General features: G+C 42.5%; 2 protein-coding genes across 8 annotated transcripts; one reads left to right on the plus strand and one right to left on the minus strand.

The window, feature by feature from the left end:
• Positions 1 to 1,074: 1,074 nt before the first annotated feature.
• On the plus strand, positions 1,075 to 20,025 carry AQP11 (aquaporin 11). 2 transcript variants are annotated; one of them, XM_025357305.1, is made up of 3 exons: positions 1,075 to 2,012; positions 12,968 to 13,084; positions 18,970 to 19,327. In XM_025357305.1, exons 1-3 carry the CDS (start codon positions 1,394 to 1,396, stop codon positions 19,047 to 19,049), a joined length of 816 nt encoding a protein of 271 aa, XP_025213090.1. In that variant the 5' UTR covers positions 1,075 to 1,393; the 3' UTR covers positions 19,050 to 19,327. The 2 variants fall into 2 exon arrangements, with proteins under 2 accessions (XP_025213090.1, XP_025213091.1); XM_025357306.1 differs by lacking the exon at positions 12,968 to 13,084 and having other exon boundaries at positions 18,970 to 20,025.
• Positions 20,026 to 26,250: 6,225 nt separating this feature from the next.
• On the minus strand, positions 26,251 to 49,682 carry CLNS1A (chloride nucleotide-sensitive channel 1A). 6 transcript variants are annotated; one of them, XM_025356628.1, is made up of 7 exons: positions 49,468 to 49,682; positions 41,728 to 41,864; positions 38,190 to 38,291; positions 37,426 to 37,533; positions 34,635 to 34,808; positions 30,121 to 30,210; positions 26,251 to 26,801 (listed from the first exon to the last, which is right to left on the minus strand). In XM_025356628.1, exons 1-6 carry the CDS (start codon positions 49,590 to 49,592, stop codon positions 30,143 to 30,145), a joined length of 714 nt encoding a protein of 237 aa, XP_025212413.1. In that variant the 5' UTR covers positions 49,593 to 49,682; the 3' UTR covers positions 26,251 to 26,801; positions 30,121 to 30,142. The 6 variants fall into 6 exon arrangements, with proteins under 6 accessions (XP_025212413.1, XP_025212414.1, XP_025212416.1 ...); XM_025356629.1 differs by having other exon boundaries at positions 30,117 to 30,210; XM_025356630.1 differs by lacking the exon at positions 26,251 to 26,801 and adding an exon at positions 28,749 to 28,896.
• Between the last annotated feature and the right edge of the window lie 17,075 nt (positions 49,683 to 66,757).

A 66,757-nucleotide genomic window follows, 5' to 3' on the forward strand; every position in this document is an offset into this window, starting at 1 on the left:
ACAGGGTTTCACCATGTTGGCAAGGCTGGTCTCAAACTCCTAACCTCAGGTGATCCACCCACCTCGGCCTCCCACAGTGCTGGGATTACAGGTGTGAGACCTCTGCCTCCTGGGTTCAAGCGATTCTCCTGCCTCATCCTCCCGAGTACCTGGGATGACAGGCATGCGCCACCATGCCCGGCTAATTTTGTATTTTCAATACAGACGGGGTTTCTCATGTTAGTCAAGCTGGTTCCGACCTCGCGACCTCAGGTGATCCGCCCGCCTCGGCCTCCCAAAGTGCTGCGATTACAGGCGTGAGCCACCGCGCCCAGCCGAGCCTGGTTTGTTGTTGTTTCTAAAAAGTGTCTCACTCTGTGACCCAGGCGCGGGGAGCAGTGGCGCGATCTCGGTTCACTGCAGCCTGGAACTCCTGGGGTCTCCAGTTACCTGTTTTTTCCTCTTCTCGTAGGAAGACTGCATGTAACAGTAAGACACAACTGTTTCATATTACAGGTAAAGAGTTTATGCCAAAGAAACGCCAAAACTAGGCTACACTTCGAAGAATCACCGCTCAAGTTCTGGGAAAAAAGAGGTGATGGTTGAACAACACTGTGAAGGTAATCGATGCCACTGAAACACGCTTAAACTAGTTAAAGTGGCGAATTTTATCTGGCATATATTACCACCATTTTTAGCAATCTTTTCTGGCAGGTGAAGAAAAGCAAGGCTCCAGGAGGCCCTGCGCACCGGTCTAAGCCCACTAACTCACCCGCCCCCTGCGCCGCGTCTCCCTTCTCAATTTCAGTCGCCCCATTGATAAAAACGAGGTGGCTATCTGAGGTGGCCTTCAGCGGTCTTTCCAGCTCCACGGTTTTACAGTCTGGAGCCGGGAAAGAAAAACTCCAAGGTCCTCACTTCAAAGCAACCGTCCGAGCCCTGCCGCGCCGCTCCCCTCCGCCCCGCTCCTCTCCGCCCCGGGGTCTGGAGTCGCCGCCCGCAGGGGCGCACGGGCCGCAGCACGCGTGCGCAGTGGGCACCAAGAGCGCTGCGTCGTCCACGCCGCACCCGGCCCTCCGCCGCCGCACCCGCCTGCAAGGCCCTGAGGGAGGCGGCGGAGGGCGGAGGCCGAGTGCGCTGAGGGCTCGGCTGACCGTTGGCCCCTGGGCCGGCGCCCTAGCCGACCTCCCCTCGCCGCTCCGCGCCTCCCCGCCTCCCCGGCTCTGGTTCCAACACCCCAGCGCCGAGCCGGGGAGGCGGGGAGGACTCCCCACGTGTGCCGCCCCGGGGCCTCCCGCTCGTCCCGCCCCGAGGGGCGTGAGGAGGGGAGGGGCTGCGGACTTCGGACTCGGGCCCGGAGACTGCCTCCTACCCAGAGCCGGAGCCCGCAACCCGCTCAGGCGGCGACAGAGCCATGTCGCCACTGCTGGGGCTCCGGCCCGAGCTGCAGGACACCTGCACCTCGCTGGGACTGATGCTGTCGGTGGTGCTGCTCATAGGGCTGGCCCGCGTGGTCGCCCGGCAGCAGCTGCACAGGCCGGTGGCCCACGCCTTCGTCCTGGAGTTTCTAGCCACCTTCCAGCTCTGCTGCTGCACCCACGAGCTGCAACTGCTGAGCGAGCAGCACCCCGCGCACCCCACCTGGACGCTGACGCTCGTCTACTTCTTCTCGCTGGTGCATGGTCTGACTCTGGTGGGCACGTCCAGCAACCCGTGCGGCGTGATGATGCAGATGATGCTGGGGGGCATGTCCCCAGAGACGGGCGCGGTCAGGCTATTGGCTCAGCTGGTTAGTGCCCTGTGCAGCAGGTACTGCACAAGCGCCCTGTGGAACTTGGGTCTGACCCAGTATCACGTCAGCGAGAGGACCTTCGCTTGCAAGAATCCCATCCAAGTCGACTTGTTCAAAGCGGTCATCACAGAGGCCGTCTGCTCCTTTCTTTTCCACAGCGCTCTGCTGCACTTTCAGGAGGTCCGAACCAAGCTTCGTATTCACCTGCTGGCTGCACTCATCACCTTTTTGGTCTATGCAGGTTTGTCATTCCCACCAAATACTTGGCACTTCCAGAGCCTCTATGACTTGAGGCTGTAAGTTCTTTACTAAAATACATTTGAAACCCTCTATCCCGCTATGATGTAAATGCTGGAATCCCCGTTATTCTAACCATTTTGCAGCCCGTTCTTAACCAGTAGGGCCGACACATAGAGCCTTCATGCAGTGCTTTTTTGAACACCAGAGAAAGGAGCCACCTCTGTGCTGAAACTGAGATATTGTGAGATATTGCCAGGGGTTCAGATATCCTACAAGGGGTTTGTTTTAATGGTAGAAAGGAAAGATAACTTATTTATGCCAAGGTGGTATAGATCCTTTCGGATACTCTTACTGAAAAATGATCCTGGCTTTACAAAGTTCCTTTCGATTTAAAGCACAAGGCACATGATTGGTTAGTATAACAGCGGAGAGTAGGAATTTTGTAGTTCCATTCTAGTCCTATAAATTACTTAAAGTCATTTCTTATTTCCTTAATTCATTTTGAGTTATGAAATTTCTTATTTTAAAAATTCATTTTGCGTTATACATGAACTTTTAAGTGACCTATCAAGAAAAATGTGTTTAAATGAGAACTTGCTTCAAATTAAAGATGCTTTTTAAAATATAACTCATGAGAAATCTGTTGATTTCTTTTAAACCATTTGTTTACTTTGAAAGATCTCAGATGCGGTGGGCAATCTAGTCCTAAATGGGAGGAGGAAATCCAAAACATAAGTATTTAATGATGAAATGTGTCATGTTAAATGCTTACAACAGAACGTATTTATTGTGGCTACATCTAAATTATAAAAGACTGTGGAGGCAGAAATTACAACAAAGGAAATTTGTGGTAATAGTTATCTTCTGCCCATTAAAAGTGAAACCATGACTAGAAGCAAACTTCAAGATTATAAGGACTCCTAAACATGTACTTGACCTTCTAGGGTAAAAATGAAAGCCTTCAGCCGGGCGCGGTGGCTCACACCTGTAATCCCAGCACTTTGGGCGGCCGAGGTGGGTGGATCACTAGAGGTCAGGAGTTTGCGACCAGCCTGGCCAACATGGTGAAACGCCCGTCTCTACTAAAAATACAAAAAAAAATTTAGCTGGGCGTGGTGGTGGGCGCCTGTAATCTCAGCTACTCGGGAGGCTGAGGCAGGAGAATTGCTGGAAACCGGGAGGCGGAGGTTGCAGTGAGGGGAGATCCCACCCTTGTACTCAAGCCTGGGCAACAACAGTGAGACTCTGTCTCAAAAAAAAAAAAAAAAGAAAGAAAGAAAGAAAGAAAGAAAGCTTTCCCAATCAATTTCCCCTTCTTTAGGTGTAGTACCACTTTTTAGGTAGACATAAATGGAAATAAGTGGTGTAGGAGAGTGAAAGGGGCCGGGCGCGGTGGCTCACGCCTGTCACACTTTGGGAGGCCAAGGCGGGTGGATCGCTTGAGCCCAGGAGTTCGAGACTAGCCTGGGCAACACAGAGAAATCCCATCTCTACAAAAAATACAAAAATTAGCCAGGCGTGCTGGTGCGCACTTGTAGTCCCAACTACTTGGGAGTCTAAGGTGGGAGGATCAACCAAATTCCAGGAGGTTGAGGCTGTGGTGAGCTGTGATAGTGCCACTGCACTCCAGCCTGGGTTATAGAGATCCTGTCTGTCTCAAAAGAAAAAAAGAAAAAGAAAAAAAGTGACAGGTACAGGCATATTTGAGGGATTGGTGAGTAGTTGCTTATTTATTGAAGTGTTAGATTTTAGCTAAAGCAGAAACATCCCCTGTATATGAACAGAATTGTCACTGCAAAAAAGTTATGCCATGGTTTACCTCTGTATTTCTACAATTAAAAGCAGTAAAAACTTAGAAGAATTTTTAAATCAATAGAACATCAACTACAGTTGGATTTTTCAAAACCTATGTTCCTCTTCCCTCTCTTGATTAGCCTGAAGTTGATATTCTTTGTCTACTTTTAATACATATTTATGATTCCATAGATAATACTATATATATTAGCCATGCCCTGTTTTATCAGTGACAAAAAATTTGAGAGAAGAGACACAGATAATATTTGGAGTTATAGATCCAGTCATAGATATAAGGAAAGTTATTAGAAGGAATCTGTAAAATATCAACTTAAGAGATCAAAAATACTGCCCTTTTTTTCTTGAAATGAGGGTACTAATTGATGGGGGAGAGGGAGAATATAAAGGGATCACTAGAGCAGTGGTTCTCTCTGTATTAAAATCACCTGGGGAGCTCTTTAAACATGCTTACTTATTCTGGGCTCACAGATTAAAATCCAATTGCTCTGGCAAGGGGCCTAGGCAGTGATGTATGTTAAACCTTCACAGGTGATCCCATTATGAAACCAAGATAAAGAAGCACTGCTTTAGGAGTGTAGACCTGCACTGTGCAATTCAGTAGCCACTAGCAGCATGTGGCTATTTACACTTAAATTAACTGAAATTAGATTCAAAGTAGCCACATTTCAAGTGGTCAGTTGTCAAATTGTGATGTAGCTAGTGGCTACAGTATTGGACAGTGCTAGACTCTGTTTGCCTGGGTAGAACAAAATAGACAATTGTTGATTACTACTAGTTACAGAAATTTATAATGCAGTATGATCTTCCCTTTTTTTGTTTTCTGCCAATATAAGGGAGATAAGAATATTCAGTTGTCAGCTGTTACAGGCCAAGCATTTTGCTAGGTAATTTATGAGAGTTATCTTAATTAATCCTTACAAGAACTCATTGATGAATACATTCTTCCCATTTTAAGTAAAGTAAGTGAGGCCCAGAAAAGTGAAATGACTTGTCCAAGCTTACATAACTAGACTGTGCTAGAACCGTGGTTCCAAATGGCACTAAAGCTCATACGGACTCATTATCAGCCTTTCCACAGTGTGCTCCTCAAAAGTTACAAAACTAGACACAATTGAATATATTCAGCCATAAAAAGGAATGAGGTTATGATATATACTACAACATGAATGAACCTCAAAAATATTATGCTAAGCAAAATAAGCCAGACACAGTAAGACAAATACTGTATGGCTCTACGTACACAAAATGTCCAGAATAGGTAAATTCATAGAGACAGAAAGTAGAATAGAGTTACCAGGGACTGTGGGGAGGAGAGAGGAATGGGGACTTACTGTTTAATGGGTACAAAGTTTCTGTTTATGTTATGAAAACCTTTGGAAATGGTGCTGCTGGTGAAACAGCATGGTGAATGTAACACCAATAATACACTTAAAAATGGCTAAAATGGCATACTTTATGTTACGTATATATGTTTCACCACAATTTATACAATTTTTAAGTTACAAAATGATGTTGCCAAATAAATTTGGCAGACACTGGATTAAACAGGTTTTCTAATTTTAAGACTTCATAGAGCCTTTACTGTGCTTCTATGTATTGTGAAACTCCAAGAGGAGGATTTGGAGCACAGTTTTTGAAACTTATGAGAGCCTCTTGTCTAGGAGCATATAGCAGAAGAGAACATACTTTGGGAAATGCTGCACTAAGCCCCATCTCTCCCTTTCATTTTCTATGGCTATAAGTCATAACTTTGGAACAGAGTTGTTACAAATAGGACTGTCTTGGGACAGTTGGCTAAGTCAGGCATCATTACAAGTTATTTTGAGTGTCTTTTTTAAACTTCTAACATACTGCAAGTACAGATTTGACAAAAGTGCATATTGGGAGATTTCTTTAATCACTTGCATTTTGAGGGCAGTCAGAAGTCACCAATACAGAGTATATCAAAATAATGATTATGTATTTTAGGATTACAGAACATAAGCGTCCAGCAACATAGCCACAGGCTCCTAGGATAGCCAGTGACCAAGTGTCTGTGTATTTATTGATTTAGCACCCCAAATTTTGATGGACACATGGAGCCTCAGTTATGTCATTACCATGTATCATGTATTAACTGGCTCCCCTAATAGTGTAAAAAAAAAAAAAAAAAAAAAAGAAAGAAAGAAAAAGCTGTGTGGTTTATTAACATATTAGAGCTATAAACTGTTCATCAGATTTCAAGCAAATCTTTCTTTGGGTTCTGGAAAAAGTTAGTTCAATGAACAGTTTGAGAGAGAGCTGCATTCATTTTTATGCATAATTAGATATTGAAAAACACGTGGGCTGAGTGCGGTGGCTCATGCCTGTAATCCCACCACTTTGGGAGGCCAAAGCGGGTGGATTACCTGAGGTCAGGAGTTTGAGACCAGCCTGACCAACATGGAGAAACCTCACCTCTACTAAAAATACAAAATTAGCTGGGCATGCTGGTGCATGCCTATAATCCCAGCTACTCAGGAGGCAGAGGCAGGAGAATTGCTTGAACCTGGGAGGCAGAGGTTGCAGTGAGCTGAGATCGTGCCATTGCACTCCAGCCTGGGCAACAAGAGCAAAACCATCTCAAAAAAAGAAAAAAAGAAAGAAAAACATCTGTTATTTTACACGTGTCAATTGTCTTTATTACCGCATACTGTTCATTTCTTTCATAGAATTTTAAATTATATTGTTTTCTGACACAACACCTGTTTTCCTCTACCAGATGATAAGCTTTGAGTCTATAGACCACATTTGTTTTATTTGTCATAACGTAAAGCAAGATCTTAGCATAGGACCTGGTACAAAGTAAACAGTATTTTAAGAATAAGTGAACAAACTAGCAAATATTCTGTTTACTCTAAAAACTTGTACAGAAAGAAATAATATGGCAGGTGTGGTGGCTCACACCTGTAATCCCAGCACTTTGGGAGGCTGAGGCGGGCAGATCACTTGAGGTTGGGAATTTCAGACCAGCCTGACCAACATGGAGAAACCCTGTCTCTACTAAAAATACAAAATTAGCCAGGCGTGGTGGTGCACACCTGTAATCCAAGCTACTCGGGAGGCTGAGGCAGGAGAATCGCTTGAACCTAGGAGGTGGAGGTGGGAGGATCCCCTGAGTCCTGGAGGCAGAGGTTGCAGTGAGCCAAGATCATGCCACTGTACTTCAGCCTGAGCAACAGAGCAAGACTCAGTCAAAAAAAAAAAAAAAAAAAAAAAGAAGGGAACATATGTTCTTTTTAAATAGGAGCTGTTATCAATTTACAAATGAAAAACACCTTCAAAGGTCCAAAATTTATTTTGTTATGCCAGTATAATATAGTGGTTAAGGCCGGGTGTAATGGCTCATGCCTGTAATCCCGGCACTTTGGGAGACGGAGGCGGGTGGATCACCTGAGGTCAGGAGTTCAAGGCCAGCCTGTTGATTCATAATCTGAATCAACATGACCATCCATAGCCTATTCATTAGCCTCATTACTCTACTATTCTTTAACCAATTTAATGCCAACATGGTGAAGCCCCATCTCTCCTAAAAATACCAAAATTAGCCTGGCATGGTGGTGGTCGCTTGTAGCCCCAGCTACTTGGAGGCTGAGGCAGTAGAATTGCTTGAACCTGAGAGGCAGAGGTTGCAGCAAGCTGATATCACACCAGTGCACTCCAGCCTGGGCAACAATGCGAGACTATGTCTCAATTAAAAAAAAAAAAAATATATATATATATATATATATATATATAGTGGTTAAGGCCAGGTATGGTGGCTCATGTCTGTAATCCCAGGACTGGGAGGTCAAGGCAGGAGGACTGCATGAGGCCAGCAGTTTGAGACCAGTCTGGGCAACACAGCAAGACCCTGTCTCTACAAAAAGTGTTTTAACTGAGCCAGGTATGGTGGTGCACACCTGTAGTCTTAGCTACTTAAGAGGCTGAGGCAGTAAGATTGCTTGAGCCCTGGAGTTTGAGGCTGTATTGAGTCATAATTTCATCACTACACTCCAGCCTGGGTGAAAGAGTGACATCTGTTTTGATTTAAAAAAAAAAAAAAAAAAAAAAAGACTGTGCCCTTAGGCTGCATACTTACTTTGGGCCTCACTTTCCTCATACGACTAGTATGAGGAATAATAATTCAAGTTCGTAGCATAGTACCTGCCATATACGAAGTGCTTGGGAAATAGTGACTTTTTGTTATTATTTCCCTCTATATTTCCAACAGGATTCCAGTATAATTTGATCATTTTTGCATATAATTTGATCAGTTTTATTGCTCACAACTCCTTCTGGGATAAATTCAGGAAAATGTAAGTTGTAACTTTTATAAAGAAATTTGTCCATTGCAAATAAGTCAAAGATTTTGGTACAAATCCCTAGGTGTTCCCCCACAACATCTGAGAACAGTCTAATGTCACTCTTCCAGGTCTGTAAGAATAACAACTAATTTGAAAACAGGCCAGGCGCAGTGGCTCATGCCTGTAATCCCAGCACTTTGGGAGGCCGAGGTAGGCGGATCGCTTGAAGCCAGGAGTTTGAGACCAGCCTGGCCAACATGGTGAAACCCAGTCTCTACTTAAAATACAAAAGTTAGCTGGGCATGGTGGCTCATGCCTGTAGTCTCAGCTACTCAGGAAGCTGAGGCATGAGAATCTCTTGAACCCGGGAGGTGGAGGTTGCAATGAGGTGAGATTGCACCAGTGCACTCCAGCCTGGGTGACAGAGTGAGAATCTCTCAAAAAAAGAAAAGAAAAGAAAACAGCTAGCTACCTAGCTTAGTTAGTAACATTAGAATATCAACAGAATACAAACCAGAAATGAAAAGTGGAGTTTGGAGATGCACACTTTGAAATTCTTTGCCCAGTAATGTCTGGGAGTAGAGATTGAATTTGGGGAAAACAAACAGGCCTGTCATTAGAGAGGTATTTTCAACTCCTGACAATGACATTTTATCAGAGCTCATCATGGTCTGATAACACTCTTTTGCTTTGCTTACGTGCTCATTAAAATGGGTGCTCTGGAGAGGGAAGACAAATATTCCAGTTACTAGAAAGCTAGCTTCCACTCTAAATTAATAAAGAGACCTTCCAGCTTCTACATGAGTGTTATGTGATTTTAACTAGTATTCTTCTGTCACAGAGAATTTTATTCCCTTTAGGAATACTAAGAAACTTTAGCACCTAAAATGGCCAGATTTGAGACTTAGCCTCTGGCTGTGGTTATTTCACCAAATCCATGCTGTCCTCTGACTCTTGGCAGTGGACTAGCTGGATCTCCCGGTTATACCTCTTCAACATGCATGATTGTCATCTCCCCTTCAAATGTCAATAAATAGTAACTTGTTTTTTTGAAGCCACCTTCTGATAGTTCCATGCCTGATGATTCTTTAAAAAATAATTCATGTTTAATGACACAATACGTGATATGTTCTTTATGTAAAAAATTCAAAGACTGAAGTGCCTTTTGACTGCCATCCTCCATGCCTCCGTGCCTGCCTCCTCTCCTTCCCTGTCTACTCTTATTTCCAGGGTAATCCTTGTGGTAATCCTTGTTCCAGGGTAAACATCCTTTGGATGTTTGTGTTACAACCTTCCAAACTGGTTTTTTTGTTGTTGTTGTTGTTTGGGGTGTTTTTGGGATGGACTATTGCTCTGTCACCCAGCCTAGAGCGCAGTGGTACAGTCTCGGCTCACTGCAACCTCTGTATCACAGGTTCAGACAATGATCCTGCCTCAGCCTCCTGAGTAGCTGGGATTAAAGGCGACCGCCACCACACCTGGCTTGTTTTTGTGTGTGTCTGTTTTTTTTGTTTTTTTTTTTGAGACAGAGTTTCACTCTTGTTGCCCAGCCTGGAGTGCAATGGCGCGATCTTGGCTCACTGCAACCTCTGCCTCCTCAGGCGATTTTCCTGCCTCAGCCTCCTGAGTAGCTGGGATTACAGGCATGCACCACCATGCCCGGTTAATTTTGTATTTTTTGTAGAGACAGGGTTTCTCCATACTGGTCAGTCTGGTCTTGAACTCCCGACCTCAGGTGATCCTCCCGCCTCGGCCTCCCAAAGTGCTGGGATTACAGGCGTGAGCCACCGTGCCTGGCCACACCTGGCTAATTTTTTTTTCTTTTATCTTTTTCCTCCGGAGTAGTTGGGATTACAGGCACCTGCCACCACACCCACTAATTTTTTAAAAAATTAATTTATTTTTTAAAAAAATTATACTTTAAGATCTTGCTAGTTCTTTGCTACAGAGTTCTTGCTAGATCTTTGCTAGTTCTTGTAGAGCTGGGTGCAGTGGCTCCTGTAATCCCAGCACTTTGGGAGGCTTAGGCGGGTGGATCACGAGGCCAGGAGATCAAGACCATCCTGACTAACACAATGAAACCCCGTCTCTACTAAAAATACAAAAAATTAGCTGGGCGTGGTGGTGGGCGCCTGTAGTCCCAGCTACTCAGGAGGCTGAGGCAGGAGAATGGTGTGAACCTGGGAGGCGGAGCTTGCAGTGAGCCAAGATCTCGCCACTGCACTCCAGCCCGGGTGATAGAGCAAGACTCTGTCTCAAAAAAAAAAAAAAAAAAAATATATATATATATATATATATATATATGTAGTGTATATGTCTTCTCATACACAAATACCAGTGTTTCTATAGGACAGTAATTTTCAACTTGGGGACAGTTTTCCCCCCAGGGGACATTTTTGGTTGTTACAATGTGGGGGGAGGGAATAAGCCACTGCCATCTAAGTAGAGGCCAGGGATGTTGCTAAACATACTACGGTGCACAGGACAGCTCACAACAAAGAATTATCCAGTAAGACATTAAAGCCAATGCCATGTTTTTGGCTTTTGTTAACACAGAACCCACACCTATCATGGATTTCTGTATAGTTAACTATTGCTATGTAACACACCATTCAAAACTTTTTTTTTTTTTTTTTTTTTTTTTGAGACGGGTTCTCACTCTGTCACCCAGGCTGGAGAGCAGTGGCACAATCTCAACTCACAGCAGCCTCAACCTCTGCAGGCTCAGGTTATTCCCCTACCTTAGCCTCCCAAGTAGCTGGGACCACAGGCATGTGGCACCACACCCAGCTAATTTTTGTATTTCTTATAGAAATGGGGTTTTGCTATGTTGCCTGAGCTGGTTACAAACTCCTGGGCTCAAGTGATCCAACTGCTTCAGCCTTCCAAGGTGTTAGGATTACAGGCATGAGCCACCATGCCTGGCCCCAAAACTGAGAATAACTTATTTTTCATGATTCTGTGGGTTATAGACGGGCAGTTCCTCTGAGATCACTCATGTAGCTGCATTCAACTGGACAGTGGTGAGGCTGGAAAGCCCAAGGCAGCCTCACTTATGTGTCTGGCAGTTGTCAACTGTCATCTAAGATGCCTCAGTTCTCTTCCGTGTGGCCTTCCATCCTCCAGCAGCCCAGACCAGCAAACTCACATGGTCAGGGCATTCTTCCAGGAGAGCAAAAAGTGGAAGCTGATGTGTTTATTGAGACATGAACCTAGAATTCACACAGCATCATTCCTACCACATTCAGAATTCACATAGCCCTACTCTGCTCCATTCTGTCAATCAACACAAGTTGCAAAGCCAGCTCATTTTCAAGAGAGGGAAAGTAGACAACCTCTTGCTGGAAGAAGCAGCTACTACTAAGTCATACTGATCAGAACTGCTGTGTGAGGATGAGAAGACTAGGAAGTGAAGTCGTTTGAGTTTTAGGATGGTATAAGACTGATCGGTGGTGTTCATCTTAGATGTAGTGGAAAACCTTCCGTATACCATGGCCTTGAATACTGAAGTAAACTAATTGAGGGTAATGATTCAGTCCATTTTTATCAATACATGCCTAAAAGTCACAGGTCATTTATATTATCATAGGTCATATTACGTTATATTGTAAATGTCTGTGTGAGTCTTTATCTTTCTGCCCATGGTATCTAGTACACAGGAACTCAGTAAGTTTTTGTGGAATCAAACTGAAATGACTAGCTGCCAACCAGACAATTCTGTTCACCCTTAGCAGTTGCAGGTTTAACATTCCAGGATTTGACTATTCAAGAATGATTCTAAAGGTCCATGATATCATTTAAATTGCTGAGTCATGAATATGAATCATGCTGTGAGGCTGGTACACTAGAAAAAACTCGTAGCTATCCAGTGAGCTTAGTTCATTGCTCAATATCTTCATCTCGACACAGCTTCATTGTTCTCGGCCTATTCAAGTGTGAAATCTCAGTAGTGAAATCTTATGAAAGGGCCACTTAATTTCCATGAAAACAGGCTAGAGTGGTGCACGTCAATAATAGAACTTGTGAAGATCTCAAGATCTATCTCTGTGGCTAAGTAAAAGAGGCAGAGGTGTGCCTTGGAAAGCTTCCACTTGGAAAAACTGCTGAAAATGTCACTGTCTGAGGGATGCTCTTAGGCTGGACTTTGAAAAGCGAAGACACAGCTTTGTGGAGTACTGCTGGACAGGCATCCAGCCTCCTCTGCCGTTCCTTCCTTGTGTGGTCGGACTATAGACTCCTAGGCCCCACGTCAGAGAGATACCCTGGGTGCAGAGCTGGAACACAAATCCTAAAAAGTAGCCAACAGTTATAATTTCTGCTTATCTCTCATGACTACTCACGGTTGCTTCTTAAGGATTCTGTTGACAAGTGAAAATGGAACCAATGATAAAGCTTTGGTCTGTTGGTCCATTTTACCTTTTCTTTTCAATACAAAGTTATGCTTGTACCCAAAGGATCTTGGGGCATTGTATCTATTTAACTATATTTTCATTTTACCTTTATTATTATTCATTCATTTAAATTGATGAATGTTCAGGGCAGCCAAATCTATTTTATAAAACTGTAGGAATAGTAATAGAGCACATTAACTTTCAGTGTCCATTTTATAGTCTATAGGAAAAGCACTGGATTCAAACTTTAAAGTCCTTTGCCTTTTTTTTTGTACCTGGCATATAGTCTATGATAATAGTCTAAAATATGCCAGGTGATTCTGCAAAGGAAGATCACAGACTAAGAATACCTAAAATAAAAGTCACATTAAGTAACCATTTATTTCCAGTTACAAGAAAATGTAAGATAAATCATTTGGAATCACTCTGCTTAAAATCTATTACAGGAGGAAGTCTAACAGGAGCTGTATTTAATCCAGCTTTGGCACTTTCGCTACATTTCATGTGTTTTGATGAAGCATTTCCTCAGTTTTTTATAGTATACTGGCTGGCTCCTTCTTTAGGTAAGCATATTTTAATTTAATATGTCTGAAAGATTAGGGTATTTTAAAATATGATATGTGTATATTATTGTAACATGTCAATTTCCAAAGCCAGAGCAGGCACAAAACAGAAAATGAAAAAGGTAGTTAACATGCCTGAAATGATACTTTGTGTAGTATCCTTTAAAACTGTTTTTATCTTTAAAGAAACAGTATCTAGTTAAGGGTAGTCAGTTTCAGATACGCTATTACTTTAAGAAACCTTGAGATCTGAGCACCAAAAAAGCAAAGAGTGCTTACTTCCCTTCAAATATAATTTTTTTTTTTTTTGCTAAAGAAATTTGTTTTTTCACATTTGTGATCTCCAGATAAAGTATCATTTAGTTCATTTGACTCATTTTACAGAAGAGCATCTCATGAAACAGTGAATACCTGTATTAAGTATAGTTTAAAAGTTATCCACAAGTTACATTCCTGTTATTTTTATTTTATTGTTTTTGTTTTGCTTTGTTTTTTTTTTTTTTCGAGACAGGGTCTGTCTTTGTCACCCAGGCTTGAGTGCAGTGGCATGATCATAGCCATAGCTCACTGTGCTTGAACTCCTGGGCCCAAGCAATCCTCCTGCCTTAGCCTCCTGAGTAGCTGGGATGACAGGCATGTGCCACCACACCCAGCTAATTTGTGTATATTTTGTAGAGATGAGGTCTTGCTATGTTGCTCAGGCTACATTCCAGTTATTTCTATTTGGATCAGATATATAAACTCTTTATAAAGATGGGTCAAATAACACAAAATTATACAATATACAAAAAATTATTATGCATTTCTTATGCATTACTTATATAAAGTTATCAGCATTTCTTGATTTTGTTTAGTCATCTGTTTTAAGCCTGGTTATAACTCATAACTGTAAGTGAATATGAAGATGCTTGGCCCTCCATTAATTCACTCTTCTTTTTATCCAGTTAGCATATTGTTTCTTGTTAGTCATTTTCTTTAAAACACGCACACACATACACAGAAGGGAACACAGAAGGGAAGTGCCACAACAGGTTTGAAGAGTCAATCACACTTTACTCTTCCTGTTTACCTTCCATTCCTCTATCTCACATTTATGTTATTGTCATGCTTGGTATCATATTGTTATGCTCAATGATATCTATAGGCCTAAACATAAAGCGTATCAAAGAAAAATTGGTTTTAAATACTAGTAATATAACTTTTGGTCAGTTCTACTGAGTGCTAGTATTTTCCGATAACATCTTTAAAGAAAAATTTTCTCCGTTTTTAGGCCGGGCGTGGTGGCTCATGCCTGTGATCCCAGCACTTTGGGAGGCCGAGGCGGGCGGATCACAAGGTCAGGAGATTGAGACCATCCTGGCTAACACGGTGAAACCCCATCTCTACTAAAAAAAATTAGCTGGGCGTGGTGGCGGGCGCCTGTAGTCCCAGCTACTCAGGAGGCTGAGGCAGGAGAATGGCATGAACCCGGGAGGTGGAGCCTGCAGTGACCCCAGATCACGCCACTGTACTCCAGCCTGGGTGACAGAGAAAGACTCCGTCTCAAAAAATCCATTTTTAAAGTTAAAAAGGGGGCCGGGCGCGGTGGCTCAAGCCTGTAATCCCAGCACTTTGGGAGGCCGAGACGGGAGGATCACAAGGTCAGGAGATCGAGACCATCCTGGCTAACACGGTGAAACCCCGTCTCTGCAAAAAAAAAAAAAAAAAAATCTAGCCGGGCGAGGTGGCAGGCGCCTGTAGTCCCAGCTACATGGGAGGCTGAGGCAGGAGAATGGCGTAAACCCGGGAGGCGGAGCTTGCAGTGAGCTGAGATCTGGCCTCTGCACTCCAGCCTGGGCAACAGAACGAGACTCCGTCTCAAAAAAAAAAAAAAAAAAACAAAAAAAAAACAAATAAAGTTAAAAAGGTCACTAATGTAAAGAAGTTAAGAAGTTAACAAGGTCTAATTGGGCAGGCCTACTGGTAGTTTTTATATGAAAAAATCCCCCCAGTATGTCTGGAGACTAACATATATTAACATGATTTATTTGTTAGCATGCTCCAACTACAATTGTAATAGTAGGCTAAGGCAGAGGTCCCCAGCCTCCAGGCTGCAGACCAGTACAGTCCGTGGCCTGTTAGCAATCAGGCCACACAGCGGGAGGTGAGTGGCAGTCAAGCTTACAAAGCTCCGTCTCCTGTCAGGTCAGCAGTGGCATTAGATTCTCATAGGAGCATGAACCTTATTGTGAACTCAGCATGTGAACGATCTAGGTTACACGCTGCTTATGAGAATCTAACTAATGCCTGATGATCCAAGGTGGAACAGTTTCATCCCAAAACCATGCCCCCAGTCCATGGAAAAACTGTCTTCCAGGAAACCAGTCATCACTGTGTTAAGGAATTATTTCATCCATTACTTGACAGAACATTAAAAGTAGCCAGGTAGGCTGGGTGCGGTGGCTCATGCCTATAATCCCAGCACTTTGGGAGGCCGAGGTGGGTGGATCACCTGAAGTCAGGAGTTCGAGACCAGTCTGGCCAACTCTACTAAAAATACAAAAATTAGCTGGGCATGATGATGCGTGCCTGTAATCCCAGCTACTCGGGAGGCTGAGGCAGGAGAATCGCCTGAACTCAGGAGTTGGAGGTTGCAGTGAGCCGAGATCGCACTATTGCACTCTAGCCTGGGTGACAGAGCAAGTCTCACCAAAAAAAAAAAAAAAAAAAGCAAAGCACAGTGGCACATGTCTATAGCCGCAGCTACCAACTACTTGGGAGGCGGAGGCCAGGAGTTCAAGTCCACCTTGGGCAACATAGCAAAACAACCTGTCTAAAAAATAAATTTAAAAAGGGTCTTTCTGGAAGAATTTTAAAAAGGAATCTGAAGTAATGACAATCTCTGTAAAAGGACCTTGATTTTTTTCTTAGAACACATTTTCCAGCCAAAGCAGCACTTAATGACTTCCTGGAAGAATGTACTAGAAAAAAAGCCTCATGATAGATAAAAAAGGAATGCTAAATCTTCCCCTTTTATAGAGCAGAAAGTGTGATAGGGTGGGGAAAGTGACTATATTCTCTTCTTGTTTGTGTAGTACAAACAGGAAGATAACACATTAATATGTAGCCAAAACATTTTAAAGAACCACTTATCCCCCAATAATCCAAACACCCCCTCCCCCCCAAAAAAAGTCCAAATCTCTTACATATAGAAGTGGAATCAAACTTTTTTTGGTCTGGCTGTGATCACCGAGGCTGGAGTGCAGTGGCGCAATCTTGGCTCACTGCAACCTCTGCCTCCCAGGCACAAGTGATCCTCTTGTCCCAACCCCCCAGGTAGCTGGGACTACTGGTGTGTGCCCCCACACACAGCTAAGTTTTGTATTTTTTATAGAAACAGGGTTTCTATGTTGCTCAGGCTGGTCTTGAACTCCTGGGCTCAGGTGATCCGCCCGCCTTGGCCTGCCAAAGTGCTGAGATTATAGGTATGAGCCACCATGCTTGGCTGAGATCAAACATTTTCGAATTCATATGATCTTTTTTATATTTAGCTTGTTGAAAATATGTATTCCAAGATTCTTATTTGGTCTAAGGACCCCTGCCTTTTAAAATAGACCCAACATAAAATTTGTATTATATTTTTGGTTTAAAGAGGCCTGTTTGTATATTTCTTTCTGAGGTTTATGAATTAGAATAAAGGCATCCTTCAATATATGTAGATAAAAGACATGTATGTGAATAAATGATGATTTTTTTAGAATACTGCGTTCTAGCCTGCTATTGAATTTTGTCATATATTGAAGTTAACTTCTCACTGGGGGAAAAAAAAATGGCTCCAAATGAAATAAAGAAATAAAGCGACACATTATATAACTCTGTAAAGAATGGGAAAAAATAAATTATAAATTAAAAGAATCATTCAAAGAGTTAAGAGATGAGGAGTCCAAAATAAAAATAAAAACAAAAACCCCAAAACAAACACCACTCAACTACCAAAGTTACATTAATTAGGCAGTGCCAGGGGAGTGAGACAGAGGAAAGAGTAATCCCAAGATATCCACCTTCTTTCCTTCTTGACCAAGCAGGAAGCAAACTATTCTTGGGAGTCATAGTCCATATTCTTTCTTGTTTCTCATCACAGCAGAGATAATTATAATTCCTCTAATGGCCCCTGCCATCTTCCCAAATTAAAAATTTAGAAACATGACTATAAGAATGCATATGTGGCCTGGTGTGGTAGTACATGCATGTAGTCTCAGCTACTTGGCAGGCTGAGGTAGGAGAATCACCTGAGCCCAGGAAGTCGAGGCTGCAGTGAGCCGAGATCGTACCACTGCACTCCAGCCTGAGTGATGGGAGTGTGACCCTGTCTCAAAAAGAAAGAAAAAAAATACATATATATATATATAGTATTCTCTAGTTTATACATTTCATACAGTGAAAAGTGGAAAATTCTATTTGCTTCTATGAAACTACAATTCCATTTTTGGAAAAAATTTTAAATGTAATATCTTATTTTCTAGTTCTGACTTTATAAAAAATGACAAAAAAATTGTGGGCCAGTTAACATAAAGGTTGTTTCTGATATTTTTTCATTTAAAGCCTTTGGTTGCAAACAGACTCATCTTTCACAAATATGTTAAGGTATCTAAGTGCTTGCCAAACCTTAAGGTTTTTTGTTGTTGCAAACAAGAGAACATAATTTCAAATGTGCATGTGACAAAACTTGTTTTCAGTCTGAATTTAAACTGATCTAGGGCTCTAAGCCTGAATACATTCAGATCAAGATGAAAAATTAACCACTGCAGATTTACTTTTCAAGATAGTGACTTGAGCCCTCACTCTCCTTAGTCCCTATTTCACATTGAAAAATTAACCAACAGCTACATGCCAGATTTCTCTGTTGTAATTCTCAGAAATGAAGATTACTAATATGTGAATTTTCAAAACATTTTGGGCTGGGTACAGTGACTTACGCCTGTAATCCTAGCACTTTGGGAGGCCAAGGCGGGTGAATCAGGAGTTCGAGACCAGACTGGCCAATATAGTGAAATCCCATCTCTACTAAAAATACAAAAATTAGCCAGGCGTGGTGGTGGGCGCCTGTAATCCCAGCTACTTAGGAGGCTGAGGCAGGAGAACGGCTTGAACCTGGGAGACAGAAGTTGCAGTGAGCCAAGATCACACCACTTCACTCCAGCCTGGGCGAAAGAGCGAAACTCTGTCTCAAAAACAAACAAATAAACAACAATTTTGTATTATATTTAAGATTTAAACTTCCACCATCGACTGAAATTTTGTTTTAGATATTTTATTTGCTTGACACATCTCTAAAAGCGGTTGTCAGTTAAATAAGGTTGAGATAAAAATGAAAAAAAAAAAAAAAAAAGCTGTTAATGGTTGAGATTAATGAAAAAGGAGAGACTGGAGGAAGTAACCTAACATTGTTTTTATTTGAGCATTCTAAGTGAAAACTCCAAATGCTTTCAGTTGCTTTATTCTCCAGGTATGTCCCTGGGGCACGGAGGGAAGGGAGAGTGTTACCATTTTAAAGAGAAGAAAATGAAGACCCAAGTCTAGGGTTTCTCACTTAGCAAGTCAGTAACAGAGCCAGAACTAAAACTATACATCTTTGGATTTGGTTTATCCTTTGAATTCATTAGATCCTATTGGTTTTGCCAAATGCATACTGTTTTTAAGGATTCACAGTTGAAGAAAAAATAATCTGAGAATATTAGATTTAAATATCTAATATGTTTCACGTAGAATTGATGTAACCAATTATTTAAGCATAGCTTTCCAAACAGCTAGGTATATAATTGTATATAATTTTAAAATATACCCTCCTAGTGATTATGAACTTCCTTAAAGATTGTTTTTTTATTTTACTGTATTTTGTCTTTCAGGTATATTGTTGATGATTTTGATGTTCAGCTTTTTCCTTCCATGGCTGCATAACAACCATACAATTAATAAAAAGGAATAAATAAATGTTCCAAAGACTCAGACTAACATACAGGACAGTCCAGCTGGATGTGATAAAGATTTTATCACCTCATATGGAAAACACTGGCTGCACTGGATTCGTCAGTGTTAACTTCCTTTGAGGAAGCTGCCTTATAGTTTTCATCACTGGGACTTAAACAAAAAATTACTGTGAAAATGAGGTATCCTGTACTTCTCAGTTAAGACTTGTTCTTTGAGTGGTGTATTAAATGCTGCTAGAAAAGCCTCATTACATTAAACATAAATCAATCTTAAATGGTAATTGTTAACTTTGATGAAAAATGAGTACAGGATGAGAAGGGAAGTAATGGTGGTAGTAAGACCAAAGAATTTGTGTATCAAGTGTCACCCAAATGAACAGAATTTTTAACTATAAGTACAACCCATCAACTTACAGAACTGGCGAGAGGATACTTTCAGCCACCACCTCACACAATGATACCATCAAGCAGTGTCATCTTTCAGCAGAAAAGTCACTTTTAGAAGTAGAATATATATTCACTCACATATAAGCAATTTCCTACATTTTAAGTATATTACAATCTAGTATCTAAAATATTTTCTCTAAATAGACAATCTCACTAGCTCTAGCCAAGTGGTTATTCTTTAATAGAATATACTAAAACAAAACACCCATACGAAGTCAGGATTTAAGCTTTTCACATTCTCCTTTGAGCCAACAGCCAGCTACCTCATGAAGTAGGGAGGGCATGTATTTTTAATCTCCATTTTACAGATAAGGAAACTAAGCCTAGATGGGTTTGCTGCCCTGGCTTAGATCACATAGAGCCAAATACCATCTCTAGTCTTTGACTTCAATCCAAATATTCTTCTCGGTCATGATTATGACTAAAGGGAAATCAAGGGTCCATAGAAATATTAAGTACTTATAATAACATTAAAACTTGTTTAGAAATTAGTATTTTTTGAGATTTAAAGAACCTTCCAGTTTTACTATATTAGAAGGCTTCTTTTATTGTATGTGGTCTACTTTTTATTAAAAGTTCAGGCCATGAAAGGTTAAGTGTGTTTCCCTTCAAAGGAAATTCCATTATCAGAGTTAGAATTGAAAGTAAAGACTGGGCGCGATGGCTTACACCTGTAATCCCAACACTTTGAGAGGCTGAGGCAGGAGGATCACAAGGTCAAGAGATCGAGACCATCCTGGCCAAGATAGTGAAACCTTGTCTCTACTAAAAATACAAAAATTAGTCAGGCATGGTGATGTGCACCTGTAGTCGCAGCTACTCAGGAGGCTGAGGCAGAAGAATCGCTTGGACTCGGGAGGCAGAAGTTGCAGTGAGCCGAGATCATGCCCAGCCTGGCAACAAAGCAAGACTCCGTCTCAAAAAAAAAAAAAAAAAAAAAAGTAAAATAATGTAAAATAATATGGGGTGAGATATAATCCGTTTGAGTAATAATCAGTTAACAACTGATAATTTGCCAGGTAATTTAAGTGATGCTTGGTGATCAGCTTGTAGACAGTAACTCTATTTATAAATAATCTGCAGACTGAACAGGTGCAGCCTTTTGCCAAGTCTACCCAACAAGGCAGCCAGCTTTGTATTTTAAAAAGCAGAGTTCGGTCAGGCACGGTGGCTCATGCCTGTAATCCCAGCACTTTGGGAGGCTGAGGTGGGTGGATCACAAGTTCAGGGGTTCCAGACCAGCCTGGCCAAGATGGTAAAACCCTGTCTCCACTAAAAATACAAAAATTAGTTGGGCGTGGTGGCAGGCACCTGTAGCCTCAGTTACTCGGGAGGCTGAGGCAGGAGAATCACTTGAACCCGGGAGGCGGAGGTTGCAGTGAGCCGAGATCACACCACTGCACTCCAGCCCAGGCAACAAGAGTGAAACTCCATCTTATTAAAAAAAAAAGCAGAGTTAACAAATGTGACTAAATGACTAAATGCAGTCTCTGACCTATTTTACTTGGCCTGCACAGTATTTTTTTTTAAAGTCGAAATTAAGTAAAATCCATAGTTCCAGCTGCTCTCAGAAAAATTCCAAAGACCTTGCGATACTAGGCCCGAATTCTGCCATACAACACAAAATAATGGTTGTTCCCTTTAAAATGGTCCCGTCTTGCAAACATGAAGCTGAGTTTCACTTACTGTTTCATGGCTATTTTTCTTATAGGAATGTGTCTTTTTGCATCTTTAGCATGAGGACTTCTGTGGGTTAAGAAAAATGAGTATTGGCTGGGCGCGGTGGCTCACGCCTGTAATCCCAGCACTTTGGGAGGCTGAGGCGGGTGGATCACGAGGTCAGGAGATCGAGACCATCCTGGCTAACATGGTGAAACCCCGTCTCTACTAAAAATACAAAAAATTAGCTGGGTGTGGTGGCGGGCGCCTGTAGTCCCAGCTACACGGGAGGCTGAAGCAGGAGAATGGCGTGAACCCGGGAGGCGGAGCTTGCAGTGAGCCGAGATCGCGCCACTGCACTCCAGCCTGGGCGACTGAGCGAGAGACTCGTCTCAAAAAAAAAAAAAAGAAAAGAAAAATGAGTATTAATCTGTGCAAACGCCTAACCCTCTGAACTTCACCTGTCAGACTTTGGAGTTTGTGACTTCTGATGACACTACTACCTCTACAGCCCTCTCAAGTAGTGGCTATTTTCTCTCCCACACTTAGTATACCACTGTGCCTGGAGGCAGAGTAGATTTCCTTGTGCTCATTGCTGCTGCTCATCCATTCTCCTCTGCTTCTTCCATTAAAAACATGTCATCAGTTACCTGGGTACTTGTTGCAGTCTTCTAGTATATAGTCCCCTCAATTCCCCTTTGTTCCTTTCAGATCTTAGTTCCCGTCTCACTCTCTACCACCACCACAGTTGTACTTCTTGGTGACAGATACAAAGATGATCCTTCCAGCTTCATGGCCTTGGCACTGGATCTCTCCTTCAATAATTTTGTCTTCTGCTTTGCCTCACCTGCAATTTTGGTGGTAACCTTGAACTTACTACCAATAACTGAAATATTATATGAACTCAGACACCCTACTCTCCAATCACTGACCCCTTTCCAGCTCAGTCTCTTTAGGACCCCATCTCCAGTGATCCTTTGACCCCCACATGGAACTTCTGTCCATTGATAACACCACTTTTTCACATCTCTCACCCCTCTCAAGTAGCCTCTTTTCCTTAAGCAGCTTACTTGGCCAGTCATCATCACATGCATACACCCTTAACTCCCTTGCTCCTCTATCTCATACTCACAGAGCTTAGCCTCAACTTGATTAAATCCAACTGTTCGCTTATTCCATGCCTGCACATGTGCAACAGAAGAGCAACTTTTTTTTTTTTTTTTTTTTTTTTTTAAGAATTGGTGGTGTAGTAGACAGCTGTACATTTTTTTCAATCCAGCATCTAAGCATCCTTCTTATCTGGCGTAATCCACTCCTGTGAGCATCTGCACAGGAGCAGTGTCCTTCTATTGTAGAAGCTGAAAGGCCCAGATACTCCTTCTGCCCTTGGCAATGAAGACACACAGTGCCAACCAGAAGTTTGTATCTTAAGTGTGGTGACTCATAGACACAGGGACAATCAAGAAATCAGTCTAACAGCAGCGGAGGAATCGTAACATCTAATGTAGATTTCATCTTTTTATAAGCCTGGTTTATTTCAACTTTCCTGTCCATTTAGTGAGCTACCAGATAGCTTTCTAATAAAATATTTCTGCTTAGGCCGGGCACGGTGGCTCACGCCTGTAATCCCAGCACTTTGGGAGGCCAAGGCAGGCGGATCACTTGAGGTCGGGAGTTCGAGACCAGTCTGACCAACATGGAGAAACCCTGTCTCTACTAAAAATACAAAATCAGCGGGGTGTGGTGGCACATGCCTGTAATCCCAGCTACTCAGGAAGCTGATGCAGGAGAATTGCTTGAACCCGGGAGGCTTAGGTTACGGTGAGCCAAGATCATGCCACTGCACTCCAGCCTGGGCAACAAGAATGAAACTCCGTCTCAAAAAAAAAAAAAAAAAAAAAAAAAAATTCTGCTTAGTCAGATTTGGGTTTACAATCATAATTTGGGTTGATACAGGGTCATAATTTTATGAACATAAATTGCTACGCTGTCCTCATATTTGTACTGTTTAGAGGCTTAGACTGCTATATTTTGTGGGAATATAAGCACCTTTTTCTCCTTGTCAAACCCATTGTGTGCCTAGAAACTAGATATTCAAATACATTAAACCTGTTTGTAGAGCAAGAGTAGAGATTTGCAGTGAAGGTGTGAGGTCCTATGCAAAATAAGTATAGATTTCATGATGTCTACTTTAATTGCTCAGTGGATTTTTAAACTTCAAGCTAATCAGATGTATTCTAAATAGTGAGTTGATATATTTGTAGCTGCTACTTTCTGTTATGAAAAGGATTACTACTATTAGTTAACAACTACCATTTACTGAGCTATATTCTAGGCACTGTTGTTCTAAGTGCTTTACGTGTACTAGTGATTCATGTAATCTTCAAAATAATTCATTTTTTTGTCATTTGAAATTACGAAGTTCCCCTACTGATTTTACTTGTGTAAATATGAACAGAGTGAGATGTTAGTGAAAATATGTTCCAGCTTCTTCATAAAGGGATGGCAATAATTCTATGAGGATCCCCTTGAGAGACAATGCTTAGAATTCAGTTACTGGTCACAAAAGATGAGTCCCAGATATGGATTCATCCATTCTATACTTTTAAAACAGGATTTGCATGAGAATCAGGTATATAATAGTGAACCCATCTGAAATCCTGCAGATAAAGTCTATCTAAATATCTATTATCTCTGAGCAGTAATCATACCTGTCTTCTAAAAGTAAAGGACTATACAGATTGAGTATCCCTTAAGTGAAATTATTGGGATCAGAAGTATTTCAGATTTTGGAATGTTTTTAAAATTTTGGAATAATTCGCATTATACTGGTTAAGCATCCCTAATCCGAAAATCTGAAATCCAAATGCTCCAATGAGCAGTTCCTTTGGGCATCATGTTAGCACTCAAGTTTCAGATTTTGGGGAATTTCAGATTTCAGATAATACTCAACCTGTATATTATGATCATCTGCACATAATCTCTTACCTTTACCAATATTGAGGAAGCTCCTAAGAGAACCTCAAAAATACATAATCTTTTTTTTTTTTTTTTTTTTGAGACAGTTTTGCTCTTGTTGCCCAGGCTGGAGCGCAATGGCGCAACCTCAGCTCACTGCAACATCCACCTCCCAGGTTCAAGGGATTCTCCTGCCTCAGCTTCCCAAGTAGCTGGGATTAGACATGCCCCACCACCACACCCAGCTAATTTTTGTATTTTTGTAGAGAGAGGGTTTCACCATGTTGACCAGGCTGGTCTTGAACTCCTGACCTCAGGTGATCCGCCTGCCTAAGCCTCCCAAAGTGCTGAGATTATAGGCGTGAACCACTGCACCCAGCCTCTATTAAGGATTTAAACAAGTTTATGGCCTTGGCTCACTGCAACTTCTGCCTCCTGGGTTCAAGCGATTCTTGTACCTCAGCCTCCTGAGTAGCTAGTATTACAGGTGCCCACCACCAGACCTGGCTAATTTTTGCATTTTCAGCAGAGATGGGGTTTCACCATATTGGCCAGGCTGGTCTCGAAATCCTTACCTCAATTGATCTGCCCACCTCAGCCTCCCAAAGTGCTGGGCTTATAGGTGTGAGCCACTACGTCTGGCTGGGACCATATCTTAATGAATACATTTTTTAAATGATAGAACCTAGAACAGAGAACCACTAACTCTAGCTTTTAGGAACATTTAGATGACTTACATTTTGGAAGGGAAATGTCTATGTACCTTTAAAGTGTCTCTACATCAGGAACACACAAAGAAAACAATTACGGCAACCCTAAAGTTAGGCTTAAATGAAATCAATAAATATTGTCTGGCTGATCATTACAAATGTTATCTTTTAAAAGCCTGGCCTGCTCTTTTTTCTCAGCTTCTATTTTCTCAATGCTACAGTTCTAATTTACTATTTAGTGAATGTTATAGCTCAATCTTTGAAAGTCATTTAGTCTAATGAGGAAATAAGCCCAGAGAGGTGCCCACATGCTTTGGTCTCCTGCCTTTTTGCATACTGCATTGACCACAGCAACACCAATAAGAAACCCAGTATACTCTGAATCTCCTCAACATTTTGCTATCAGAGCAATTTATGCTTCATGGAAAGTCACAATTACAAATTTGTTTCTTTTAAAAGGAACTCAAATGGAATTTATAATACTAGCCTTGAGAATGTCCTGACTGCTTACTGAAGAGTGCACAAACTCCTAGGATAGAATTATGGGTGTTGCTCAGATGGGTAGCAGAGAAACTTGGGAAGCTCTTGTACTGCCATTGAAATGTTAACATTGAAACCCTGCAGCCGTGGGGAGAGTGTGCGTGCTTTCTGCTGCTGGTAGATGGTGAGGCTGTAGGATGTTTTAAAGCACAGGCTCAAAAATCACAGTTCACTATCTACATGACCTTAAGCAAGTTATTTTACCTCTCTCTATAACTCAGTTTCCTCAACTATAAAGTGGGATAAAAGTGTATCTCATAAGGTAATTAAGAATATTATAATACACAATAAAGAACTCAGGACAGTGGCTGGTACAGAGAAGGTCTCAGTAAATTTTAGTTTCCATTTCAAGTGGCTGTTTTACTTGCCTATTGTTAACAGACTCAGAAATTCTGAGAGTCTGGTTAGAAAAAGGAAAATTAGGTTTTTTTCAGTCTACCTTGCAAGCTGAGGGAAACCAAGTGAAAATGCTAAAACGAACACTGGGCTGAGTGGCACCAAACATCAGTTTAGTCACTAATTAGCCAAGTGATTCTGGTAGTAAGATTAGCTTATATAACCTTATTTTTAAGGCCACATCATGGTATCAAAAGTCCAAGTATAAATCAGTAATTACAAATCAGCCTTATAATACCCAGGTAATCTATGAAAACTAAAAATTGAGAGTTGATAAATACAAGAAATTACTGCTAATCTAAAAGGAAGTGGCAGAAATCCCCTGAAATGTGTTAAATCTTTGCCTTACTAAATACTTGCCAGAAGCTGTATTTTATTTCATGTTCTCCTTAATAAGTAAAAATAAAGCCAACAAAATTCTCATATTTGCCAGCATTATTTTTTAAAACACATTTCTCATTAATGGTTTTAGTCAAGAAAGAGAGCACAGTAATATAGAAAACCTAGGTTTATTTGTTAAGCTATTACAAAAACAAAACAATTACCACTTGAAGTACTTTGAGGACTTCATCCAAGACTCACTTGCTCTGTTACAGAAACTAACCTAAAAGGCTGGAAATTAAAGGATATAACCTAAGAGTTTATAACAGCAGACTGGTAAAACATGGCAAAAGGAGTTCTCTCTTTCCTACCCAGTCTACCTACACCAAGCTCCTGTGCATTTTCACCACATAAATCTGCTAGCTTACAAAAGATGCACACAGTCAAGGCAGAAATTATAGGCCTACTCAGAGGGTACCCAGACACGGAAAGTTTTGGGGTAAATAATAAACTACAAATACCCTCTTGGTTAAGTTAATTCATCAAGTTAATAAAGGTCATATTATCTATCTTCTGCTGGTGACAACTTATTGTTTCAGTATAGTCTGTCTCAAGAAGGAACTGGTTCAGGTTGGGTTGTGGAAAAGCAAAAAGACTTTCATCAACTTCACTCCAGAGTGGAAGAGGCACCAAGTTCTCTCCTACAGTTAGGAGCAGAATCTGAAAAACAAAAGGTTCACAGTGTTTACAATAGTAATAATAGTAATAGCTACTATTTATTGAATGCCTAGTCACAGAGTGCCAGAGGACTTAGGTACATTTTATCTCAGCCTCTGCAACAACCCTGCAAGGTAGTTATTATCCTCTCCACTTTACAGATGGGGGAAGTGAGGATTAAATAAGTTATATGCCTTGTCCAAAGGTGTACACAAGTATGTGGCAGAGTTGTGATTCCACCATTAATGTGCCATCTCCACCCCACCTCATGCATTGAGAAGTCCTAGTTCCATTATCATGAAATTAATAAACGGCTGCATAAATTACTCTAATTATTTATACCTTGTTCATTCTTTAAAAGCATGTACAATTTTAAATGATTAAAAATTTACACAGCCAGGTGTGGTGGCTCACACCCGTAATCCCAGCACTTTGGGAGGCCAAGGCGGGTGGATCACCTGAGGTCAGGAATTTGAGACAAGCCTGGCCAACATGGTGAAATCCCATCTCTACTAAAAATACAAAATTAGGACCAGGCGGGGTGGCTCACACCTGTAATCCCAGCACTTTGGGAAGCCGAGGCAGGTGGATAACCTGAGGTCAGGAGTTCAAGACCAGCCTGACTAGACATGGAAAAACCCCATCTCTACTAAAAGTACAAAAGTAGCCGGATGTGGTGGCACATGCCTGTAATCCCAGCTACTCGGGAGGCTGAGGCAGGAGAATCGCTTGAACCCGGCACGCGGAGGATTTGGCAAGCCGAGATTGCGCCACTGCACTCCAGCCTGGGCAACAAGAGTGAAACTCTGTCTCAAAAAAAAAAAAGTTACCCGGGTGTGGTAGTGGGCGCCTGTAATCCCAGCTATTCAGGAGGCTGAGGCAGGAGAATCACTTGAACCCGGGAGGCAGAGGTTGCAGTGAGCTGAGACTGTGCCACTGCACATCAGCCTGGGTGACAGAGTGAGACTCCCATGTCAGAAAAAAAAAAAATGTAGACATTGTTTGGAATTCAGATCAATTATCCAGATGAAGAATATGTATAAACATTATTTACAATGTTTATACATTATAAACAGGGCGCAGTGGCTCATGCCTATAACCCCAGCACTTTGAGAGGCCGAGGCAGGTGGATCACGAGATCAAGAGAACAAGACCATCCTGGCCAACATGGTGAAACCCCGTCTCTACTAAAAATACAAAAATTAGCCAGCCGTGGTGGCACGCGTCTGTAGTCCCAGCTACTTGGGAGACTAAGGCAGGAGAATCGCTTGAACCCGGGAGGTGGAGGTTGCAGTGAGCCAAGATCACGCTGCTGCACTCCAGTCTGGGCGACAGAGCAAGATTCCATCTCAAAAAAAAAAACATTATGAATAAAATAATTCTCTGCCTCTGAGCTCTAGGATAAAATAAACAGAAAACAAAGCTCATTGAAAAGTTTGTGGCTACTTCACCATTAAAAAGAATCCTAAGAATTCTTGCCAAGGACTGCAGTAACACCCCATTTGTTTAACTGTTAGTGACATACCAAATGAGTTTCTCATGATTCTGATTAATAAAAGAGTGGCTGATGTTCTCTGAACAGTCTGTTCTTCAAAAGAAATATGTGAAAGCCCAAAGACCCCAAAATCTGTTTTCTAACTGCAATAAAACAGTTACTAAACAAGTATCACTGAACTGAAAAAATTAATATGCTATAATGTGACGAGAAATAAGGAAAGAAGACTTAAGTTGATAACAAAAGATTTCCCATGAAGTAGAACAGTGAAGTTACTGACAATTGGAACTGGGAGAGCTAAAAATCAAAGTTAACAGAGCTCCAGTGATGTGAACACATGATTTTAACAGAGGGGACATTGCTAATATTAGACTGTATGGCTACCACTGACAAATGTAAATGTGGAAATTAAAATTAAGTATTTAAGGGAAGATATAAATCATAGAACTCTAAGAGGTTATTTTCTGATAGTTCCACTGGCAGGACGTGAGAAGAAAGCAGAGGTCCAATATCACAATTCATGGTCAGTATAAGAAGCAATGTTATACAGTTTTCACAATGGCAGTAACTTGGAAGCTAACTGGAACTTTAAAAGGCTGGTTTCTGAAACGAAATAGAACAGGGGTAAAAGAATTAAAACTTGTAACTGGAGAAAAGCCAATGATTACAGAACTAGGTTCAGAACTAAAATCTGTATCAGAAGAAATGAGAAGGAATTCTGAAATATTTATCACTGCAGGGAATAACAAAGGATCTCATAACTTAACTGGATGACTGATAGTGGTAGCAGAGTCAAGTCAAAACATAAATTTTGGGCCGGGCGCGGTGGCTCAAGCCTGTAATCCCAGCACTTTGGGAGGCCGAGACGGGCGGATCACAAGGTCAGGAGATCGAGACCATCCTGGCTAACATGGCGAAACCCCGTCTCTACTAAAAACACACACAAAAAAATTAGCCGAGCGAGGTGGCGGCGCCTGTGGTCCCAGCTACTCGGGAGGCTGAGGCAGGAGAATAGCAGGAACCAGGGAGGCGGAGCTTGCAGTGAGCTGAGATCTGGCCACTGCACTCCAGCCTGGGCAACAGAGCGAGACTCCGTCTCAAAAAAAAAAAAAAAAAAAAAACATAAATTTTGCCATGCTATTATTATATGCTTTAGTAAAATAAAAGGAGGATAGCAAGAGCATCTCAAAGACTGGAGGATAGCCAGTATTAGAAAACAATGCTATAAGGTAGGAGGAAGTTGTAGTGGGGAAAGAGGAACAACAATTTAACAACAGTTTATAAAGGACTATTACAATTACTAGTTCTAGCTCTGTATGATATGAACATGACCTTCAGTTATTATCTAACATATAGTTGAAATACTTAGGCTGGCAAAGGACAATATATTTCTCAGAATAATGGAATAGCAAATAAATTGTCAGGGACAATTTGAGCTTTAAAAGAAGAAAAATATTTTTTAAAGAAAGAAAAAGAAATAGGCCGGACGCAGTGGCTCATAGCTGTAATCCCAGGACTTTGGGATGCCGAGGAAGGAGAATCATTTGAGGCCAGGAGTTTGACACCAGCCTGGGCAACATAATGAGACCCTGTCTCTACGAAAAATTTTAAAATAAGCTGGGTGTGCCTATAGTCCCAGCTACTTGAGAGGTTGAGGCAGGTGGACTGCTTGAGTTCAAGGCTGTAGTGAGCTAGGATCATGCCATTGCACTCTAGCCTGGGTGACAGTGTAAGACCCTGTCTCAAAAAAGAAAAAAAAAAAAGTAGGAAGTAATCTTTTCACATGATTTTCATGTTCAGTGACAAGGGAGAAAATGAACTACTCACCTTAAACCTGCATAAATCATTTTCAGTGATCAACATCTGCATCTTCAAACTGTCCAGCAACTGTTGGTGTGGTATCCACCTCCATCCCATCTAAACAAAAAAATTACTGAGCAATCCCTATGAACGCTTCAAACAGGTAGATGCAACTTATAACTTCTACCAAAAGGAAGCTAGTGCCCTCTGCTGGTAAGAATTGCTTTTTCCTTTTTGAAAAGAAAAGTCTGAAAGGACAAACAGAAAGAAAATGCTACCTGGGGATTTAGGCCACATCAAAATCAGTCTGTGACATTTACTGTGTAAATTCTCAACCTCAATACTAAAATAACTCTATGTAGGAACTTTCAAATGCAGGATCAACTGTTCACCCTTTAGAGATCTAAGTATTTACTGCTGGGCTTTTTGTTTAAAGGTATACGGCCCTATCCTCACAAAGCTTACAACATAATTCAGGAGAAACGACAAAAATCAGTACAGCAAGCTTTTTGCTTATTTCCCCATTTTTGTCATCTCATTAAATAAAAGGTGGGGAGGCAACAAGAGAAAAAAACAAGAGCCCTGATACGGTTTGGCTGTGTCCCTACCCAAATCTCATCTTGAATTCCCATGTGTTGTGGGAGGGACCCAGTGGGAGGTAACTGAATTATGGGGCAGGTCTTTCCCGTGCTGTTCTCATAATAATGAGTAAGTTTCATTAGATCTGATGGTTATTATAAGGGGGAGTTTTCCTGCAAAAGCTCTTTTTGCTTGCTGCCTTCCACGTAAGATGTGACTTGCTCCTCCTTGCCTTCCACCATGATTGTGAGGTTTCCCCAGCCATGTGGAACTGTAAGTCCAGTGAAACCTCTTTCTTTTGTTAATTGCCCAGTCTTGGTATGTCTTTATCAGCAGTGTGAAAACAGACTAATGCCCCACGGGAGGTTGTCTTGGCTGGGCACAGTGGCTCATGCCTGTAATCCCAGCACTTTGGGAGGCCAAGGTGGGTAGATGACCTGAGGTCAGGAGTTTGAGACCAGCCTGGCCAACATGGTGAAACCCCGTCTCTACTAAAAATACAAAAAAATTACCCGGGCGTGGTGGCAGGTGCTTGTAATCCCAGCTACTCGGGAGGCTGAGGCAGGAGAATGGTTTGAACCAGGAAGGCAGAGGTTGCAGAGAGCTGAGATTGCACCATTGCACTCCAGCCTGGGCCACAAGTGCACAAAAAAAAAAAAAAAAAAAAAATCTCCAAAAAGAAAAAAAGAGTCATCTACAGCTGTTTTCTTCGCTTCCTCACCTCCCAGTCACCCCTCAACTCTTCCGCCCACCAAAAAATGTCTTCTGCCCACAGCCCCAGGGCACCCCGTCACCTGCAGATGCAAATCTAACATATCTAAATTAACTGTTCATCTTTCCACATTAAAAAAAATGCCATTTTTTTCCAGTCTTACTAAAGGGTGCCTCTTATCCATTTAAACTAGAAACCCTTACCCCAAGCCCCTAACTTCTGTTGCTTCTATCTCCTCAGAATCTGAAATCTGTCAGGTCTTTTGATATTCACTGCCACTACCTAATTTAAGTGATCACCTCTTATTTAATATGTAAGTCACACAACAGGGTTTCTCTTTTTCTCTCCAGTATTTTTCTTCTCCAATCAGTTTTCCAAATTATAACCACAGTCACCTTCTGAAACACTAATAAAATTCTTCAATGGATTCCCACTGACTTAAGAGTTCCTCTAAGACGTTACCCAGTTCACTATCCTACCTTTATCTGTTACCATAATAACTACCTTTCACATTGAACTACTTTCAGTTCCCCAAATCTGAATAGTCTCTTGAACCCTTCTTTGCACATGACTAATCCCTTTACCTGCATCTCCCCTCAACATCTTCACCTGGGCCATTTTTTTTTTCTTTTTGAGACGGAGTCTTGCTCTGTCACTAGGCTGGAGTACAGTGGCTTGATCTCAGCTCACTGCAACCTCTGCCTCCTGGGTTCAAGAGATTCTCTTGCCTCAGCCTCCCAAGTAGCTGGGACCACAGGCGTGCGCCACTATGCCCAGCTAATTTTTGTATTTTTAGTAGAGATGGGGTTTCACCATGTTGGCCAGGATGGTCTTGATCTCTTGACCTTGTGATATGCCCACCTTGGCCATTGAAAGTGCTAGGATTACAGGTGTGAGAAAACATGCCCAGCCCACCTGGGCCATCTCTATACATCTTTCAGATCTTGACTTAAATGTCACTTATTCCATGAAACTTAACACTTTCCCTGACTATCCAGGCTGGGCAAAGGGCCCAGCCCTTACAATTCCACAGCTGCCCAAGCACCTCCTATATCTCAATGCTGTATCTCAATGTACTGTTAACTTTTCTCCCACCAGAATGTCACTGATATGAAGTCAGTAACCTCATCCCTTGAGTACTGCTGTATTACCTGTACCTGGTACAGCTCAATAAACACCTCTTACATAAAGGAGCACATGAAGCACTAAAAATGCCACACTAAAAGTGTTTCACTGGCAAAAATAATGACGTGGGTGCTCAGGACTTCAGAGATGGAGACTGGCACAGGCTGAAGAATTTTTATATATAGGCAACTCCAATGTGTTAATGAGACTTATGAATAAAAGTCCAAAAATCTCAACTTAGCAAAAAGTATTTATGACCTTAAAATCATTTGCTGTAAGGCAAGAAGTAAGCGTCCACATGGCACTCTTTAGGCAATTACCGTGATAAAAAAAGGTAACATCTTGACCGGGCGCAGTGGCTCATGCTGTAATCCCAAAACTTTGGGAGGCCAAGGCGGGCAGATCACCTGAGGTCAGGAGTTTGAGACCAACATGGTGAAACCCCACCTCTACTAAAAATACAGAAATTAGCCAGGCGTGGTGGCGCATGCCTGTAATCCCAACTACTCAGCAGGTTGAGGCAGAAGAATCTCTTAAACCCAGGAGGTGGAGGTTGAAGTAAGCCAAGATCATGCCACTGTACTCCAGCCTGGGCGACAGAGTGAGACTCCGTCTTAAATAAATAAATAAGACAGAATCATGGCTGGGTGCAGTGACTCATGCCTATCATCCCAACACTTTGGGAGGCCAAGGCAGGCGGATCACCTGAGGTCAGGAGTTCGACACCAGCCTGGCCAACATGGTGAAACCCCATCTCTACAAAAATACAAAAATTAGCCAGGCATGATAGTAGTGGGTAATCCCAGCTACTCGGGAGGCTGAGGTGGGAGAATCACTTGAACCTGGGAGGCAGAGGTTGCAGTGAGCTGAGGGCATGTCATTGTACTCCGGCCTGGACAACAGAGTGACACTCTGCTCTCACACACACACACACACACACACACACACACACAAAGAATCAGTGTATATACACACATAAAAGGACACAAACAAGAAAAGAGATGCAACAGAAAATTAATAGTAAATGCCTCTCAGAATTCTATTTAATTTTTCTACCTCTTCTTTGCCAGTGCATACTTTAAGCCAACATGGTGAAACCTTGTCTCTACTAAATATACAAAAATTAGCTGGGAGTGGTGGCAGGCGCCTTAGTAACCCTAGCTGTTCAGGAGGCTGAGGCAGGAGAATCGCTTGAACCTAGGAGGCGGAGGTTGTAGTGAGCCAAGATCATGCCAATGCACTCTAGTTGGGGCAACAAGAGTGAAACTACGTCTCAAAATAAAAAAAAGAACGATGTGATAGTCAAACTTATGCATCAACTTGGCTAGGCAATGGTGTCCAGATAGTTGGTCAAACATTATTCTAGACGTTTCTGTGGAAGTTATTTTTTAGATGAGATTAGCCTTATAAACTGGTGAACTTTAGGTGAAGCAGATTACCCTGCATAGTGTGGTGAGTCTCATTTAATCAGCTGGAGGACTCAGTAGGAAAAAGACTCACCTCCCCTGAGCAAGAAGAGATTCTGCCAGCAGAACTTCTGAGGCAGGAGAATGCAACATCAGCTCTTCTCTGGGTCTCCAGTCTGCCAGTTTACCCTGCAGATTTTGGACTTGCCAGCCTTCTGTCACGTGGGCCAATTTCTTAAAATCTCTCTCTCTTGCTTTGGTGGGTGTGTGTATACCTGAAGAGATGCCTGAATTGACAGCCCTCAGAGATAACCTACCATGGACTTCTAGCCTCCAAAACTATGAGACAATAAAATTCTGTTTGAGCCACCCAGCCTGTATGACCCTTTGTTATAATGGCCCTAGTAAACTAATACAGAGATGCAACAGAAAATTAATAGTGGATATCTCTGTTAGAATTACACTTTTTTTTTTCACGTCTACTTTGCCTGCGCACATTAAAAGAATGTTTTTGACTATGAACAGACTATTTTGGTAATGAGGAAAAAAAAAATAACCAAAAACAAATGACATAAGCATTCCCACACTATGTAATTCTGTATCTGCTTCCTATACTACAGTCAATTATTTCTCTTAGTTATTAAAAGAACTTTTATGACTATCCATAACTTATTTCCCAAGTGCTCATCTGACTGTTCACAATGCAAAAGAACACTCACCTTCATAATCTCTTATTGAATCTTCTGTCCTCACCCCAGCCATATTATACTGGCTGCTCACAGACTGAGAGAGCATTCCTTCTAATCTCTCCAATGTGGCTTGGCCTTCTGCTGTTAGATGGGATAATCCTTCTTCATAGGTGTAAAATGTAGGGATGTCCCCCTGTCCTTGTTCTAAACAAACAGAAAACTTAAAGTTTAAATACAACAATTAGAAAAAACAAAATGGAATCAATAATGCATCTGCTGCCAGCCTGGCCAACACAATGAAACCCTATCTCTACTAAAAATACAAAAATTAGCCAGGCATGGTGGCACGCAACTGTAGTCCCAGCTACTCAGGAGGCTGAGGCAGTAGAATCGCTTGAACCCCAGAGATGGAGGTTGCAGTGAGCCGAGATTGCACCGCTGTACTCCAGCCTGGGCAACAGAGCAAGATTTTGTTTTGAAAAAAAAAAAAAAGAATCTGCTGAAGGTAACATACAGTCCAAATAGGCTTCCAGGAAGATACTTTTCAACATTTATTTATACACATATATAGGCTACTGCTGAAGACGGAAATACAAAGAAAATGTCCCTACTCTCTAGGGCTATTAAAAGAGATAACAAGCCAGTAAATAGCAATTCCCAAAGAATTCCATGTCCAAGGACTAGAAAAAAAAAGTGTGTTCCTAAGGTCAGAGAGAGTCCTACATTATCCTGAGGTGGGAATTTTACAAGTGAGCACAAATTAATTCAACATTAATTTGTATAATGAAGATGTTTTCTGATTAAAAAACATGCTCCTTTCTTTAAAAAAATCAGGGCCAGGTACAGTGGCTGACGTCTGTAATCCCAGCACTTTGAGAGGCTGAGGTGGGAGGACTGCTTGAGCCCAGGAGTTCAAGATCAGCCTGGGCAACACAGTAAGACTTCATCTCTCCAAAAAAACTGTTTTTTTAATTAGCTAGGCACAGTGGTGTGCACTTGTAGTCTCAGCTAATTGGGAGACTGGGGTGGGACAGCTTTAGTCCAGCAGCTCAAGGCTGCAGTGGGTGGTGATGGTACCACTGCCTTCCAACCTGGGCAACAGTGCTAGACCCTATTTAAAAACAGAAAAAAAAAAAAAAAAAATTAGCTGGGCGCGGTGGCTCAAGCCTGTAATCCCAGCACTTTGGGAGGCCAAGACGGGTGGATCACGAGGTCAGGAGATCGAGACCATCCTGGCTAACATGGTGAAACCCCATCTCTACTAAAATATACAAAAAACTAGCCGGGCGAGGTGGCGGGTGCCTGTAGTCCCAGCTACTCGGGAGGCTGAGGCAGGAGAATGGTGTGAACCCAGGAGGCGGAGCTTGCAGTGGGCCAAGATCGCACCACTGCACTCCAGCCTGGGCGACAGAGCAAGACTCCATCTCAAAAAAAAAATAAAATCAAATTCTGCAACATACAAAAATGATAAAAAATTTTAAATCACTCAAAAATCTCAGAAAAGTAAGGATATATTTGGGTATATTTAGGTATGTGATGGAGAATCCCAGAATGTGTTTATCTAAGGCCAGGAAGTGGGTGCACATGAAAGAAAGGGCTTTGGATACCCAGATTGGTGTACATAAGACCAGTAGGGAAAAGAAAAGAGAACAGCAAGCACTTCAAGCTATAAAGACTCTTATCACACTAGTGACTGCATTCTGGTCTGGGGAAGGCAATGGGAAAGAGTTCTTAAATAAATGAAGTATAGTTCTGAGAAAAATAAATGAAGTATGGTTCTAAGAAAAAGAAAAGACCTTGGCAGTGAGCTGTTTGAAGGAACATGTTAAATAAAGATGCAGGCCAGGCCCGATGGCTCATGCCTGTAATCTCAGCATTCTGGGAGGCCAAGGCCAGAGGCTTGCTTGAGCCCAAGAGTCGACCAGTTTGTGCAATATGGCAAAGCCCAGTCTCTACAAAAAATACACAGAAATTAGCCAGGCATGGTGGCACAAGCCTGTCGTCGCAGCTACTCAGGAGGCTGAGCTGGGAGAATCATTTGAGCCCAGCAGGCAGAGTTTGCAGTGAGCAGAAATCACGCCACTGCACACCAGCCTGGGCATCAGAGCGAGACCCTGTTGCAAAATAATAATAATAAAAAAACAACATAAATGATCCAGGTTCTCAAGGTGTAGAGAAGGAAGCTAGTTCCCTGGGGGCAGTTGCCTCAGCTTAAAAGACTTTCCTGACTATCCAGTTTCCTATCTACCATTTTCTTTCCTTCCACATGCTCTACTTATCCATTCTTCCCAACAATCTCTATTTTTTACCCTCAAAAATTTGTCTGTTGCAAAGGGCTTTGGCATAAAGTGTACTACTGTGTCATTCTCTTTCAATAATAATCTTACCGGCCAGGCGCAGTGGCTCATGCCTATAATACCAGCACTTTGGGAGGCCGAGACAGGCGGATCACCTAAGGTCGAGAGTTCAAGACCAGCCTGACCAACATAGAGAAACCCTATCTCTACTAAAAATACAAAATTAGCCTGGCGTCGTGGCGCATGCCTGTAATCCCAGCTACTTGGAAGGCTGAAGCAGGAGAATCGCCTGAACCTGGGAGGTGGAGGTTGCGGTGAGCCGAGACCACACCATTGCACTCCAGCCTGGGCAACAAGAACAAAACTCCGTCTCAAAAATAATAATAATAAAAATAATCTTACCATACTGCATATTTTACAGACATATAAAGAACTATAATCCTCTACCCTTAATACAAATAAATGCTTACAATGAAACACTAAACAAACAAACAAAAAAACACTTTAAAATCCATTTCACTAACCATGTGCTTCTACATCATATTCTTCTCCATCGTAGTCATCTGAATCCTCATCCTCAGGATCTGGATGCAAGGCCTGGCACTCGCACATTGCAGTGAACATTGCCTCCACTGAACAAGGGAATTAAACTGTAACCAATTTTTTTTTCAATGTAGAATAAAATTTTATAATAAAAATAACCATCAGTGCCAATAAATTTAATGGGTACACAAAAGGCCACAGTATTTACAAACTTGCCAAATTGTAAAATCAATCTTGAAAGTGGCTGAAGCAAAGGACAAGTCATAAAATAGTAAGAGTTCATTATGAGAGATTATTACGATCTCTTCATGGCTCATGGGGTTTTCCAAGAAAAAAGGGTCAGAGTCCTGGTAAGACTGCTGGCATCAGGGTGAAGCCCCTCTCAGCTGACAGGGCTCTTTCCAGCCATCCTGAGATCTTCCACTTTAAAACTGCTGTAACTCCTCTGCCATCCAGCAGGTGAGATTAAGTCAACAGCACCAATCAGTAAAACTAACAAGAGTCCATTCACAAAATAAACCCAGATAACACAGTGTCTACAATATTCTCACTACATTCACAACCTTTGATGTTAATAGGTATTTGGTCCTCAATATTACCAATGCTAAAATGAAGAAAAAGCAGTAAAATGGAGGTAATGGTGGTAAAGGTGAGAGGGTGTGTGTGTGTGTGTGTGTGTGTGTGTGTGTCAACTGGGAATGCTTGGTACATAAAAGGGGAAGAATCAATACTGTAGAACACTCACATGCTGATTTATCACTAGGCACAAATCTAAATTCAGTAATAGGTTCAACATCATCATCACTGTCTTCCTCTTCTTCATCAGCAACAGGTTCTTTTGATTCTTCTAGAAAATAAAAACACCCTTTTAATGTCATTATTTGACTTTTAAAAAATGAAGCGTATTGATAAATCTGAATACTGCAATTCAATTTTAATTTCCAATTATGGTTGACAAATTTATTTCCAATTATGGTTGAAAAATCCTGATTATTTATCCAGTGAGCATCCTAGAAAAGCCTTGCCTCGATCGCCTTACCTCTAGATCCACCCACCTCGGTCTCCCAAAGTGCTGGGATTACAGGCGTGAGTCACCACGCCTTGCCGGGAATGAATTTTTAAGGTTATTTTTAAGATAATCTAATCTCATCCACAAGGAGCTAATGGTCATCTTTTTTTTTTCTGAGACTGGGACTTGTTTTGTTGCCCAGACTGAACATCCTTGCCCTCTCAGGCTCAAGCGATCCTCCCACCTCAGCCTACTAAGCAGCTAGGACTACAGACACTTGCCACCACACCCTGCTAATTTTTGTTTTTTTGAGATGGGGTCTTACGATTTGCCCAGGCTGGTCTCAAACTCCTAGGCTCAAGTGATCGTCCTGTCTTGGCCTTTCAAAATCCTGGGGTTGTGGCTGGGTGTGGTGGCTCAGGACTGTAATCCCAGCACTGTAATCCCGAGGTGGGCGGATCACGAGGTCACGAGTTCAAGACCAGCCTGGCCAACATGGTGAAACCCCTAAAAATACAAAAATTAGCCAGGCATGGCGGTGGGCGCCTGTAATCCCAGCTACTCAGGAGGTTGAGGCAGGAGAATCATTTGAACCCAGGAGGCGGAGGTTGTAGTGAGCCAAGATCATGGCATTCCACTCCAGCCTTGGTGACAGGGCAAGACGGCGTCTCAAGGAAAAAAAAGAAAAAAAAAAAAAAAAGGTTGGGATTACAGATGTGAGCCACTGAGCCAAGATCACGCCATTGCACTCCAGCCTGGGTGACAGGGTGAGACTCCGTTTCAAAAAAAAAATGCTGGGATTACAGATGTGAGCCACTGTGCTCGGTCCTGATGGTCATTTATAAAGAGACTTATAGAGGTATGCCAAAGAGAAAAAAAGTCTTGGAATTTGGAGAATCAGAATGTGAGGAACAAAGGCTGGGAAAATATGATTCAAGCATGTGTAATTTATGAGAAGAGTTTAAGATAAAAAGAACTGGAGGGCCAGGCGAGGTGGCTCACGCCTGTAATCCCAGCACTTTGGGAGGCTGAGGTGGGCGGATCATGAGATCAGGAGATCGAGACCATCCTGGCCAACACAGCGAAACACCATTCCTACTAAAATACAAAGAAAAAAAAATTAGCCAGGCATGGTGGTGGGCGCCTGTAATCCCAGCTACTCAGGAGGTTGAGGCAGGAGAATCGTTTGAACCCGGGAGGCGAAGGTTGCAGTGAGCTGAGATCGCGTCACTGCACTCCAGCCTGGCAACAGAGCAAGACTCCGTCTCAAAAAAAAAAAAAAAACTGGAGAATTAGTGAAATAAATGTGACCCAGGAAGATACTAATTTCTAGTAAGATAGGAAATCCTGCATATTTTACTAAGAAAGGATTAATCATAATCACATCAATTACAATCAAATAATCATATAGACTCTGTAAGATTATAGAGCACATATTTAAAACACACACCCTAAAACCTACTGAACTGCTTTTTCCTAGTTTAGGACTTACAGCATTTGCATTTTAAACAAGCTTCCCACGTATTTCTAATATGTATCCGTTAGTCTTGAGTTTGAGAACCAGAGACCAATATACTCCCTTAACCTTTTTGGATGAAATTCAGGCTCAGAGATGCAAATGACTTGACTAGCAAGTTAATGACAGAGTTTTTACTTTTTTTTTTTTTCAACAGAGTCTCGCTCTGTTGCCCAGACCGGAGTGCAGTGGCGCAATCTCAGCTCACTGCAACCTCCACCTCCTGGGTTTAAGCGATTCTCATGTCTCAGCCTCCCGAGTAGCTGGGATTACTGGCGCCCGCCATCAGGCCCAGCTAATTTTTGTATTTTTAGTAGAGACAGGGTTTCACCATGTTGGCCAAGCAGGTCTCCAACTCCTGACTTCAGGTGATCCGCCTGCCTCGGCCTCCCAAAGTGCTGGGATTACAGGTGTGAGCCACTGTGCCCGGCCTAATGACAGAGTTTTCTTATTCAATGTGCTTTTGCCCTTTATTATTAAACAGTATTTCCTAAGCCTTTCTCCTGATATGTACCTTTCCCACCTCCAATGCCCGTCACTATTTAGGGCCATTTCACACCAGCATTTGGAGCTGACTGGCAAGAGTACCTCTAAGGTTTTGCATTTCTGGAAATGAATGAATGCTTTAAACTAAACATGACACATGATATTCTTAGTTATAAAATCATAGTTGCATTTACTTAGATGAAAAGTAAATTTTGTATCTAATGCCTTATTAGGAAGTCTTACTACACTACTACACCCCAGGGTTAACAGCCTTTTACTTTTCCTAATCCTCTTTTTCAGACTTCACTAGATTTTTAAATGTCTTTGAACCTTTTCCAACGGCAAGAATTGGAAATCTTATAACAAAAATATTTTCAGATAGCTGAATCAGTCATTACCACTTAATGAGGCAGGGCTTGCCAAAAGTCCTAAGAATTACTAAATAGTGTCACAACTGAATATAAATGATCATATTATTATATCTGGAACCATATTAAAATCCCAATTTGAAAGAGCAATTGTCTTATAGGTAAATTCATGGGATTGTCTCTTACACACTGCTTCAAAGAAAAGCAACCCATTATTTTAAACATGAACATCTTCACTAGATTTTTACAAGTCTTTGCAATTATCCCAAAGCAAAACTTGAAAATCTTTACATCCTACAGTTTCTCAACCTTGGCACCACTGACATTTGGATGGAATAATTCTTTGTTGTGGGGGACCATCTGCGCATAGCAGAATATTTAGTACAATAATAGCACCCTTGGCATCTAACTGCTAGATGCCAATAATATCCTTCCTCTTTCAACCAAAATGTCACTGCCAAATGTGGGGGAATGGTGAGGTTGGTGGAGGTCTATGAAAAATATATTCCCCCTACACCCACTGATAACCACTATTGTAACAAAACAGAACAGTTCTATCTTAAATTCTCAGAAGCACAGGGTACACTGATCCAAGCCTCTAAGGGTGCCTTTTAAAAAGAGAAAGGCAGAATAAACAGTGAAACTTTAGAGGAAAGTTAGAAATACATATCCATAATAAATGAAGAATTCTAAGTGTAAATATATAGAAATATATACAGACACACACAAACGTCCATTATGAAAACTTCAACTGTCCAAGTTGCTGTGCTGAAATTTTGCTTAATAAACTACTATCCAAAATGAGTCAATGGCCTCAATGTTACATTGATTATTATCAAACACTCTTTTTTAAAATATAATTTGCTATCAAAGGAGGCATTAGATTAAATTACACCATACATACCTTCAAATTTGGCATTCACCATAACATACAAATGCTCTCCTAGACAGTCACTTCGGTCCCTGGATAATGCATGTAAACTAATGGTGGGGTATTCCAGTGAGAATCCTAATCCAGAACCATCTAACCAAGACAGGCGGCTGAAAAATATGTTTTAAGTAGATTAGTTTTAGAAAGTAAATCCTAATGTAATATCACAAAGTATATAAAAGTTCAGCTTGGACACCTTTATGCATATAAATGAATTCAAGCTTACTTTTTTAGAAATGTTCATAAAATAAGAAAATTCAGGCCAGGCGCGGTGGCTCAAGCCTGTAATCCCAGCACTTTGGGAGGCCGAGACAGGCGGATCACGAGGTCAGGAGATCGAGACCATCCTGGCTAACATGGTGAAACCCCATCTCTACTAAAAAATACAAAAATAGCCGGGCGAGGTGGCGGGCGCCTGTAGTCCCAGCTACTCCGGAGGCTGAGGCAGGAGAATGGCATAAACCCGGGAGGCGGAGCTTGCAGTGAGCTGAGATCCGGCCACTGCACTCCAGCCTGGGCGACAGAGCGAGACTCCGTCTCAAAAAAAAAAAAAAAAAAAGAAAATTCAGTAGTGGAAATTGAATTTTCTTTAAGATCAATTCTGTTAAAGTCTCTTTCCCTGTAGCTATAAATTCAAACAGACTTGAAATTCCATTTTCCTCAGTCACATTTATGTTTCTATGACTTTCAAGCTTACTCTTTTTTGATATGTCTTCAAATACCCTCTTTGCTTTTGCAAATCCTCCCCTCTTCCATGAGGCCTCCCTTCAACTACACCAGTCCATAAAGACCTCTTCTTTTTCTGATTTGCAAATTTTAGTACTTAACTCTGTGGTAATGAGTCTTGTATGTGCCCTTATGGAATATGAGCTATTTGACAGCAACTTGTCACATTCCTTTATTTAACATTCTTCAAAACCATTAACAAAGAGCTCAGGAGGTAAGTATGCAATAAATCCTTGGTAATCATTCGTTTCTCCATGAATCCTACACTAAAAGACATAAATGGGTGTCATCACACTCACCGTAACTCAGGAAATATTTATTACCTTGAGAGACAGACTCCCTGAAGCCTCTCATTTATTCAACATCTTTAAGAGAAAGCCACAGAAAAGCTAGGCCTAGTTTTCCCTCAAATGTGGTCAAATGCAAATATTTTATTGGTGTACCAAAGGAAGCACATCACCAAAATCAGTATGTTGAGCTTTCAGTAGAGGCTAGCTAATTTTCTGATAATATTTCATCCATCTGTACCACTTAGCAGAAAAAAAGTAAAAAATCCTGAAGAAGCTAAAAAAAAAATGTTAATGCAATACAGTGGTTGCCTAGGGCTAGAAGGAAATAGGAATGTCTGCTAATGGGTACCAGGTTCTTTTTGGGGTGAAGAAAATATTCTAAAATTGTGGTGATAATTGCACGATACTGTAAACAGACTAAAAACTACTGAATTGTATGTTTAAATGGTTAAACGGTATGTTATATGAATTATTTTTAAAAATTAATGAAGTAAGACCCATGTATCATTCTATATTCTATACAATTTTAACAAGCCTGGCTGTCTAATTTTTAACCAAGCAAAAACAAAAGTAAAACAGGAGAACCTAGGACTGCCTTGGGCAGGAACAATGACAGTGTGACAGTCTGAGATCATTCATGTTCAGTGGAAGGGGAGGATGAACTTTACACCACAGTTCCCCAAAAGAAAATCAATGTCTAACCACATACTATGAGTGTTAAACACGTCTGACCCTCAGTTACCAAAAGCATTACCAAAACAAAGGCAGATTATTAGACTGTGGTGACAACTGTACAAATCTGCAAATATACTAAAACTTATGTAATTGTTTACTTTAAAAAGGCAAAAGTAAGTATATGCACTGTCATATGGAAAGATTTCCATTCAACATTCTTATTTAAAAAAAAAAAAGTAAAGGAAATCTAAGAAGCTTAAAGGTGATAAATCTTTGTTTTTGTTTTTTTGAGATGAAGTCTCGCTTTGTCACCCAGGCTGGAGTGCAGTGGCATGATCTTGGCTCACTGCAACCTCCACCTCCGGGGTTCAGGCGATTCTCCTGCCTCAGCCTCCCAAGTAGCTGGGATTACAGGCTTGTGACACCACATCTCACGAATTTTTGTATTTTTAGTAGAGACAGGGTTTTGCCATGATGGTCATGATGGTCAGGCTGGTCTCAAACTCCCGACCTTGGGTGATCTGCCACCTCGGCCTCCCAAAGTGCTGGGATTACAAGCCTGAGCCACTGCACCTGGCCTAAAAGTGATAAATCTTAAAGAGCTAAAAGTGATAAAACCTCTACAAATTATTTTCCAGAACAACTCATTCCTACTGGTTCCAAAGAAACATTGTATTATGTAATGAGTTATGTGCTGTATGCATCTTTCTTGCTCACTGCCTTCCTTTTAATGTGGAGATAAAATAATACCCAAGTATCACGAGTCCCCTACAAAAGCTGTATGATTTTAAAGCAAATAAACTGCCCTTTTCTGATCCCAAAAATTTTCTGGCATTATCACAATTCAGAAAGAAACATTCCAAATTTGGGTGTCCAAAATAATTTCAAATATCCAGAGCCATAAAACTTGAATGAGGACATGGAAAAACTGAAACCTAAACATAGAATCAGTGCCTATCAAATTATGGCCTTTACTTTTAAAAGCCATAATAATAACTCTGTAATTCCTTACTAGTGCAGAGAGAATAAAATGCTCCTCTGCACAGCATTTGCTATGGAGCTCTCATAATCTTTTACATGAACTGGGATTATGCACTCTACAGGACAGAAGCCAAGTTCCACACTTAAAAACACTTACTCTAATGGTTAAATTCTTCTTTTTTTTTTTTAATAAAAAAAGAAAAGAAACCCCTAGGCTTCTGTATTTTACCTTTTCAGATTTACAAAGGCATATCATATATTAATATTCACAGATATTTTTAAATGGAAAAACAACTTACTTTCAACAACTTATTTTTTCCAACAGCATGTTACTATGTTAAAAAAGATTTGACATTATAGGCCGAGCCTGGTGGCTCACGCCTGTAATCCCAGCATTTTGGGAGGCTGAGGTGGATGGATCACCTGAGGTCAGGAGTTCCAGACCAGCCTACCAACATGGCGAAACTCTGTCTCTATTAAAAATACGAAAATTAGCTGGGTGTGGTGGCAGGCACCTGTAATTCCAGCTACTCGGGAGGCTCAGGCAGGAGAATTGGTTGAATTCAGGAGGCAGAGGTTGCAGTGAACCAAGATCACACTACCACACTCCAGCCTGGGCGACAGTGGGGAGACTCCATCTCAAAAAAAAAAAAAAAGAGATTTCACAGTACATTCATTTATCTGGCAATTTTAATTTTAACAAATAGCTATTAACAACAAATTAAATCCTATTGCACGTAAATTATTCGTTGTACCACCACCAGATTTTCTAATTTTAGCAGAGGCCACGATGAAATAGGCTGCCACTAAAGTTTGCTGGGATGAGATTGTAATAAATCTACTCAAAGTATTCAAGTTATAACTTTTAAAGTGCTGTAGAGAAACATAAAAGATTTCACTGTATCATCTAAAAATATAACTGTTTTGTCTGATCATTAAATTCTGATTTTCATTTACTCTTTGTATATATTCTAGAAGAAATCCTTCTAAAATATCTAATTAACCATACCCAGTTTCAAAGAAACTGTGAGTCAAAAGGGAAAGACAAGAAGAATTAGAAACCAAGTAAACACGTAGAGATGTTTTGCTGAATTCAAATGCTTTTGCACAAGTATGGTCAGTGTCCTTTATTCCCAGCATGGGATGAAAAACAGGACGGGAAGCTACGAGAGGTCTTGAATTTGGGTTAACTTAATTATTTGGTTTAAAATTAATTTTGGAATGAGATACAAAAAAAATTTATAAGTTTAAATTACCTAATTTTAATGTGATAATCTATTTTATTTTACCTGTTTTAAACGATTTTATATTATTCATGCCTCTGTATCTTCCTTATTTGGATAAAAATTCAACTTCCTGGCCAGATGCAGTGGCTAATGCCTGTAATCTTGGGAGACCGAGGTGGACGGATCACCTGAGATCGGGAGTTTGAGACCAGTCTGACCAACATGCAGAAACCCCATCTCTACTAAAAATACAAAATTAGCTGGGCGTGGTGGCACATGCCTATAATCCCAGCTACTCAGGAGGCTGAGGCAGGAGAATCTCTTGAACTAGGGAGGCAGAGGTTGCACTGAGCCGAGATTGCACCATTGCACTCCAGCCTGGGCAACAAGAGTGAAATTCTGTTTCAAAAAAAAAAAAAAAAAAATTCAACTTCCTATAAAAAACTAAGCTCTGAAATAAGTCGGAGATTCTAAATCTTTCAACACAAATCTGAGAGACTAAAACCAAGTCCAGCCAAAACCTAATCTGTTGCTGTCCCTCTCTGCCTCAAACTAAATAGTTTCACCAAAGCCTAAAGGCTATAAGCCAAACTCATGAACATGACTGTCTTCTTCTCCAGCTTTGTTATCTCTGGGCATTCTCCCTCACTGCCTCAGAGGAAGAACTGCTGGACTGTATATACATGTATACAGTATGTGTGTGTATTTATACTCTTTTTTTTTGTATTTATGTTTCACACACAAAAAATGATCTTGGCCTGCCGCAGTGGCTCATGCCTGTAATTCCAGCACTTTGGGAGGCCGAGGCGGATGGATCATGAGGTCAGGAGTTCGAGACCAGCCTGACCAATGTGGTGAAACCCCGTCTCTACTAAAAATACAAAAATTGGCTGGGCGTGGTGGAGCACGTCTGTAATCCCAGCTACTCAGGAGGCTGAGGCAGGAGAATCACTTGAACCCAGGAGGTGGAGGTTGCAGTGAGCCGAAATCGCACCACTGCACTCCAGCCTGGGCAACAGAGCGAGGCTCTGTCTCAAAAAAAATAAATAAATAAATAAAAAATAATCTTAAAGAAGAAACATAAGAGATTTGTTTGTGAAAAGCTGAAACAAATAATTTTTAATTTTTTTAAGAGACAAGGTTTCACTGTGTCACCCAGGCTGGAATGTAGTGGCATGATCACAGCTCACTGTAGCCTCAACTTCCCAGGCTTCAGTAATCCTCCCACCTCAGCCCCCCATAGTAGCTGCGACTACAGGTACATGCAACCATGACCGGCTAATTTTTGCAATTTTGTATTCTTTGTAGAGAGAGGGTTTTGTCATGTTGCCCAGGCTGGTCAACAACTCCTGGGCTCAAGCGATCTGCTCACCTTGGCCTTCCAAAGAGCAGGGATTTACAGGTATGAGCCACCTTGTCCAGGCTAAGAATTTTTTAAAAACTGGTAAGAACTTAAAAAGAGTTATACTTCCTTGGTGTGAGAATTGTATTGTGGTTATATAAGATAATGTCCCTGTTCTTCTGAACAGGAAGTGGAAAACATGTCTGCAATTCTCAAATGGCTCAGAAAAAAAAGAAAAACAGACAAACATGGCAAAATGTTAACTAATAAATCTTTGTGAAGGGTGTATGGGTAGTAATAACACTTACAACTTTTCTTTAGGTTTGAAATTTTTCTTTTTTTTTTTTTGAGACAGTCTCTGTCACCCAGGCTGGAGTGCAATGGCATGATCTCGGCTCACTACAACCTCCGCCTCTCGGGTTCAAGCAATTCTTCTGTCTCAGCCTCCCAAGTAGCTGAGATTACAGATGCCTGCCACCACAGCCGGCTAATTTTTGTATTTTAGTAGAGATGAGGTTTCACCATGTTGGCCAGGCTGGTCTTGAACTCCTGTCCTCAGGTGATCTGCCCGCCTCGGCCTCCCAAAGTGCTGGAATTACAGGCGTGAGCCACCGCACCGGACCGTAGGTTTGAAATTTTTCAAAATGCAAAAACCAATACAGGACTGTCCCTCAAAAGGAGTTATAATACTGAACGAAGTGTCAACATACAGAAATGTCATGAATAAAAAAGGAATGCCTGGGAACTAGGAATGTATCTGTGCTCCATCTTCCATCACTTCAAAGAAACTGCTTTCCCCAAATATCAAAGATTTCCTTGTCAATACTCAATATACGCTCTTCATATTTTGTTTTAACTGCTCCTTCCTCCTTTCTCAAGTCTCTTCTTCTATGACCCACCCAAAGGTGTGTCCCTAGGGTTCTACACTTGGTCCTCTTCTCTTCTGAGATAGTTAATCCATTTCCATGAGTATACACTAATACTTCAACGACTTCCAAACATCTATCTTAAATACCACTTTCCCAAGACACACACTCTTTTTTTTTTTTTTTTTTTTTGAGACAAGGTCTCACTCTGTCACTTAGGCTGGAGTGCAGGGGCACAATCACGGCTCACCGCAGCCTCGACCTTCTGGACTCAGGTGATCCTCCCATCTCAGTTTCCTGAGTAGCTAGGACTACAGGCCGCCACCATGCCTGGCTAACTTTTGTATTTTTTGTAGAGACTGGGTTTCGCCACGTTACCCAGGCTAATCTCGAACTTCTGGGGCGATCCGCCTGCCTCAGCTTCCCAAAGTGCTGGGATTACAGGTGTGAGCCACTGCGCCCGGCCCAACACATACTCGTATGTACAACTACTCCACACATGTCCTGACCAAACTCATTATCTGCCTCTCACCTCAATCTTGCTTTTCCTACCACCCATATGTCCTATCTCAGTGACTGGCCTGAAGCCTAAGCCTTGTTCAATGTCTAAATTTCCCTTTAAAGCAACAGTTCTTTACAGTTTTTGTGCTCTGGATTCTGTGGTAGGCAAAATTTTGGCCCCCACGACCTTCAGTTTCTGGTGTCATGCGTGTGAATATGTTATATTACACAGCAAAAGGGACTTCGCAAACCTAATTAAGGTTACCAGTGGACAACAACATAGGGAGATTATCCTGGATTTTACAGGTGGTTCCAAAGTAATCACATGAGTTCTTAGAGAATTTTCTCTGGCTGTCGACAAGTGATGGAATAAAAGGGGAAGCAACACATATCTGAAGGGCAGGAAAGATTAAATGTGTCATTACAGGCTTCAAAATAGAGAACTAAATGTCAAGGACACAGGGACCTGAGTTCTACAACCACAATATTTAAGGTAGATCTATCTGACTGTGAAAATACCAAACTGCTCCAGGTGGCCAAATAAAAGGGCAACTCCTTCCAGGACCCCAAAACGGGAGTCGGGTACCTCTGCATATGACCCCTGTCTGTGTCGAGTTAAGGATGTTCCTCTCCTTACTATTCCTACAGAAAAAATCTATATTGTGCAACCAAACTTTCAAAGTCCTCCACACTCGGCTCTGAAACTACGTATCCTGCAGAGGGGAACACCTCCTGCATCTGTTCAGCCGGAAAGACAGGCACACTTCAGACTCTTAAAACGAGACCGTGCGTTAAGGGCAATGCACGCGCCAGACCTCCAGTAAAAGGCGAGTTTAAAAAAACAAAACAAAAAAAAACAAAAAAACAAAAGCACAATCCATGAGGGGAAATTCCGGCCCGAGAAAATAAAGAATGGAAGACTCCGGAGGAGTGCTAGAAAAATCGAGCCTTCCAGCCGGTACAGGTATCCCTGAGGCGTCCCAGACACGCGCCCCCTCTCCCAGCAGCCCTCCAGGCCGCCCCTTGCCCGGCTCCTTCGCACCGCCTGCTCCAGCAAGGAGGAGGGTGGCACGCAGGAGGCCGGCGCTGGGGACCGGGAACCCTACCTCTCAGCGATGTAAAGGGTACCAGTGCCGAGGCCCTTCCCGTTCAGCACAGCCTCGGTGTCTGGTTGTTGCCGCAGGAGCCCCTCCGCCGGCCCAGGCGGCGGGAAACTTTTAAGGAAGCTCATAGCAGCAGAGAGTGCGACAACACAGCCCCTGAGGGAGTTAGAACACAGCAATGCGTGCACCACACCGCTTGCCCTGGAAGAGGCACTCACCCCGGAAGAACAACTTAGTCTGCCCCGGAATCTGAACGCCGTCGACCATAGAGATGAGACATTCTAGGAAAAGCGTCGGAGGTCGGCTAAGACCGTGTGGAGTTTAAAACCCCTCCCGTTCTTCCTCGCCATTTCTGAGGCTTTGGGCTTCAATAACTGAGGGTTCTGTGGGAAGTCCCTCAAGATTGTCACAGTGAAATCACCATTGCAAAATTGTAACTGAGACACTGAAAGCAATCTGACCTACCCAAATCCATGTTGTTTCTAACCTCCAAGCTGTCCTTGTTCATTCCTCGTATAGGCTAAACTAACTTTGGGAGGAACTTAGTTTACAGTTTGAAGTTTTAAAACAAAGATGATGACAGCCTTTTTCCAAAACAAACTTCCTTCTTGCCTGGGGGCTGGACTGCCTTTGTAGGACTAACAAATCAGCCAAAGATTAGAAATTTTGTAATTTAGAAATTACAGCTGGAGGCCACAAGATTCTGACCCTCCCTAAACTGCACTTAAGATCGGTGCTTGGGCCGGGCGCGGTGGCTCAAGCCTGTAATCCCAGCACTTTGGGAGGCCGAGACGGGTGGATCACGAGGTCAGGCGATCGAGACCATCCTGGCTAATACGGTGAAACCCCGTCTCTATTTAAAAATACAAAAAACTAGCCGGGCGAGGTGGCGGGCGCCTGTAGTCCCAGCTACTCGGGAGGCTGAGGCAGGAGAATGGCGTGAACCCGGGAGGCGGAGCTTGCAGTGAGCTGAGATCCGGCCACTGCACTCCAGCCTGGGCGACAGAGCGAGACTCTGTCTCCAAAAAAAAAAAAAAAAAAAAAAAAAAAGATCGGTGCTTAAGAGATGTTGCAGACCCTACACTTGATGGATCAGCTGGCACCACCAGATGCATAAACTGGCTATGTGATCTTGTGCCCCCTCCCCCGCAACCCAGGAACTGACTCGGGGCAAGAGGACAGCTTCAACTCCCTGTGATTTCATCCCCCACCCAACCAATCAACACTCTTCACTCACTGGCCTTCCCCAACCTTCCAAATTATCCTTAAAAACTTTGATCCCTGGCCCGGCACGGTGGCTCACGCCTGTAATCCCAACACTTTGGGAGGCTGAGACGGGCGGATCACGAGGTCAGGAGATCCAGACCATTCTGGCTAACAAGGTGAAACCCCGCCTCTACTAAAAATACAAAAAACTAGCCGGGTGTGGTGGCAGGCGCCTGTAGTTCCAGCTACTCTCGGGAGGCTGAGGCAGGAGAATGGTGTGAACCAGGGAGGCGGAGCTTGCAGTGAGCCGACATCGCGCTACTGCACTCCAGCCTGGGCGACAGAGCGAGACTGTCTCAAAAAAAAAGAAAAAGAGAAAACTTTGATCCCTGAATGCTCTGGAAAACTGATTTGAGTAAAAATAAAACTCTAGGCTGGGAGCAGTGGCTCATGCTTGTAATCCCAGCACTGTGGGAGGCCGAGGCTGGCAGATCACCAGGTCAGGAGATCGAGACCAGCTTGGCTAATACAGTGAAACCCCGTCTCTACTAAAAATACAAAAAATTAGCCAGGGGCTGTGGTGGGCGCCTGTAGTCCCAGCTACTGGGGAGGCTGAGGCAGGAGAATGGGGAGAACCCGGGAGGTGGAGCTTGCAGTGAGCCGAGATGGCGCCACTGCACTCCAGCCGGGATGACAGAGCGAGACACCGTATCAAAAATAATAATAATAATAGTAACTTCACAAACTTGCAAAGAGTAAATGAAGAGATGATACAGGTAAAGTGCCTGGAAGAGAGCCTGGCACAGAACACTCGTTAACTTTAGCTACCATTATGACCATTTTGGAAGTCTTTCTTCCTCTTACTGCTATACTCTTTAGTGCCTAACGAAGAAACAAAACATCAATTGCAATTTTGGTGGATTAATTCCTTTCCAGTCAGTGCCCCAGCTCCTTACCGATGTACCCAGCTCTTCACCCTGCCCTTATTAACCGTTTATGCTTATCTGCTCACTTGACACGTGGGGACGTGGCTTGTGCACCAGGCCAGTATAAAGACCTAGATCGACGTATGCTACACGGTTGTGTAGACCCGAGATGTGAACAGTCCCGGGAGATGGGGACAGCGTGGCCAGATCAGAACATCATAACCGAGTTGGGAGACTTCTGAGCTCCAGATGAGTGGTCTCTATGTCCTGTGCATCCTTAGGCAAGGGACTCCATGTATTCGTCTTTCTCTCTTTTTCTTTCCTTTTTTTATTTATTTTTAAATTATTATTATTATTATTTGAGACAATGTTTTGCTCTTGTTGCCCAGGCTGGAGTGCAGTGACGTGATCTCGGCTCACCGCAACCTCCGCCTCCCGGGTTCAAGCAATTCTCCTGCCTCAGCCTCCCGAGTAGCTGGGATTACAGGCATGCGCCACCACGCCAGGCTAATTTTGCATTTTTAGTAGAGATGGGGTTTCTCCATGTTGGTCAGGCTGGTCTCGAATTCCCGAGGTCAGGTGATTTGCCCGCCACGGCCTCCAAAGTGCTGGGATTGCAGGCGTGAACCACTTCGCCCGGTGTATTACTCTTTCTCTATTGCAATTCCCCTGTCTTGATAAATCGGCTCTGTCTAAGCAGCAGGCACGGTGAACCCATTGGGCAGTTACAACAGGGTTGTAACAGGGTTGCTGCTGTAATGGCCCAGTGGGTTCACCTTGCCTGTTGCCTACACAGAGCTGATTTATCAAGATGGAAATTGTCATAGAAAAACAGTAATTCACGCAGGGCCGCTGTGCAGACTAGAGTTGTTGTTGTTGTTGTTGTTTTGAGACGGAGTCTCGCTCTGTCGCCCAGGCTGGAGTGCAGTGGCACGATCTTGGCTCACTGCAAGCTCCGCCTCTCGGGTTCACCCCATTCTCCCGCTTCAACCTTCCGCGTAGCTGGGACTACAGGCGCCTGCCACCACGCCCGGCTAATTTTGTTTTTGTATTTTTAGTAGAGACGGGGTTTCACTGTATTAGCCAAGCTGGTCTCAATCTCCTGACCTCGTGATCTGCCCGCCTCAGTCTCCCAAAGTGCTGGGATTACAGGCGTGAGCCACGGCGCCCCGCCCCCCCAAAGTTACTGTTATTGACCCACTTTACAGATGAGAGACCTGAGGCATTAAACTCAAGAGCAATAATTTGGCCATGAGAGAACTAGTGAAATTCAAGTAAATCCTCTTGTTAACTCAGTATGGTAATACCTTTGCAGTAGGACTGCTGAGGCTGGAAGCCAGGATGTGTGGGGTAGTTTTGTTTCTATCCTCTCAACAGTTAGGGTAGCATTAAATTTTTAACCTGTTTGAGATCAGCCTGTGCAACATAGTGAGACCCCCCATCTCTACCAAAAAATAAATAAAAAAATTAGTCCAGCATAGTGCACTTGCCTGTGATCCCAACTACTTGGGAGGCTGAGGTGAGAGGATCATTTGAGCCTCAGAAGTGGAGGCTACAGTGAGCCATGATTGTGCCACTGCACTCTAGCTTGGGTGGCAGAGCAAGACTCCATCTCAAAAAACATTTTTTTTCCTTTAACCTGGACTAGTTTGTTGGTAGTGTTAAAGTGAATTAAGTAAGGCCTGAGGAGGGCTCTGTACTTCTATATTTGAATCCCTGTGGATGAACTGTAACCTAAGTTAATAGGGAGATAACTTTGAAAATCTAACTTAGGAATATTCACCTGTAACAATAGTTGAACCTTGGCCAATCCCAGCAGCCATGTTTCAACCACTCATACACTGCTGAGTGTTCAAACTGTGTTCAAATAAGGCAGATGCCAACCTGTATCCAATCCAGCTGTTTCTGTACCTCACTTCCAATTCTTGTACGTCACTTCTCTCCTTTTGTCTATAAATTTGTTGTGACCATGAGGCATCCCTGGAGTCTCTCTGAATCTGCTGTGATTCTGGGGGCTGCCTTGAAATTTAATTCTGCTGAAGTTTTTCCTTTAACAGATGGTATCAGAAGTGGGATCTGAAGTAGAGCTTCTAACAATCCCCAGTAGTGCTGAGTGAACAAGTCAGGTACCTGCAGAATCCACTGTGTCCTTTGATCTGTCACAGCACCTGGGGATGCTGGTAAGTTCTCTCTCAGATTTCAGAGTTCCACAGATTTGTGTTTTGAGCTCTCTGAGTTCCTTTTGTTTTTTGTTTTTTGTTTTTTTGAGAGGGAGTTTTGCTCTTGTTGCCCAGGCTGGAGTGCAATGGCGAGATCTTGGCTTACTGCAACCTTAGCCTCCTGTCTCAGCCTCCCGAGTAGCTGGGATTACAGGCATCTGCCACCACGCCCAGCTAATTTTTTATATTTTTAGTAGAGATGGGGTTTCTTCATGTTGGCCAGGCTGGTCTGGAGCTCCTGACCTTCAGGTGATCTACCCACCTCAACCTCCCAAAGTGCTGGAATTACAGGCATGAGCCACCACGCCCGGCCAGCTCTCTGACTTTCTTTGAGCAAATTTCTGTTCCAAACTGGGTTTGGAAGTTGCGACAGAAACTGGACTGGGTCCAGGATCAAATTTGATCTGGTAATTAACTGGTTGGATCCAGTTAGAGGCCTTTTATATCTGACTAGGCCAGAAGGAAACTGGTAGTACATGGTAATATTGTTGGGGTTGTAAAATTTGGCTTTTGAAAATTCACAGGTGGCGGGGCGCGGTGGCTCACGCCTGTAATCCCAACACTTTGGGAGGCCCAGACGGGTGGATCACAAGGTCAGGAGATCAAGACCATCCTGGCTAACACGGTGAAACCCCGTCTCCACTAAAAAAAAAAAAAAAAGTACCAAAAATTAGCCGGGCGTGGTGGCCGGCGCCTGTAGTCCCAGCTACTGGGAGGCTGAGGCAGGAGAAAGGCGTGAACACCGGAGGCGGAGCTTGCAGTGAGCCAAGATGGCGCCGCTGCACTCCAACCTCGGCGAAAGCGAGGCTCCGTCTCAAAAAAAAAAAAAAAAGAAAGAAAGAAAATTCACAGGGATTTTTCTGTTCCTCCCCTTTATTTCATTTTTCTTGCTTGCTTAGATAGGAAAAAAATCATTGGCTAAGTTGATCAAGGGAAACTGAGTGAGAGCAAAGCCAATATCTTAGGTAAAAATAGATCCTTAATTTCGGGAGGACTGAGTTTCTTCAGCTTATACCTGCATAAGTGTTAGGCCTGGGAAGCAGCGAAGCCTTACAGAAATGGCAAAATCTTACTAAACATAACTTACAGTGGAAAGTTTCAACTGAACAACAATGCACTGAAGTGCATTTAAAAATGAGGGCTCCCAAATTAGTCTCATCTAGGGATGCCTATTAATATGCAGAAGATTCTAAAAAGATTTAAAGATGACAGGGCCCATCCAGGGGCAAGTTTGAGTCTTGCCCGTTTGATATTGGGAGCTAAGTGGAGTGGCTAATGTCTATGTTTTGTCACATGTATGTTGCTCTGGCCATAGAGGAAAAAGATAAATTCTCTTTGTGTTACAACTTGGCCCCAGGGCTATAGTGCGGTAAGCCAGGTTACTAGAACAGCTCAGGGAAAGGGAACGAGGAAGCCTGGCATGCCAGCAAAAGTGAAAGGATTTCTTAACAATCAGACTGTGTCCTCTCTCTGTGCAAACCGCTTGAATGAATGATAACAATCACTGTTTATATCCTCTGTAAAGTTTTTCTTAATGCAACAAAGGATTCTAAGGTTATTCTTAAACAGTAGCGAATCTGGTGGGCTTTGTGTGTCTTTCTGTATGGGTCTGTCATAAAGAGAAGTACCTTAGGATAGAACAAAAGGACCCCATAAGCCCACTGTTCAAACCACCCCAGCAAACTACTCAGTTCCAAGCTTTGCTACAAGTCTCTGAAGAAAAAAAGAAAAAACAAAACAGAAAAACTGGATGAGGTCTCCATCTTGTTTTATGTCCTAGGAGCTTGACCTTGTAACCATATGAGAGTACTTTCTCTTGGTCTCCATCTTCTAGGAAAAAGGAGTTTTGGGGTTCATATCATAGTTAGGTCCAAAAACCATTTTCAGGAGTTAAAAGCGTTTGCAAGCTCAAAATTAACTACCTTGGACTACTTCTGGGAAGGGCAACGGGAACCACTCGGTGCTGTAGCTCAGCAGCTAAGGCTTTGCCATTTTACAATGGTGGCCTGAGTACAATTCCTGGCTTAGGGTATGAATACTTTCTGGGTGGTATTTGTGTGACTTTTTCTTTTTCTTTTTTTTTTTTTGAAACGGAGTCTTGCTCTGTTGCCCAGGCTGGAGTACAGTGGTGTGATCTCGGCTCACTGCAAACTCCGCCTCCTGGGTTCAAGAGATTCTCCTGATGCAGCCACCCAAGTAGCTGGGATTACAGGCGCCCACCACCATGCCTGGCTAAGTTTTTTGTATTTTTAGTAGAGACAGGGTTTCACCATGTTGGCCAGGCTGGTCTTGAACTCCTGATCTCGTGATCCACCCGCCTCAGACTCCCAAAGTGCCGGGATTACAGGCGTGAGCCACCACACCCGGCCTGTGTAAACTTTATCATTTGTTAATTCTCTTCCCCTCCATGAACAACTTTGGGGTTCCCTTCTTGAATTTTCTTCTCTCTAAACACCTGGGAGGTTACCTTTGGTAAAGTTCAAAATCCAGAAATGTTGGCCACTTGGCATGGCTAAAGTCAGGTAATAAGAGATTTAAGAGGATTTTAAAAAGAGCACTATGGTTAAAAGTCAGCTTAATTAAAAGTGGATATCTGCCAGGAGCAGTGGCTCCCAGCTGTAATCCCAGCACTTTGGGAGGCTGAAGCAGGAGAATCATATGCGCCCAGGAGTTCAAGACCAGCCTGGGCAACATGGTGAAACCCCGTCTCTGCAAAAAATACAAAAATCAGCCAGGTGTGGCATTGCGGGCCTGTGGTCCCCGCTACTCGGGAGATTGAGGCAAGAAAATCACTTGAATCTGAGAGGCAGAGGCTACAGTGAGCTGAGACTGCACCACCGCACTCCAACCTGGGAGACCAGAGTGAGACTCCATTTCAAAAAAGAAGTGGATATCCAATAGGTATATTTAAAAGGCTTTTATGGTTTTTTTTTTGTCTTGGATCTTGTTGTTCTAAAAAAAAGTTTTTTCTTCTCAGTCAACTGAATTATTTTTCTCCATTTTTTCTTGCCACTCAATGCATGCATGAGAGGCTCTAAGATAGCTTCTAATAGCCTGAAACTCCTTGGGAAAAACAGAGAAGGTGCCACACAATCTGTTTTGGGAAAAACCTCTGTTTTCTTCATGGAACTGAAAGTCGATAGATCCTTCTCAAAATCTAAGGCTCTGTGTTTTTATTTATTTATTTATTTTTCCTTTCTTTGTTTTAAGACCGAGTCTCACTCTGTCCCCCAGGCTGGAGTACAGTGGGGCAATCTCGGTTCACTGAAGCCTCTGCCTCTCGGTTCGAGATTCTCCTGCCTCAGCCTCCTGAGTAGCTGGGACTACAGAGGTGTGCCACCATACCCAGCTAATTTTTGTGTTTTCAGTAGAGATGAGGTTTCCCCATACTGCCAGGCTGGTCTCGAACTAAAGTGCTGGGATTATAGGTATGAGCCACCACACTGGCAAGGGATCAGTTATTAAGGATAATTTGGTGGGTATGGGGTGCCAGTGAGTCAGGAGTGCTGATTGGTCAGAGATGAAATCATAGGGAGTCCAAGCTGTCTTCTTGTGTTGAGTCAGTTCCTGGGTGGGGGCCACAAGATCAGATGAGCCAGTTTATTGATCTGGGTGGTGCCAGCTGATCCATCAAGTGCAGGGTCTGCAAAACATCTCAAGCACAGATCTTAGGCCTTACAATAGTGATATTATCCCCAGGAGCAATTTGGAGACGGTCAGAATTGATCTTTTGGCTAATCTGTTAATACTACAAAGGCAGTCTAGTCCCCAGGCAAGAAGGGGGTTTGTTTTGGGAAAGGGCTGTTACTGTCTTTGTTCTAAACTACAGACTACAAATTAAGTTCCTCCCAAGGTCCGTTCAGCTTATGCCCAGGAATGAATAATGACAGCTTGGAGTTAGAAGCAAGATGGAGTTGGTTAAGTCAGATCTCTTTCACTGTCTCAGTTATGATTTTGCAGTGGCAATTTTAACCTCAGCCTCTTGAGTAGCTGGGACTACTGGTGGGTACCACTATGCCTAGCAGATTAAAAAAATTTTTTTTTGTAGAGATGAAGTCTCACTATGTTGCCCAGGCTGGTCTCAAACTCCTGGGCTCAGGTGATCCTTCCACCTTGCCTCTCAAAATTCTGGAATTACTGATGTGAGCCACCATGCCTGGCTACTTTGTAAAAGAACACCTTCTCACCCGTTGTCTAAGACAAATAGCATGAGTATGATTATATGCTGACTCCTAGCATCCTCCTGTCCATCCTAAGAGTTGTCTTGATGACCCTGACACAGTACGTGTCAAAAGTGAAATTCACTAGAATGACTCTGACTCAATGATACGTGATCCACGCACTGTCTGGGTAGAGGAAAGATGAAGGAGAATGGGGTATGATGAACCTTTGGTGCCTGGGTGGCTATGGAATTATCCATGGCATAATAAAGCAGCTGAAGCTCTGTTGTGAGGGGCAAAAGTTACCTATGGAATTTTAAAATGGTAGCTCCAACTCCAACTCTAGGAGATTTGGCTTACTGGAAGCCCTGGCTGCTTTTGGCTCTTCAGGCTAACACAGGGTGGGGGAGGGATGCAGTCCAGATGATACCTTTTATATTCATTCTGTCTTTCAGGTGGAAAAAATAACCTCTCTTCCGGCGGTGGGGAAAAAGATAACATCCAGTGTCCAGGGCTACAGTAAAATTTTAGACAAACCAGAAGGAGAAGAATACCCAGACTCTTTCTTCAGTCTAGCTGCTGCCACTGACGCAGCAGACCTCCCATGCCCACTCCTTAGATTCCAGCCAGGATCTTCTCTGGCTACTCAAATGTTAACCCTGTAAATGCTGAATTTACTACTGAGGTTTGAGTAAATTTGCAGTGAGAGCAAAAATATGGGGAATTTAAAAACATGGTTTCATATTTTGTGGCTGTTATGTCTGAATGTATAAACATTGATGTAAAATGTTATATGCTTGTAATTTATTTTTTTGTTTGTTTGTTTGAGACAGAGTTTCACTCTTGTAGCCCAGGCTGGAGTGCAATGGCACAATCTCGGCTCACTGCAACCTCCGCCCCCTGGGTTCAAGCGATTCTCCTGCCTCAGCCTCCCAAGTAGCTGGGATTACAGGCATATGCCACCACGCCCAGCTAATTTTGTATTTTTAGTAGAGACAGGGTTTCTCCATGTTGATCAGGCTGGTCTTGAACTCCTGATCTCATGTGATCCACTTGCCTCGGCCTCCCAAAGTGCTGGAATTACAGGCGTGAGCCACCACGCCCGCCTATATGCTTGTAATTTCATAAATGCTAGAGGAACCATTCCAGTCATAGAAAGCTGCAAAGACAACATGTTAATGATCAACACCTGTGAAAAGAAGGAAATGAAAATAAAAATTAAAGAAGAAAAAAAGAAAACGCATTAGTGAAATGACTTAATGAACTCATTTTGTGGTCAAAACCTTGCTTTTTGTGGGCACGTAGAATATAAGCTCATTGAGTACTGGAAACAGAACAATTCTCCATAACTGATTTTTTATTTATTTATTTTTTTGAGACAGAGTCTCGTTCTGTTGCCCAGGTTGGAGTGCAGTGGCGTGTCTCGGCTCACTGCAACCTCCGCCTCCCAGGTTCAAGCGATTCGCCTGCCTCAGCCTCCCAAGTAGCTGGGATGACAGGCACCCACCACTACACCCGGCTAATTTTTTTTATATTTTTAGTAGAGATGGGGTTTCACCACGTTAGTTATGCTGGTCTCGAACTCCTGACCTCAGGTGATCTGTCCGCCTCGGCCTCCCAAACTGCTGGGATTATAGGCATGAGCCACCACGCCCGGCCCATAACTGATTATTTATACTATAATTTTTGCTTATTAGAGCTTCAGGAAAACGGGAGACAGCATGAAAAGACAGACAATCTCCAGAGAGATACACTTTTGGAGTTTCAAAAGCAGTTTTTATTTTGGTAATAAGCTTTTGTGAAATCAGATATCTGACTCTTTTTTTTTTTTTTTTGAGACGGAGTCTCGCTCTGTCGCCCGGGCTGGAGTGCAGTGGCCGGATCTCAGCTCACTGCAAGCTCCGCCTCCCGGGTTTACGCCATTCTCCTGCCTCAGCCTCCCAAGTAACTGGGACTACAGGCGCCCGCCATCTCGCCCGGCTAGTTTTTTGTATTTTTTAGTAGAGACGGGGTTTCACCGTGTTCGCCAGGATGGTCTCGATCTTCTGACCTCGTGATCCACCCGTCTCGGCCTCCCAAAGTGCTGGGATTACAGGCTTGAGCCACCGCGCCCGGCCAGATATCTGACTCTTAAGAGACAGATGATTTTCTGGCCTGATATGTGATTTTTTTTTTTTCTTTTTTTTTGAGACGGAGTTTTAGTCTTGTTGCCCAGGCTGGAGTGCAATGGCATAATCTCAGCTCACTGCAACCTCCGCCTCCCAGGTTCAAGTGATTCTTCTGCCTCAGCCTCCCGAGTAGCTGGGATTACAGACAAGTGCCACCATGCCCGGGTAATTTTATATTTTTAGTAGAGATGGGGTTTCACCATGTTGGCCAGGCTGGTCTCGAATTCCTGACCTCAGATGATCCGCCCGCCTCAGCCCCCCAAAGTGCTGGGATTACAGGCATGAGCCACCGCGCCCGGCCAATGTGTGATTTTTAAGTGGGTCATTTTGGACTATAAGACTAATAAGACAAAAAGGGTAAGTAGAGTCCTGATTGTCACTTAGATTTGGAACACAGTTTTCTGGTCCTGAAGCATATTGACTTTGCTGGTGCTGAAGAAAAGCTATTAGCTTTTATGTTATCCTGAATTCACAGACCTTAATTGCTTGGAACTGACACTACATAAAACTGGATACTGTCTGTTATGGGCCTGTTTCAGTCTGAACATGAGCTGTGCTGAACTGAAAGCAGACATATGCTCAAAAACAGCTCTTCCACTCATGGACCATTGCAGATTTAGGACAGTCCTTTGTGGGGCCATAAATTGTGATAACATCAGGGAAGCTGGCTGGTCCATCTGGGTCACTTGCAGATACCTACAAGAAAGTGTTTATTGTCCGATGAGATTGTGTGAAATTAAATTACTCATCATCTCTATATTTTGGATGCAGAGACTGATTGCATTCCTAATGGGTGATTCCTACCAAAAGCTGCAACTTAGGGGAGGGCACATCACAAACAGTATGAGCCCTCTGACAGATTAGACTCAACCCTTTCTCGGGAATGCCTCACTACTGTTAACTTGTGCTTAAATTTCCTAATTATTTGCAGCTTGAAACAATGGATTGATGATACCCTAACCCTACTTTTCTCATCTTTTTCCTGGTACACAAACCTAAGTGCAGCTTGATTGTAAAATGCCGCTGTCTTCAGAAAAGCAAGGCTTTTCTAGGATGCTCACTGGATAAATAATCAGGATTAAAGAGCTGAGAAGTTAAATAAACCCATTTTGAAAATGCCAGAAAATTCAGGATGTTGTCCTGACCAACTTCTGAACATGATGTGTCTTTCTGATTAAGTTGTATAAAAATATTTTTCTGTGAAAATTCTTTTTCTATTTTTTTCATTTATTTTTGTCTTTATTTTAATTCTTATTCTCAATTTTATTTTTTTTTCTTTATTTAGATATTAAGAAACTGTTCTATAATATCTGTGAAAATTCTTTTGTCCTTCTTACATACAACTCCTCCAGACAAAAAGTCTGGGTAAGAATATGGGATGAAATAAATGTAAGATATTGATCACTGACTGAATGGAACACACTGATTTTGTAACCGTGGAGGAAAACAGAGCCCCAGCACCTGGGGAGGCCTGGTTGAAGGCAAGGGCAAGAAGGGAATTGATGTTCTTGTTTTTCAGAGTTGTTTCTGGAAGCATTCCTCTCTTACTGAACAAAAACTTCCCATGCTGCCTTTCCAAGCTGCTTTGAGCACCTTTTATTCAAACTGACTTCTAAGCCTATGATCACAGCTGATAGAGCTTACTTTGAGACAGCAAGCGTGGTCCCCGCTCCTCAGCTTTCCAGGCAGAACACTTACAGATGTCATCCACACTCATGAGACTGATGAATTGATGTCAAGGACAAGCAAAACTGTTTGGAACTGGTCGGATGTGGTGGCTCACGCCTGTAATCCCAGCACTTTGGGAGGCCAAGGCAGGCGGATCACGAGGTCAGGAGATCCAGACCATCCAGGCTAACACGGTGAAACCCATCTCTACTAAAAATATGAAAAATCAGCTGGGCGTGGTGGCGGGTGCCTGTAGTCCCAGCTACTCAGGAGGCTGAGGCAGGAGGATGGTGTGAACCCGGGAGGCGGAGCTTGTAGTGAGCCGAGATAGTGCCACCGCACTCCAGCTCTGGGAGATAGCTAGACTCCGTCTCAGAGGAAAAAAAAAAAACAAAAAAAATACAAAACTGTTTGGAACTGACTGCAGCACCTCTGATATGAAGAAATGAGGTGAATTATTTTATTTTACTTTATTTTATTTTATTTTATTTTTAAAGACAGGATCTCATTCCATCCAGACTAGAGTACAGTGGTTCTATCATGGCTCACTGTAGCCTTGACCTCCTGGGCTCAAGCAATCCTCCCACCTCAACCTCCCAAGTAGCTGGGACCACAGGCACACACCTACAACGCCCAGCTAACTTTTGTATTTTTTGTAGAGACCAGGTTTTGCCATGTTGTCCAGGCTGGTCTCAAATTTCTGGGCTCAAGCAACTGCCTCAGCCTCCCAAAGTCCTGGGATTATAGGCATGAGCCACCGTGCCTGACCTGAGCTGAATTATTTCAGACTACAGTGGAAACCCTAGGGTTAGAGGCCCCATTGGTGGGAGGCCGCATTGGGCACTCTGTTAACCTGTACTGCCTGACTAATGCATATTCTGTTTTGCAGTGCCCTAATTATTATAAACTCTTTTACAATAAGGTGTCTTTTGCTCTTAGATAAGGGACAAGTGGTTGGATTGTGCAAAAAAAAGAATATTATAGCAAGCCTGAGAATACTTATCCTTAGAAAGACCTGCTTACAAGCTTAGCCCTTCACTAGTGCCTGGGAACTTTGATTTTGAGACGATTCCTACTACCCTGGCTCTAAGAGGGGCTCACTGTGCCACGTGTTGGTGCAAACAACATGGCTTATGCTGAACATGTGCTTTCCTTCTGGAGGTCTGAAATTTTGGTATGCGTTAGGCAAAATGGTGTTTGTGTGACTGGCTCCCCAACAAAAACTTGCCCCAAGCCTCTAGTGAGCTGCATAGGTAGGTAACTTTTCACATGTGTTGTCATAATTAAGTGAGTCTTGTGTGACTCCTCTGAGAGAGGACCTTTGGAAGCATGTACTTAATTACCTCCTGTCTGCCCGTGGGCCATGTCCCTTTGCTGATTTTGTTTTTTATCTTTTCACTGTAATAAATGACAGCTGTCAGTCCTCCTGGTGAATCATTGATCCTGGAGTGATCTGGGAGATTCCCGACACAATAACCAAGTGGGATTTATCCCAGGAATGGAAGGTTGATTGAACATATGAAAATTAATGTAATACACCATATTACTAAAGGGAGAAGCTATATAACCATCTCAATGGATACAGAGAAAGCATTTGACAAAATCCAACTCCCTTTCATGATAAAAAGACTTGCAAACTAAAAAATTAGGAGACGAAGGTAATTTCCTCAACCAGATAAAAGACATCTATGAGAACCCTCAGCTAACTTCATACTTAATTGTGAAACACTGAATGTTTTCACCTAGGATCACGAACAGAAGGGTGCCCATTTTCGCTGTTTCTTCGTTGTACTGGAGGTTCTAGCCAGCAATTAGGCAAGAAAAATAAATAAAAGGAATCCATCTATCTCTAGTCACAGATGACATTATCTTGTATCTAGAAAATCTTAAGGGAATCCACATCAGAAAAATTATTAGAGCTAAATAAAGTTCAGCAAGGTTACAGGTTACCAAATCAATATACAAAACTCAGGGCCAGGCATGGTGGCTCACACCTGTAATCCCAGCACTTTGGGAGGCTGAGGTGGGTGGATCACAAGGTCAGGAGTTCGGGACCAGCCTAGCCAACATGGTGAAACCCTCTCTCTACTGAAAATACAAAAATTAGCTGGGTGTGGTGGCACACTCCTGTAATCCTAGCTACTCAGGAGGTTGAGGCAGGAGAATCACTTGAACCCAGGAGGTGGAGGACGCAGTGAGCCGAGATCATACCATTGCACTCCAGCCTGAACGACAGAGTGAGACTCTGTCTCAAAAAACAAACAAACAGAAAACACACACACACACACAACCAAAAAAAAAGATACCCCTTTGAAAGTCTGCTTTCAGTTCTTTTCGATGTTTGCCAAGAAGCAAAATTGCTGGATCACATGGTAATTGTGTTTAAACATTTTTGAGGAACTGCTATACCTCTGTACTGTTTTCCACAGCAGCTGCACCATTTTACACTCCTGCCAGCAATGCTCAGGGATTCCAGTTTGGGCATGTCCTCATCAACCCTTATTATTATTTTTCGTTTGTTTGACAGCAGTCAGTACACAAGTCTTTCATCTGCTTAGTTAAGTTTATTCCTAAGTAAAAATCAATTGTATTTAGGCCAGGCGTGGTGGCTCACACCTGTGATCCCAGCACTTTGGGAGGTCAAGGTGGGTGGATCACCTGAGGTCAGGAGATGGAGACCAACCTGATCAACACAGTGAAACCCCATCTCTACTAAAAATACAAACTAGCTGGACATGGTGGTGCATGCCTGTAATCCCAGCTACTTGGGAGGCTGAAGCAGGAGAATCACTTGAACCTGGGAGGCAGAGGTTGCAGTGAGCAAAGATCGCACCATTGCACTCCAGCCTAGGCAATAAGAGCAAAACTCCATTTAAAGAAAACAAAATAAAACAATAGTATTTATTTTCTGCTTAGCTTTTTTTTTTCTAGAGATGGGGTCTTGCTATGTTGCCCAGGCTGGCCTTGAACTCCTTGGTTCAAGCAGTCCTCCTGCCTCAGCCCTCTGAGTAGCTGGGACTACAGTTGTATTTCTGTACGCTAGCAATGAACAATACAAAAATGAAATTTGGCTGGGTCCGGTGGCTCACACTTGTAATCCCAGCACTTTGGGAGGCTGAAGTGGGGGGATCATTTGAGGTCAGGCATTGATGACCAGCCTGGCCAACATAGTGAAACCATCTCTACTAAAAATACAAAAATTTGCTGGGCATGGTCGTGCACGCCTGTAATCCCAGCTACTCGGGAGGCTGAGGCAGGAGAATTGCATGAACCCCGGAGGCAGAGGTTGAGGTGAGCTGAGATTGCGCCATTGCACTCCAGCCTGGGCAACAAGAGTGAATCTCCATCTCCAAACAAACAAACAAACCAACAAACGTGATCTATATAAAAATTCCAGCTGCTTTTTTTCACAGAAATTGACAAATGGAACCTAAAATTCACATGGAAATTTAAGGAGCCCAGAATAGTTAAAATAGTCTTGAATAAAAAAAGGAGCCAAATTGAAGGACTTACATTTCCTGATTTTGTATCTTAGTAAGAAGCTACAGTGATCAAGGCTGTGTAGTAGTAGAATAAGGACAGATGTATAGCTCAATGGAACCAAATTGAGAATCCAGAAGTAAATCCATACATTTAGGGTCAATAGATTTTTGACAAGGAGGTCAAGATAATTAAATTAAGGAAAAAATAGTATCTTTTCTTTTCTTTTTAATTTTTTGAGACAGGGTGGAGTGCAGTGGTAAAATCTTGGCTTATTGCAACCTCCGCCTCCTGGGTTCAAGCAATTCTCCCATCTCAGCCTCCTAAGTAGCTGGAACCTTAGCCGTGCACCACCACACCCGGCTAATTGTTGCTGCTGTTGTTGCTTTCTAAAGACAGCATTTAGCCATGTTGTCCAGTCTGGTCTTGAACTCCTGAGCTCAAGCAATCTGCCTATCCTGGCCTCCTAAAGTGTTGGGATTACAAGCGTAAGCCACTGCAGCTGGCCAAGAATAGTATTTTCAATAAATGGTGCTTAGACAACTGTTTAACTACATGCAAAAGAATGAATTTGGATCCTTACCTCTCATCATATACAAAAATAACGCAGAAGGGATCTAAGGCCTAAACTTAAGAGTTAAACTTCCCAGCACTTTGGGAGGCCAAGGTGGGCGGATCATCTGAGGTTGGGAGTTCGAGACCAGCCTGACCAACATGGAGAAACCCTGTCTCTACTAAAAATACAAAATTAGCTGGGCATGGTGGTGCATGCCTGTAGTCCCAGCTGCTCAGAAAGCTGAGGTAGGAGAATTGCTTGAACATGGGAGGCGGAGGTTGTGGTGAGCCAAGATTGTGCAATTGCACTCCAGCTTGGGCAACAAGAGCAAAACTCCGTCTCAGGAAAAAAAAAAGAAAAAGAAAAAAGAGTTAAATCGATTGGGTCAGGTGTGGTGGCTCATGCCTGTTAATCCCAGCTACTTGGAGGCTGTTGGCACGAGAACTGCTTGAACCCAAGAGGTGGAGGTTGTAGTGAGCCAGATCGCACCACTGCACTCCAGCCTGGGTGACAGAACAAGACCCTGTCTCAAAAAAAAAAAAAAAAAAAAAAAGAGCTAAACCTATAAAGCTCTTAAAGAAAACATAAAATGTAAATCTTCAAGATATTGACTTATGCAGTGTTTTCTCAGATCTCTAACATCAAGCATAGGCAACCAAAGGAAAAAAAAAAAAAAGAAATTGGACACCGGCAAAGTTAAAAATTCTTTGTGTATCAAAGGACACCATCAAGAAAGTGATGTATCAGAATCATAGAAAATATTGCAAATCATATATTTGGTAAAGGTCTGGTATTCAGAATTCAGCTGGTATTTACTTATAGCTCAACAATACAAAGACAGCTCAATTAAAAATGGGTAGAGGCTTTTGGGCCATATCCATGAAAAAAAGCAAAAAAAAAAAAAAAAAAA

The sequence above is a fragment of the Theropithecus gelada genome, chromosome 14 (genome assembly GCF_003255815.1).
Source record: "Theropithecus gelada isolate Dixy chromosome 14, Tgel_1.0, whole genome shotgun sequence".
NCBI lineage: Eukaryota > Metazoa > Chordata > Mammalia > Primates > Cercopithecidae > Theropithecus > Theropithecus gelada.

Coding starts and splice junctions, on each gene's coding strand:
- CLNS1A (XM_025356628.1), bottom strand. CDS start 49,592: ATGAGCTTCCTTAAAAGTTTCCCGCCGCCTGGGCCGGCGGAGGGGCTC. Junction 34,809..37,425: donor ATATGATGTAGAAGCACATG/GTTAGTGAAATG, acceptor CTGTTTGTTTAG/AACAAGGACAGGGGGACATC. Junction 30,211..34,634: donor TTCAATAAGAGATTATGAAG/GTGAGTGTTCTT, acceptor TTTTTTGTTTAG/ATGGGATGGAGGTGGATACC.
- AQP11 (XM_025357305.1), top strand. CDS start 1,394: ATGTCGCCACTGCTGGGGCTCCGGCCCGAGCTGCAGGACACCTGCACC. Junction 2,013..12,967: donor CACCTTTTTGGTCTATGCAG/GTTTGTCATTCC, acceptor AATCTATTACAG/GAGGAAGTCTAACAGGAGCT. Junction 13,085..18,969: donor CTGGCTGGCTCCTTCTTTAG/GTAAGCATATTT, acceptor TTTGTCTTTCAG/GTATATTGTTGATGATTTTG.